The sequence below is a fragment of the Lemur catta genome, chromosome 5, assembly GCF_020740605.2.
Source record: "Lemur catta isolate mLemCat1 chromosome 5, mLemCat1.pri, whole genome shotgun sequence".
NCBI lineage: Eukaryota > Metazoa > Chordata > Mammalia > Primates > Lemuridae > Lemur > Lemur catta.
Window position 1 is genome coordinate 57,961,878 of NC_059132.1, and position 72,089 is coordinate 58,033,966.

Sequence of the window (72,089 nt, forward strand, 5' to 3'; positions counted from 1 at the left end):
GTGATAATATGAATCACAAGAGAAGTACAATAGGGCAGCTATTTGAAATTTGTTTTTCACACATTTAGTGCAAAAACAACAGCTTTTGCAAGAAAGGTCAATCCACCCACACATTAATCTCTAATCAAACAGCACTTTGAGAATCCAAATGTGATTGCAAATCTCTCACGTGCCAAGATGAAGGGGTTTTTCATTTCAATCTATCTATTACTACCAGCATTTTATATTCATTATGGTCAGGGGTTGAAGGGCACATTAGGTCCTTGGTTGGTGCTGAATTCCAGCATTTCCCTCTTTATGCTAGAATAGAATTAACATATGAACATTCACACACACACACACACACACACACACACACACACACACACACATGCACACAAGGGCATGCACACACAGCTGTGCTATAGTAACATGAAGTGTCTGACTTAACCTCACCCAAGTAATAAGATTCACACGTAAGGCTGTAAGGCTTCCTCTCCAACCTTATTTCACCCCCCTGAAACTGGTGCAGGGGGGCTTCTCAGCATGCCACAGCTCACCGCATGTGCCCTAATAACAAGGCGCAGCAGGATGAGTGAAGAGCAAAATGCAATTAGCAGAGTCTGCCCTTGCTTTTGTAAATTTAAGTCAAGCCCTGAAACTTTCTTTACATCAACACCTGTGATTTTGTCTTAATTTCCTTTTTAAAATAGTTCAGACACTTTATTTTAAATTATCAAATATAACACATAAAGAAAAGCGCATAAAATAAATGCACAACTTAATGAACTGTTGACATGACCAGCAACATAACTGGCACTCACAGCAAGACATGATACAACAGAATTCCCAGATTCGCCACTTCTTGAGTACAAATGCCTCACTTCCTGAAGTTGTAACCAGAATCCTCCAAGTGCATCTTTACTTCCTTGACTTTCCTTAAGATTTTATTATGTAATTATGTACACCTAAAATATAGTTAAATTTATGTCAGGGTTTTATTGATGTAATTCAATTCACATAGAATATATTCCATCATGTCTGGCTTTTTGGCTCAATATTATGTCTTTAAGATTGATCCACATTGCTTTGTGTATTTGTAGTTTGCTCATTTTTACTGCTGTATACTATTCCAGTGCCTGAGTATGTCACAACTGACTGATTCAATTTGTTGTTGATGAGCATTTGGACTCATTTTTAATATACACACAAACATACACACACATATATATTTTGGTCCATTATAATGCTGCTTTGAAAAGCCTCAAATATAGTTTGATACACATCAGCAGGAAATTATGGTGGACATAGATAGAAGAGTGGAATTACTGGATCATATATTTTAGATTTACTAGATATTGGCAAAAATTTTCCTAAATTTCATCTGACGAGCAATGCATGACGGTTCTTTCTGCTTCACCTTCCCAGCAACAATTAGGGGATTTTTTTGTTTGTTTTGTTTTGATTTTCTGGAATTATTTTTGCTTATCTGGCTAGTGTTCCTTCCCTTTTAAACAGAATAGTTTGAAGGGAAGCCCTCATTGGACTTTCTGAACCTCTTAAAACCCGCAATCATTGAACCATCTTCAAGGTCATAAAGACTTCCTATGCACTATTAAAGAGCACCTTAATTTAGAACCTACTGAAGTGATAAACTATGTTAGTTCCAAAGGAGCTATTACAATTTGTAAAATCTGGAGAAAAGTCTAGAGAAAAAGAGGCTACATTTATCAAAGATCCAATAGGCCTATAACTAAGATTAGAAAAACAAAGCAGTTCTGTGTTGTGTGTAAATCAAATAAACAAACATTAGATTATAGAAAAACTCAGATCTTATTAATGTGTCTGAGAAAGTTAATCACAAAGAAAAATAAATCTGGGAAAATCAGTGTGAGAATTAAAGAAAGTAAAAGTCTACTCTCCCTTAATTTCTGTACCCTCCTACACACACACACACACACACACACACACACACATTCACTCACTATCTCCGGCATTAATTAGTAAGTGACGTCTTTCCCTTGGCAAGTTCCAACTGAATTCACTAAAAAATAAAATTGAAAATTATTTGAATATGAGTTAATATTTTTCCAAGAATGTATTTGTCTCATGACTGAGTTCCATATAGAGAGAGCTAGACCCAAAATGGGCATTTTCTTCACCAGGCTCCTGCGGGACAGGGCTCTACATGAAGATCACAATTATGTTTACTAAACAACTCTCTTGTTTTCTATTTAGAAAACTGTCCGGAAAATTTCACTGGGGCAGTAAGTATTGTTATCGAATGAAGTGAAACTGGAATCCAAGTTACACTTTATTCAAAACAACTGAGACTCAGTGACTCCCCAGACACCCACCGGCCAGGTCCCCACCCAGTAAAACAGTGGTCCCCAATCCTGCCCATCCCAATCCCAGCCTCCCCATTTCCCGATGCTAAAGACATAATAATGAGAAAAAAAAAACACTAAATTCAAATTATAAAATAATTCATTAAAATTTTGCATTTTACCTTTTCAGATAATAAGTATTTTGTCTTCTAGACAAAATGGCATGGTTTCTACTAACATTAAACTAGCACAAGCTAAAAATACAGTCATTCTAAAAGACTATAAGAAACAAAGCATCAAATGATCGCTATGTAACCAAACTAGAACTTTACGATCAGTTCTATAAAATAATAATTAATCTTCTGAATGCTAAGTGGCAGACACTATGCAAAATAAGAGAACACAAGAAACTCATTGATAACAGATCATTAAGAGACAATACGCTTTTCTTGAATAATAACAAAATGTTGTTTCCTTCCACTAAAAACAAAATACTATTAGCTAAAGCATTACTTGAATGGCCTATTAAAGCCAAATAACTAATAAAAAACATGAAGTTATTATCCTCAATGATTAAAAATCACCACCCATTATAAATATATCCAGTATCTGAAATGGCCTAAAAGGAAATCAGATATACACACCATGCCCTAGGATGAAAACTGATTTCTTTTCCTTCACTGCCAAAGCATTTTCTTTGTTTATAAGAAATGTTTTTTCCTCACAATGGATAAATAAACACAAATATTCCAAAATGCTTACCACCCCAAGTGCAATGATACCCAGTTTTCCTAGTAAATAATGTCAATTTTAAAGAAGAAAGACATCCAAGTTTACCAGGTAAAGTCAGTCTACACATTAAATATATCAACCTTAAGCCATTGTAAGTGGAGTGAAGTCAAAAAATACTCAAGATAAAAATTTGATTCTTAGAATTAGATCATGGACTTAGTTTTCTCTGGCAGAGTAAGAGTGTTAAATGCATAGTTCTCTCTGTGGTCAGCAAATTGGAAGAAGTTTAAATTTTTTAGTTATATTTGATATTCTTAAGGGTTCTCTTTATAATATAGTACTTAAAAGCAAACTTCTCGTACTTTCTTATACTCCTTAATGAAAACAATAGTAATGTGCTCACAAAATAGTGTCTTCTTGGTATTATAAAATGTTTTTATTTTTTATAATCATGATTATATTAATATAAACCAGTACCTGAGAGCAAGTACATTTTTCTGAATCATAGAATGTAACAAAATACTAGCCTTAATATTGGCTTTTCACTTTGTAACTATTTCATTAAAGAAAAAAAAAACTTTGTGCGACAGTATGGTGGAACTAAACATAAAACCATTTCAGGTACAGAAGAAATATATATTTTAAATATATAACTGAGCTTCACGTCATATATATGTAAATATATATTTGATGGGTATGCCCAATCTTGAGTCCAGAATCAAGCATGCATTGAAATTAGCAGTGGCCTTCGGATCATATGACATGGTGTCATATAGCTCTAGTTTTAATGGCCTATTTTCTTATGGAGGGCAGGAGACCAAAGCCTACAGTCAGCCCCAGAACAGAAGCTAGATTGGCTTCTTCTGTGAACAAGTAGTACTAAGGAAAACGCACACACACACACACACACACACACAAACACACACACACACACACACACACAGAGGGAGATGTAGAAATGTGCTTATCTCTTCCTTGACTTGGGATAGTGGGGAAAGTCTCAATTAAGATTTCATAATCATGTAGCACTGAGGGTAGAATTCATACTATTTATATAACCCTAAAAACTCCAAGCTGAGAATCATTTTTAAATGGTCCTTCATTGGTAGTGACTCCAGGAACCTGGCAAAGCAAAAATGAATCCCCATTTAAAGGACACACTTTCAACCCGCTTCTACAAGAATATCCACAATCAAAAGTTAAATTCTCACAATTAAAAAGAAAATAAACATTGTATCAGTTATTAGCTAGAGCGGGGAGAGACAACAAACAACAAATCAGTACACAAAAACTACAGATATTTGAATCATGAAAGAATATAAAGAAAATTAATTACATTTAACATGTTTAAGAGGTTATTGAAATTATTTCAAAACAATGAGAGACTACTAAAATGAGGTATATTTGAAAAATAACTACATAGATTGTATAGAAATAAAATATATATTAATTAAAATTAAAAATTTAATAAATTAAACATCTGGAAAGACAAAGCTGAAGACAAAAATCAATGCACTGGAAAACAGATCTGGAGAAATTATATAGAATGAAGCCCAGAAGGATAAAGAGAAAGAAAATGTGAAATGAAGGGTAAAAAAAAAAAAAGTGATAAAAAGAGATTATCTAATATTCATTAATTGACATAAAAGAAAGAATGAAAGAATAGGGGAGAGACAATATTCAAAGAAACATTGGCTAAGGTTTGTTTCAGAGTTAATACAAATGCAAATTTTCAGATTCCCAATATACCCAAAACAGAAAAAATAAATAGAAATCCACCCCTAGACATACTGAAAAACCTACAGGGCACCAAAGACAAAAGAAGTTCTTAAAAGAAGCCAGAAGTTAGAAGCAAATAAAAAAAAAAATTAGACAGCTGACTTTTCAACAGTAATAATGGAAGCCAGAAAAGAGGAAAATAATATCAAAAAGTGCTAAGGAAAAATAACTGTCAATATTATATACAGCAAAATTATAATTTAAAAATCTGAGCAAAATAAAGGCAACAAACAAAATTTTGAGTATGTACTATTAATGGAGACTCACTAAAGACATACCTATAGGATTTAATTTAAGAAAAATAAAAGTAAAGTCTGAAAGACAAGAAAAGAAGGTAAAAAAGTCAAGAAAAGAAAGTAGTAAATATAGGTTAACCCTAAAAATTTACTTTGTATTTATGAACCAAAAAAAATTTTTTTTAAAGCCACTGGCAAACAATAGCAAGTAAGAAAGCAGAAAAGTAATGTGACTTCAGGTATTCTAAAATCACTACATTGTTGGGTAAGAGAAGATTATTAAGTTAAAGACACAGAATAAGCACCGAAGTCAAAGGAAGTACTAGAGTAAAAATGGAATAGAAGATACAAAACACATTTGAAATAAATTCAAATGTATGATTAATCACAATAAATTTAAATAGACTAAACATGTTAAAAGTCAAGGTGTTTCAGACTGGAATTTTTAAAATCCAGATATATACAGTTTACATTAAACGACATAAAATCGAAAACTAATATCAGAAATTATATAGTTTAAGAGCAAAAAAAAAATTCTAGAGGTAGAGGGAATATAATAGTATAAAAAGTTCAATTCACCAGAAAGATATCATAATTTGTTTGTATGTACTCAAAACACAATTTCAATGTAAATATAAAATGAAAATTGAGAAAACTACAAAGGTAAATTTACAAATCCTTTTTCACAGTAAGATTTGAAAAAACCTTGTTCATTAAGATGCAAGCAAAGAAATGAATAGGAATATAGAACACAATTAGTATCCTCAATATTATGAATTATATAAAATTATTCTGAATAATTGGAAAATATATATTTTCTTACAACATATGTAGATCATTTTCAAAAATATAAAATATTCTTTCATGAAAATATAATGATAATGACAAAAATTAATAGTAACTGAAAACTTACATGCTTATATACTTGGAAAATAAAAATATGCTTATAAGTAATTGAGGAATGTTGGTAATATGATGTTTAGAAAAAAATGAATTGCATTCAATGTCTACGTGGGGAGACTGAAAAGTACTGAATTAAGGTGAAAACTTAAGAAGTTACTGCTGGTGGCACTGCAAATTGGTGCAACCTCTGTGGAAAAGAATTTGGAGATACCTCAAAGAGTTAAAAATAGAAATACCATTCGATCCGGCAATAGCACTATTGGGCATCTACCCAAAAGAGCAAAAGACATTCTATAATAAAGACATCTACACCCGAATGTTTATGGCAGCACAATTCACTATTGCAAGAATGTGGAAACAGCCCAAGTGCCCGTCAATCCACGAGTGGATTACTAAAATTTGGCATATGTATACAATGGAATATTACTCAATTATAAGAAACAACAGTGATCTAGCATCTCTCATATTTTCCTGGATTGAGCTTGAGCCCATTATCCACAGTGAGGTATCACAAGATCGGAGGAATAGCCTCCACATGTACTCCCCATCAAATTGGCACTAACTGATCGACACTATGGTGCTCACACAGTAGTAATATTCTCCAGGGATTAAGGGGTGGGGGGGAGGTAAACTCACAACGAATGGACACAGTGTGTATTGTAGAGGGGAAGGGCAAGCCTCTAAACCTCACTCTGGTGAGGCAAAGACATAAAATGTAACCAAAACGTTTGTACCCTCATAATATCTTGAAATAAATAAGTAAAATAAATAAATAAAAATTTAAAAAAGAAGTTAAAAAAATAGAATGAGTCCAAATAAAGTATATGGAATGAAGTAATAAAAACTAAGGCAGAAATTAATGAAATGGAAAAAAGCATACAACTGAGATCGCAGATGCAAAGTTGGCCCTTCAGAAAAGACCAATAAATTCACAAACCTCTTGGAAATGGTTAAGATGGTAAATTTTGTTATGTGTTCCTTACTACAATGAAAAATTTTAAAATGCCAATTTTAATTTATCTCAAAAAATGTAAAGTTGTTTCAACTTTAGAAGATTTCTTTACCACAGGAAATATATCTAAAGAGATGGGGAAAAAAGAATTGATAAAAATCAATATTCATTCTTGATTTTAAAAAGACCTAACAAACCTCTTTATCAAATTAAGGTGTATCCACACACACAGACACACACAGACACACCTTACAATAAACATCTTACTTGTTGGTCAAACGTTAAAAGAACTTTTAAAATCATGGATAAGGCATATATACCTGCTATCACTACTTCTATATTAACACTATTCTGAAGGTCCTAACTGGTACAAAGAAAGGTCAAGTAGGTGTATGCAAGAAACAGGGGGAAAAGGGGAGGGAGAAAAGGAAGAAAGCAAGAGAGTCAGGGAAGGAGAAAAGCAGAAAAAAAAGAAGGAAAAATAAAAGGCATAAGAAAAAGAAAAAACTACTATTTTTCTCACATGATATGCTCTTCACAAAATAACCCAAGTCCATTTATAGATAAAATATCAAATTTAGCAAGACAGTTCAGCAAAGTTGCTAGATATGATTGACAGATAAAAGTCAACTGCATTTCTGTAGAATAGCAACAAACAGAGCATGTAACAGATTTAAGATATAGCATTTATAATACCATCAACATATTAAGTATCCAGAACAAAAGGTATATGAGACCTTTATGGACAAAATTATCAACTTCTGTTTAAAAACATTAAAGAAGGTAATTTAGTTTGGATATTTGTCCCCTCCAAATTTCATGTTGAAATTTGATCACCAGTATTGAAGATGGGGCCTAGCAGGAGATGCTTGGGTCATGGGGGGCATCCCTAATGAATGGCTTGGTGCCCTCTTTGCAGTAATGAATGTGTTCTCAGCTCAATTAGTACACGCAAGAGCTGGTTGTTTAAGAGAGCCTGGCACCTCCTCTTCTCTCTCTTCCTTCCCCTCTCCATGTGATGCCTGCTCCTCTTCCCCTTCTTCCATGAGTAAAAATTCTGTGAAGCCTTGACTAAAAGCAAATGCTGGCATCATGCTTTTTGTACAGCCTACAGATCCATGAGCCAAATAAACCTCTTTTTGCTATAAATTACCCAGCCTCAGGTATTCCTTTATAGCAACACAAATAGACTAAGACAGATGATATAAATAAATGAAGATATTTATCATGTTCATGGATTTAAAAACTCATTATAGTAATATCAAAGGGCACGTCAAGTCTTCTTAAATTGAGCTATCAATTTAAGGCAATTTCAACCAAAATTCAGAAAGGACTTTATATGGAACTTATCAAGCTGATTCCACAATGTATATGAAAGAGCAAGGGATCAAGAATAGTCAAGATGCTCCCAAACAAGAGTCAAGTGAGAGTTTGTCTCAGTCCAATTCTGTGGCCATAAAGGAATACCTGAGGCTGGGTAACTTATAAAGAAAAAAGATTTATTTGGCTCATGGTTCTGTAGGCTGTACAAGAAGCATGGCGCCAGCATCTGCTTCTGGTAGGGGCCTTGGGAAGCTTCCACTCATGGAGGAAGGTGAAGGGGAGCCAGTGTGTGCACAGATCACATGGTAAGAGAGGAATTAAGAGAAAGCAAGAGAGGAGGTGGCAGACTCTTCTTAACAATCATCTCTTGCTGGAACTAATAGACTGAGAGCTCACTCACACCCTCAGGGAGAGCATTAATCCATACACGAGGGATCCATCCCTATAACCCAAACACTTCCCAGTAGGCCCCATCTTCAACACAGGGGATGAAATTTCAACATGAGATTTGGAGAGGACAAACATATAAACTATAGCAGAATTCATCCTCTGCCAGATATTTAAAGAAAGTTGTTTTTAATTAAGATGGTGTAGAATTAGGGCCTGGCGTGGTGGCTCACACCTGTAATCCTAGCACTCTGGGAGGCCAAGGCAGGTGGATCGTTTGAGCTCAGGAGTTTGAGACCAGCCTGAGCAAGAGTGAGACCCTATCTCTACTAAAAATAGAAAGAAAATTCACTGAACAATTAAAATATATATAGAAAAAATTAGCTGGGCACGGTGGTGCATGCCTGTAGTCTCAGGTATTTGGGAGGCTGAGGCAGAAGGACTGCTTGAGCCTAGGAGTTTGAGGTTGCTGTGAGCTAGGCTGACGCCATGGCACTCAACCCCAGGCAACAGAGCGAGACTCTGTCTCAAAAAAAAAAAAAATATGGTGTAGAATTAGGACACATATAGTCAAATAAGCTAATAGAACACACTTTGAGGAGCAAGAAACAGACCCAGGCATATATGTAAACCTAAATATGATAACATTGACATCACATACCAATAGAGAAACAGAGACCACTTAATAAATCATGCTGGGATGACCAGTTACCCCTACAGAAAAAGAAAAAGTACAACTGGATCTCTTCCTCGTATCATACACAAAAAACAATTCCAGACCGATGGAGGGGTTAACACTTTTAGACAAGTAATGTGATGCCTTTTTGACATAAAGCAGGATTTCTTAAACAAGACATAAAAAATAAAACCATAAAGAAAATGACTGATGTCATTTAAAGCTAAGAACTTCTGTTTATCAAAATATATCTAAAAGAGAATGCAAATCCCAGCCACAGAGCAATAAAGATTATTTGCAATGCATATAATCATCACAGGATTAGTATGAGAATATTCCTAACAATTAGTAGCAAGATAACTCAATAGAAGGGTAGCAAATTATAAGGAAAGGACAAAACATGAATAGCCAATAAACAAGAAAAATGACCAACTTCACTAATAATCAAGAAGAATAAAATAAAAACCAAAATGAGGTAAAATTTTATCACTCCAGGTTGACAAAATTTGAAATTCTGACAATACAGTGTGTTGGGAAGGATATAGAGCAATAGGTACCTTTATACACTGTGGTAGAGTGTTTACTTTTTAGAAAAGAATTTAGGCATTATCTTACAAAATTGAAGAGGTACATGCCAACTAATTGCACTGTGCAAACACACAAAATCAGTTTAGGAGTTACTATTTTGTTAATAAAAACTACAGACTAGACAGAATAGAAATTAATAACATATCACAAGGGGAAGATGCCCTAGAGATGATCTGGCACCCGTGCATCAGGAAACAAGTATAACAATGATCGTAGCAGCATTATTTATAGCAAAATAAATAGAAACAACCCAAATGTCCAGCAGAACTGGTAAATAAAATAGGTATGCAAAATAAGTAAATTCAAGCCTTACTGTTCTGATCTAATGGAGTACTCTGTTCCAGAGGCTTCCACTCTAGTTAATTATCCCTTTCCCTCTGGAAAAAAAAATCTGCTATTTCTGGATATCTGACCTCTACATTATATTGATATAATATTGACCTATTGGATTGAATGGTTTCATTTCAGAATTAAAAAATATCCTAGATCCCAAAATTCTATCACTTTCCACTTTCTCTCATCTGATTTCCCACTTCCATTTCCCCCACCTCAAAACACACTCTCTCTCTCTCTCTCTCTCTCTCTCTCTCTCTCTCACACACACACACACACACACACACACTCACACACATTTCTTGATATACTTTTCACCTGACCTCTGGAAAACTCAGATCTCTCAAAATACCTGTGGAAATTCCCACTGTCTCTCTGTGATGGTAGTTCAATGCCCTTAAAACCCTAACTCCTAACTCCACATTTAGGACCAAGAAAACAATTTTTCAACACCTGAACAAGAGCAAAGGATGATTAAGATACAAATTTTATATGCTAGTTTATTTTATTTCTAATTATATTCTTAGTAAATTATGTTAATATTTAATAGGAATGACTTTGCCACTCAGTGCTTTGCCCAGTAAAACCAGAGCCCTTAACATTTTATTGGCACTAAAGCAGTCAGCTGTGACATAGGATAATGGCAAGGGTAAAGAAGATCTGCTCCGTCCCTAAATTAAATGTCTCCTCAATGACTTGAATGTTCAGGTAGAAATAGCAGTTGCTCAAAGAAAATGACTCCTTTACAATGAAAAACAATCAACAGAGCATTTCCCGCAAATCCAATGACTGTAACACATATAGAGAAGGTCACAATAATTTTAATAGGTGGTGACACTATTATCATGATAGAGTCATCTGTTTAAATCAATGCTGGCCCTATTGCATGTGTATGTATAATGTGATTTAAGTAAAACAAAGTAGATGCAATACATGTAATGCACAAGGGACTGCAACGATTGTCCACCCTTATTGCTGTCGATGAGAAAAGGGTAAAATAAATGACTCACCCAACAATATATATTTCACCAGCATCGCCCTCCATTCTCAGTATCCCAAATCACCGTTAATGGTAAGGCTCCCTTGTCTTCTAGACTAGTGTTTTCCAGCGTGTTACGATACTCATTAAACAAAAGATAAATTACAGGTGTTTGTTTATTTTACAAAATGGCTTACATATGACTTCTTGAGCTGTGTATTTTCTTAATGCACATCAAATATTACTTGAGTAAAATTTCTCCTACAATTCCTTACTCCCTGCTTCTCAACTAGCCTGACATGCGTCCATGGTCAAGTGCCTAGCATAAGATAGGTTTTACACAGAAGATATATTTTCATCCATATAGCTTAGTAGTATATAAACAGAAACTAACTTAATGCCAATCCACTTAATGAGGCATCATCATCATCAAAATCATTTGTTTTTATGTGTCTATTTCTGTGTGACTCTATACTAGGCATTATGAAAAGCCAGCATGAAAATCTCTCTCCCTTTTAGGATATACAATTTAAAACAAAACAGGGGAAAATGAACATATTGAAGACACTAAGATCAAATACAGACACTAAACAGAAGCAGATAAGTATGTTTGATTATATTACACGGTGAGATGGAGGAGAAAGAGTTACAAGATTTCACTTTAGGATGGTTAGGGTCTCACAGGAATATCTCCTCTATCTTTCTGTCTTGAAAGCATATTTGATGAGTTGGGTTTGAAGAAGTGTCTTAATAACGAAATCAGAAGGAGCCCGTCAAAGATTTCAGAGAAGAGGAACACTCCAGAAGAGACCAAAGCGTAGGGTAACATATGGGCATGATTACTAAGATAGCCAAGGGGAAAATTCAGTGCAGTGGATCTCGAAGTGCCTGAAGATCAGTTAAACAAATATATTTCATTTATAGACGATTATCCATTGTGAGTTCATTCAGTTGGCCTGCAGGACCAAAGATGCTTTCTCATGCTCAGCGATCATTCAGGAAAACTTTACCTGCCTTGAGTTTCTAAATAAGTCAAGCCAGCAATCTCTAAAAACCTATGTCAGAAAAATATTTAAATTTAAGAATAGTGCCTCAATCGTACTTAATTCCTAATGTGGATGGTTCAATCAGTAGCTATTGTTTTTCTCTAACCTATTCCTGCAAAAATGAAATTCTTTTGTCATACTGGGTTCTTTCAAAATTATGCAGTTCTCTGGTTCTCTCTGGTGTGGTTCCCGGAAGAGACCATCAGCATCACCTGGTAACTTGCAAGAAATGGAAATTCCCAGGCTCCTCCCTAGAACTACTGAATCTGACATTTTAGGAATGAGGCCCAACAAAATAGGTGTTTCAACAAGACCCTCAGGTGATTCTGGTGCACGCTCAAGTTGAAAACCGCTGCTTTATACCTGTCAGATAACCGAGCATACATGCTTATCCTGGCCCACTGTCAGAACAGGCATTTCAGCTCGACAGCACAAATACTGCAAGGAAAAAAAAATGATTTTGTAGCTGAATCTTAACACTGAAAATGGCATATTTGTGTTGGTCAGTAAATACTCCCCCGAACGGGAAAATATTGTTAAATACTATGCACTCTTAAACTTTCAGAGTTGCAGGCATCGTAGATTGCAGTGTTTTACAAAATATTTTCCCACTTAATGTCCATGACACCAATAGACTTAATAAGCTCCCAAGGGTCTTCATTCCCTTCCTGGGTTTTGCAGTGAGGAGGACTGTAATAGGCTGAGATCTCACAGATTCTCATGTAAGAGCTCACCTTTTTGTGTTTGACAGGTGGGAGGATGGTCCCAGGAGGAAAGTTTGGAAAAAATCTCCCAGGTGGTCTAAGAGGGAAGAAGTAAGGAAGGAGGGGAAAGAGGAAGTGGGAGAAAGTCCTGAGATTTCTTTCTTGCACTTGGCCTTGATAGTGGCCTTTTTCCGGGCAGATCACCCAAGCCCAGTTCTCACTGTCAGTGCCTGGAAAGTAATTGTTACATAGAGGGAGAATTCCATTTCCTCCCCCTTAAGTCTCAGTCTGAAACTCATCAGTAGTACTGAAACACACAACCCTTTCGAAATACCAAAAAATCTAAGCCCAGTAAAAAATACAATCAACTTCTTTAACAGGCAAACTGGGATAATTTTAGGCATGTTATGCCAAAACCCCACCAAGTCTCGGGAAAATTCTCTACCTGCACTGGTCCCGGTTCCCACTGTCCTCAGTAATGAAGACCTTCTTGGCTATCACTAACGCCAATTAGCTCACCCCAAACTTCGGGACGCAAAGGAAAAAAAGAAATCACTCTTTCAGCCGCAGTCCCTTAAAAAAAAAAATTGATAATAATGTGGAACTCCCTCCAAAATCAGCCTACACCGTCCTATAAATTGGTTTTCTTTGTGATCTAAAATTGACTCGCAGTTCACTAGTTAGAAAATAGTTGCTGAAAAGCCGGGGCCTCGGAGCTTTCGGATCCCGGCCGCCTTTCATCGTGTAAACAAACGCATCAGATTTAAAGCTTTCCCATAATTGTTATGCTAACCTTGGAGTGCAACCTCTCCATTTGCATTTGAAGGAGCTAAATATTAGGCAGGAAAGAAAGTGCTCTTTTTGAAAGCCTGAGAAAATGTCCCCGCTCGGGACTGCTCCGCCATCTGGGCCGCGGGCCGGGGCGCGCGGCTCCCCCCCACCCCCCAGCTCCTTGGCAGGGGCGCGGGAGGAAGGGGCGCCGCGAAGGGCCGTCATCTTGCGGGAGAAGAATGCAGAAATGCCCCCGGAGCCTGAATGAGCGCCACCTCCTCACTCGGGGCGGGGGAGGCCGGGGGACGTGGGAGCGGGGCGCAGGGGGCGAGGCGTCCCTGGTGACAGCGCGTCCCCGGGGCTCTCCCTTTTCCCAGAGCGCATTCCAAAGGCCGGCTCCTTAGCCGGCTCCGAGAGCCCCATTCGCGCTGGAGAGGGGCGTTCCAGGCTGCGGGGTGAGGGGCTCCCGTGTGCGTGTGTGTGTGTGTGTGTGTGTGTGTGTGCATGTGTGTGTATGTGTGCGTGTGTGTGTGTGCGTGTGCGTCCTAACGATCTCGTTGAGTACTCAGATGCAGCCCATATAGGCAAGGCTGATAACATAAGCACACTTATGCACGTTAATCTTGGACTAATCAAAAATAAAAACACTGAGCCACGAGGCTTTGTTAAAAAGAGGAGGAAGGAAAAAAAAAAAGGCTCCATCCACCCGTCAGCCTATTCTGGGGAGAATCGAGAAAACCCACGCATCTTTCTACCTTTTCCTGCAACCTGAACACAAAGCAGGTCTATGGGGAGTCGCGGGGAAATCATTCCTGGGAGAATATCTAGGGCATCATAAGCCCGAACAGAGCTGGAGGGGATAAGATACTGCTAGATTGGAAGAATATAATTATTTTCTTTCACCACTTCTCATTTTAATCTCGTTTCTTATATAATTCAAAGGTGCTTTGGTTTTAAAATGATTTTCCTGTTGTCAGAATTAGCATTTTTCACCAGTCCTAGGAGACATTCCAGAGGAGAGCGGTATTTTCATTCTCCTTGCCCCCACCCCCCTTGATCTGACAAAGGGTTCTCATGCATCGCTGGACTGTATTACAAAGTTAGGGGATTTTTCCTCTCCTCAAAGGAAGATCATTGAGGCTGCAAGTAACCCTGGTAGCTGCTAGGAGATGGAATTCTTTAGGCTAAAACTGCATGTTGCACAAGTAACTGGCAAAAAGATGAATGCAGGGCAGTACTGGAGCCCTCCACAGGGGCAAAAAGGATGCAAGAGTGACCTCACAGACTATTTTGGGGTAAAAAATGAGGGTTTTTTTCTTTTCTTAGCCAGAAATCTACATATCAGTATTTCACAAGTCTCTAAAATGCACCCGTTGCCATTTATTCTATTTACTTCATAAATATTTATTAAAGGGCTACAACTTTGGCTTGATTTTTAAGAGTCAGAACTTGGCCTCAGACAGACCTGGGCTCCAATTCCAGCTTCTCACACTTACGTTGATGGCCCAAAACAAGTTACTTAGCCTTTCTTATCTGTGAAATGGGCCCGTTGCACCCATCTCAGAGGTCTATTGTCAGGATTAAATAGCACAGTGCCTAGCACTTAGTAAGCACTCCATAAATCACAGCTACTGTTATATACATTATTATCATCATCGTTGTTGTCATTGCCTTTTCTCCAAGGACTCTAAAAGAATCTTCTAAAAATAAATATTAAATGAAGCAAATGAAGAAGGCATCCAAAAATATTGATTTCTTGCCAGACTCTGTTCTTTCTAGTTGCTGGAGATAAACACTGAAAAGACAGCAAAATTCTTTGTTCTCACCAAGTCAATGTTCTAGTCAAGGAGATAAACAACAAATCAGAAAAGTATTAGACACCATCACTGCAGAGAGCAATACATTCCATAAAGACAATAAACCAGGGAACTGGAAAAGGAGAGTGATTGGGGTAGGTGCTGGAGGGGGAGAAAAGGGCTGTTTGTGACAGGGTGAACAGGATCCCCCTCTGAGGAAGGGACCATGATGGAGCCGGCCAGGCAAAAGCAGGCTGGAGAAACCAGCAGGACCAGGTCTTGCAAGGTCAGGAGCTTGGAATTCTTCTCAGAGCAATGAGTGATCATGAGAAAGTTTCCAGCAAGGGAATGACATGATCTGTTTTACGACTTAGAAAAGTCAGTCTGGCTCCTATGTGGACAGTAGACAATGGAGAGGTGGGGGAAGGATAGGGCAAAGGGGTCCTCGGCCCTTGTTGCCCTTTCAAATCACCTGGAAAGATTTACAATGCCAGACCCTAACTGCATGCATGGAGTGGTGACCAGGCATTGTTTTTTGTTGTGTGTGTGTTTTTTTAAACACCGAAGTGATTCAGGATTAAAGAGCACTAATTTAGAAATTATCTCAATTGTCCAAGTCAGAGATACTGGTAGCTTTTACAAGAGTGACAAAAGTGGAGATGCTTAGAGCTAGTCATCATCAGGATATGTCTTAGAGGTAGAAGCAAATCAACCTGCTAATGGATTGAAAGTGACAGGGGTGGGTGGGGAGAAAAAGAGAGGAAAGAGAGTAATCAGGAATGATCCACTTGTTTGGGACAATAGTACGCACGGTGATTCCATTTACCAGGGTTGGGAAAATGAAGGCAAAGCAGGCTGGGGAATGGGAACCAAAGAGCTGAAGAGTGGAATCAAGAATACCAACCATGGCCAGGCACAGTGGCTCACGCCTGTAATCCTAGCACTCTGGGAAGCCGAGGTGGGAGGATCACTCAAGGTCAGGAGTTCAAGACCAGCCCGAGCAAGAGCAAGACCCCATCTCTACTAAAAATACAAAGAAATTAGCCAAACAACTAAAAATATATAGAGAAAAAATTAGCTAGGCATGGTGGCACACACCTGTAGTCCCAGCTATTTGGGAGGCTGAGGCAGGAGGATCGCTTGAGCCCAGGAGTTTGAGGTTGCTGTGAGCTAGGCTGACGCCATGGCACTCACTCTAGCCCGGGCAACAGAGTGAGACTCTGTCTCAAAAAAATAAAAATAAAAATAAAAAACAAATTAAAAAAACGAGTGTAAGGTATCTCATTAATGATTATATTGATTACTTGTTGAAATTATAATATTTTGGATATATTAGGTTAATTAAATTAAAATTAATTTCATCCATTTCTTTTAACTTTTTTAATATAGAAATTAAATCCTAGGAAATTTAAAATCACATATGTGCTTCATGTTATTTTTTTTTTAATTTAAGTAGATTTATTCTGAGCTGAATGTGTGTGACTGGCCCAGAACACATGGCCTCAAGAAGTCCTGAGAAAATGCACCCTTCCCGTGATATTTCTATTAGACACACTGGTTTAGAGAGTAAGAAGAAAAGCCAGTAGGGGATTCTGTCCAGTGAGATGGGGGAAAGTGTGAAGTAAGTGTGGTGCATGGAAGGTTAGAGAAATCATTGTTTCAGGTAGGAGGGAACAGTTAACTGGACCATATGAGTAAAATGAAGATGAAGGATTGGCCAAAGGATTTGGAAAAATAGAGATCACTGTCAGTCCTGACTAGAGTGGTTTGGGTGAAATTGTGTAGACAGAAGCCCCGTGGAGAAGGTTTGAAGTCAGAATGAAAACTGAGGAAGTAGAGAAACCCAATATAGACAACGCTCTCGAGAATTTTTTGCTGTAATAAAAGGGGTGATTGCTGGAGGTAAATAGAAAAAAAAATTTCATGGGAGATATTTTAAAGAATGTTTGATGACGGAAGGAAATGATCCAAGAGAGAGAACCCTGAATTGGAAAATTTGGGCTGAATACAAAGAATATAGAAACATAGTATTTTAAATCTGAACAGGCCCTTGGAGATCATCTCAGACAAACACTTTGCATTACAAGTAAGAGTTCTGAGATACAGACAGGTGAATGACTGGTCAATGTCACACAACAGAGCTGAAACCAGAACCAGAAATGCCATCCATGCATGACCACTTGCTTGAGCTCATTTCTGCAGAGACAAACATTTTCAAATTTTAATATATTTGACCCAAAATATTTTTTGCCTCATAAAGTAGGATATTTATGTGATTGCTAGTGGTCCATTAAGCACTAACATAATAAAACTAATGGCTAACACTTATTGAACACCTACTATATACCTGGTGTTTTACATATATTAATACCAATCCATATATAATAATCCCATGATGTAGATAGTTGTTCTTTTTATGCCAGTTTTACAAATTAGGAGATTGGGAGAGTTTCATTCATATGCGCATCTGCTTGGACCCAAAGTCCGTAGTCTTTTGAATATGTCATATGGCCTCACAGTCATAATTCTTTTACCTGGAAACCATCCCTCAATAGGGCAAAATACCCAAATTGCCAATTGTTTTAAATGAGAACTAATATCCAAATTAATTAAATAATACCCACATGTAAGTCAAGAATTGCTTTTCCAAAGTATTTGTTTGCCACTATAGATCAAAGGTCTAAACAAACAAAAATTTTTAACTACAACTATCTTCCAGTTCTGAACAAAAACAGCGGCACAATCGCTTGGCTTTTGTGCCAAAGTGGGATTTGCCTTTCTGATTCCTGGAACCTGGCACACTGGTTTCCTCCCAAAAGAAATCTTATCGAGTGGGAATTGTCCCATGTGCCACAGGTATAGAATGACAGTGGTTCTGCTGAAATGGCCACAGTAATTCTAAGTGAGTTGAATAATATTAATATTTATGAAAAGACTCATGTTCAAGGATGAAAGCCCCTGTGTGTTTTATGCCTAGTTCATACCTGTGACCTACTACAGCTTCTCTGTCATAGAATAAAAACCAACTCTAGGTATTCACTGTTTCCATGTACAAAATTTAAATTAATTGGAATGCTTAGAGAATGATGAAAATGAGAGAGGTTCTGGTAAATTGTGTTCTCTCTTTCTTCCCCCTTCAGGAAGAAACAGTTTTAGCAAGGAGATCATTATTATCATAATCATCATCATCATCTTCACAATTCACAGAAAATTTACAAACTATCCATTATAACATAAAAATATCAATTAATCAAAAGCCAATTAACAAAAACTGTCAAATAACCAAATATATGTCCAGTACTCCTTTTTTAAACTAAAACATTTTAGAAAAACACAAAGTGGTATAACAGAGTGTTTTAAACACCAGAAAATGTAAGTATCATAAGAGCAAGAATTTTCTTTTTGCTTTTATTATTTTTAATTGACACATAATAATTGTACAGTGTGACATTTTGATACATGTATACAATGTATAATGATCAAATTAGAGTAATTAGTATATCTATCAGCTCAAATAGTTATCATTTCTTTGTGTTGGGAATATTCAAAATTCACTCTTCTAGCTATTTGAAAACATACAATAAATTGTAGTTAATTATAGTCACTCTATGATGCTATAGAACACTAGAACTTATTCCTCCTACCTAGCTGTAATATTGTATCCATTAACCAAACTTTGGCTATTCATTCCCTTCCCAGCCTCTAGTAACCACCATTCTACCCTCCACTTCTTTGATATAATTTTTTTTTAGCTTTCATATATAAGTGAGAACATTTGGTATTTGTCTTTCTGGGCCTGGCTTATTTCACTTAATATAATGTCCTCCTAACTCATCCATGTTGCCAAGAATGACAGGATTTCGTTCTTTTTTATGGCTGAATAGCAATCCATTGAATATATATACCACATTTTCTTTATCCATTCATCTGTTGATGGATGCTTAGTTTGATTCCACATCTTGGCTATAGTGAATAGTGCTGCAATAAGCAGAGGAGTATAGCTATCTCTTCAACATACTGATTTCCTTTCTTTTGGATATATACCCAGTAGTGGGATTCCTGGACCATATGGTAGTTCTATTTTTAGTTTTTTGAGGAACCTCCCTACTATTTTCCATAGTGGCTGTATTAATTTACATTCCTACCAACAGTGTATAAGAGTTCCCCTTTCTCAGAATCCAGCATTAGTTCTTTTATGTCGTCTTGGCAATCAGTAGCCATTCCAACTGGGGTGCGATGATATCTCATTGTGATTTTTACTAGCATATCCCTGATGATTGGTGATGATGAGCATTTTTTTATATACCTGTTGGTGATTTGTGTGTTTTCTTTTGAGAGATGTCTATTCAGCTCATTTGCCCATTTTCTAATCAGATTATTTGTGGTTTTTTTGCTATTGACTTGTTTGTGTTCCTTCTATATTCTGCATAGTAATCCCACAGCAGATGTGGTAAATTTCATTTTCTGCTTAACCTGAGGTCAACAAAACAAATACTTTTTATTCCAATCCTATTGAAAATCTTTCTTGAATGTCTAGCTTTTCTTCCCTTACTATATAGGAAACAGAATATAATTTGATTTTTTTATGATTTAATATTTTTCAGTGCCTCCAAGCACCATGTTCAAGAATATTTCACAATACCTATCTAGGATTTTAGGTATAGATATAGAGAGTGAATACAAGGAGGGAAATTTTGTATTGCTTATTTCCATAAACCTCATAGTAACGTATCTATTTGATTTACCTCTTTGCACTAAAAGGTTAGATAGAATAAAATGTCAGGTAAGGAGGTTACCTATTAATTCAAGTCTTATCATCTTGTTTTTATATATTGTACACCAAGATGATAAAATACTGCTAACTCATTAAAAATACAATATGTGTTAAGGGGTTTGCTTTTAAGGTTTTGTTGTTGTTATTGTAATATTGCTTGTGGTGATTTTTGCCACATCCTTCACTTAGAAACTGTTATGAACAATAACACACATTCCTAAGATGACTAGTCTGCGTTGAGTCATTCTGTGGCCACAAAGAGGCAAGATTTGACATACAAGTGAATTGAAATGAATAACTTGGTCTCATAGAAAAAAGATAAATATATGAATATGGTCACATGCCTACTTTCCACTCTAGACCCACCCCAGAACCTGTCCTTCCCCAAGTCCAAGGTTGCTCCCTTATGTTAGCTTGCTCAGCACTGTTTTGTTCTGCCAGAGCATGTACTGGGTCAGGTCTCACCTGTTACAAAGTTTCCTTAACCCTTCCTTACTTTGTACCTTCCTTTTGCTACTAAACTTCTGGGTAAAAGTACTTTGCCTCCACTGTCTTTGATTCCTCCTAATTTTCCCTTTAGAGACCTTTCCAGTCTTAATTTTTCTTAATTTCCCAGGGGTCTCTGACATAGTTGGAACCTTCCAACTGGAAACTCTCTTTTCTAAACTACTACTTTGCCTTTTCCTCTCTTCTCCCTCCTTCCCCTTTGCCCACTTCTCCTTGGTCTCCCTCACTAGTTCTTGGCCTTATTCCCCTTGAAGATTGATCTTCCCAGAGATCCATCCTCAGGCCTCTCTTCTTCCTCTGTTCCCATGTTCTTTCATCCATTTCCCAAACTCCAACTGCCACCCATACACTAAAAACTGAGAAATTTTTTGAGCTCCTAATGCATATATTTAGCAAACTCTGGGCATCTCTACCTGGATGTCCTTGAAGTTAATCTATCCAAAACCAAACTCACTAACCAACCTGTTGCCTTATCAATTATTGGAGCCAACTAGTTACCCAGTCACCCAAGCCAGGAATCCCACAGTTTGCTGGAATCATGCTTCTCCTTCAACTCCTACATTCAAATGATTTTAGCTTAAGTATTTATAGGAAATCTGAAGATTTATATGTCTGTTTTTATATATTTATATCTGTGTATTTTCTCAAACCTGGTATGCAACCATAGTTTAGACTGTCACCCTTCCCCTCAGGTTGTCCTCTTTCCAGTTGTTCAATGGGTAATTGCTCCTACCTACCTTGCATACTTCTTGCAGGGGCATCTTTCCAAAACTTCAGAACACAAATTTGAACTATCATTGCTTTCCCTAAAAACCTGTGTGGACCACTCCCTCAGCCCATCATGGAATAAAGTCTGGAATATTTGTCAGAGCACGTCACGTCCTCCACATGTGGCCTTAACCTGCCATCCCCAGTGTCTCTGCACTTGCTTCTACCATGACACCCACTCCCCTTGCTCAACACACCCCTGGCTGCCTCCTCCACCTGGAACTCCTGCTTCTCCTAGTCAATATCTGTTTTATGGCATTCATTGCAATGCATTGTGATTATTCATTTATACATCTCCCACTACATTGTGTTGTAATTATTAAATGACATGAGCTGCTAAAGAACAGGGAGCATGTTTTTCTCACCATTGTATTTACACCATCTAGCATAATACTCAGTAGGTGCTCAATAAAGGTATGGGACTAGAATGACTTCGTGGTATACTCTAAATGAGAAAACCAATCCTGTCTAATAAGCTAAACTTCATTGCCTACTCCCGTTGACAGGACTTCTAGACACAAGAAAGAGGTGATTTCTGATTTCAGCCACACGGTGTGTCTCCCTGATTTGTGACAAAGGGAACGGCTCCCTGTTTTCTTCATTCTTCCCAGGAGAATAAATTGTATTCTACAACTGCAGGGTCGACATACTTCTTCAAGGGCATGCTTTGTTGATCTGCTCCAATCTTCCTTGTCTCTCCTGTTCTTTTTCTTAGCATGTCAGCCCCTTTAAAAAGTGAAAACACCAAAAAGCATTTCTGTAATAATATGGTGTATATTATCACATTAGCTACAGTTATAATAAAAGTAGCTACATAATCAGATTATACTTTCCTCATAGCCATAGAAATAATGGTGCTTTATCAGAAAATTTGTAAAACCAAATGGAAACTCACTAATGCAATAGGAAGTTATCAAACATAATATAATTCATGACTCCCAAACTGTTAGTATCTCAGTAGGTAAAGGGGGAAAAAATTCTATTTTATTGTAATGAAACTCAGCAGAATCATTCTTATTATTTTTGCAAAAATGCTCAGCCTATGTTCTTTTTCTCCTTGTACAATCATTCCTTGTTTTGTTTTGTTTTAACCTGGATGCTTTCTGTGAAAAATTATTTGAATATCAGAAGAAATAAAAGTGATCGGTGATCAGGGAGTTATGAAATACCAGATATCATCCAAATGTTCCAAATATGGATTCATACTTTCAAACTGCTAAGTACGTTTCCAAAAGGCTTCTGTAAATGTAATACATATAACAAAATATCAGTGCCCCATGTACTGTGGAAAGTGACAGGCCTTCTACTCATGTGCACAAACTATTAAGCAGGAAAATATATAGCATGTCAAATAGCCAGTGCTCAAATTCTATCAGAAATTTTACCATGATTTCCATCCCAAAGAATGAACAAATATGTAAAATCTATATAGTTGCAATTTTTGCCTTTACTAAACAGTTGTTTCATGGTACACATAATATCAAATTCAAAGAAAAAATTAAAGAGCTTTTCTGCTTCATAATAATTCAAACTCTTGCTGAAATTTAAAGGAAAGATGAAGAGGTTTTTTTTAATTTCTCCAAAAAATTATCTGTAGTCCAGGATTAAGGAAAGAAAGACTAAAAAAAGGGACATGGCAGAGATGTAGCCCAATATTCCCTATGCCACCTCTATGTAGGTGTGTGTATGTTAATAGACAGTATATGTGCATTAGCTATATAGGTGATATATATTAATATGTACATAAATATAATATCTTATATATTAGAAATATTATATATTTATGTATTAATTTATACACATAAATATGATATATATTAGAAATATGTTATATATTATACATCAAATATAATTTTATGTTGATATTTATTATAATTGTTAATTATAAACACATCAATACTAATTATTAACTGTAATTGATATATATGTAATATATTAATATATGTTATAAATACATACTATATACATTGTATAATATATATTATATATGTAACAGATAATACTACATGTATAATGAATAACTGCTAATCTCCCATACTGGGAGTTTTGAAAGGGAAATCTGTTTAAATGATCCCCCAGTGACCTACCCTACTGAGGTGTAGGTGTCTCCTTCCAACCTGAATTTCCAACCTCTGGGAACACATGATTCAATAACAGTTGTAAGCCATGAAAATGTATGTAAGATACACTGGAAATACTCATTTTGACCACTTAGACTTTTTGGGTATTTATCGTTCTGATCGATGTTTTCTTTGCTGTGTTGTTTCCAGCCAGGGTATTCCTACTTTTCAATGTCAGCATATGATTTTTGCATGGGGGCTGCAGCCACATGCACCAACAGCTCAGCTACCCTTCCAAGGATGACAGCGCTCCAACATCTAATGTAGCACAAAAGGACGATGGGATTTGGTAACAATAAAACCAGATATAAGGATTCATAATTTTTGAAATTATACAATTCCAAACATTTTTACTGTGTTATTCTACAGGGCACAATAGAGATTGGTGGGGGTGTTTGGAGAATGTAGAGAGAAATGGGAGTCAATTTGGGTTTGGGACAGGTGGTGTTACAAGATGGGGACAGGTGGTATTCATTCAAAATTGCGTATCTAGGAAAAAAAATCTTAGTCTGTAGTCTGAGGACAAAGTTAAAGGAGTAAACAAACACTGCAGGAAGTGTCTTTGTATATACAGAATCAAGACAGAAACCGGTTTTCTGTCCTTCAGAACAATCCCTTTATCCCAGCAGGAGGGAAGTAATCAAGGTTCCATAAACACCTCCAATGTCTCCAACAGTGTCCTGACTGCTCCAGTTCTTCTCCTTTGCCACTACTTACTGTTGCTTCAGTTGTTTCAACGCGTTTCTGTCCTGATTTGGACTCCCTGCCTTCTGTTACCTACGCACTTGATGAGACTCTTTCTCAGAGCACTGTATCTCAAGTTATGTTATGCTTCAATATCTGGATTTGATGAAGATTAGAGATTCGTGATGAATCATCACGCCTTTAGTAATACTGGCTTTTTATATCACAACCCCAGAATTTTGAAAATCCTGTATGAGTAAAGTTCACTTAAGGTTACAGGTGGACAAGGCACAAATTCACAGACTTCATCTTTCCTGTCTTGCTGTATTTTATGCCATGTTAATACCTTAAGTACAGAAATCACTCTTTGAAAATGCTCTGCCTAGTTATCAACAGCCTAAAGATTCAGAATACGAGCTTTGCAATCATAATGCTTCTGTCTGATACATTTTAGGGGAGCAAGACCTTGGTATTTTATTTAAACTCTGTATGCTAATTTCCTCCTCTGGAAAAGAGGGATGATGATAATAGCCATATGGGCTTATTATGAACATTCAGTAAGATGATACGTGTGATGTGCTTGGTGCACTGCAGGGCATTAAGTACCAACTGTTGATTTTTAAGACATTAAATAATACATTTCTAGTAATGATATCTACTATTATTCATTAACTATTAATATTAAGGATAAGTATATTGTTATTAAATCTATTTTTCTAATTTTAGTATCATTGCTAAAATATGTAGCAGTGTTTGTGTCATTTCAGCTAACACAAAGGGTATATTTTGCATAATCATTCTAAGGAAACAAAAAGTTCGATAAATTCTAGACATAAGCCTCTGGATGCCAAATAACTTCATAGAATGACATACTGCTGTAATGATTTCCCAGCTCTTCTCTTGCATCTACTCCACGGTAAAAATCTCGTCAATAGACTTATGTCATGTCTAGACCCAAGGTTTACCTGGTCCCCTGGGATCTTCAATCACTGTGGTTAAAATAGGCACAGGCTTTGAGGGCAGAGAAAATACCAGCTCTTTGCTTTTTAAAACTGAGAAGTGTATTTCTCTACTTCCAAAAAGAGGTGGGCCCAAGTGTAGCAAGAAGAGCACACATTGCAGCAGGACTGTGGGTAGGCTTCCCCTAGGAGAGGACAAGCTGGCATGAGAACGAGAATATTGAACATATGGGGGAAGTGTCCTAGAGTCACAGGCTCTCGGCAGGACCTGTCCTCAAGAGATGAGACCATAGAGAGAAAAAGCAGAGAAATCTTATGCAGAACTTGGAGTAGGGAAAAAAAAGGATGATGTTCTGAGAAGTTAGACACGTCAGTTGAATAGATTCTACAGCTGAGACGGGCTCTGATGAAAAGGCAGGCAGATAGGAGTATTTATTGCACAGGTAAGCTAATTTTAAAAAGTGACTGAGTAGGGGGACAGTTGGGTCTTGGCCCCAAATATGGGGCACCTTGCCCTGTACGTACTCTGACTCATCTATAGGGTGTTCTACTCTTCCATACATGAGCATAGGAGCAATTGTATGAAAATTTTAATTGTATGTCTTCTATCATTCTTAGAACTTTCCTGACCAGTGACTGAAAATAAGTTCTTGTGCTATGTAAAGATGGTGAGAGTGATTACTGAATCATAATGCTGGGACAACCGTTTGGCATCAAATTCTCTACTGATGTCAAACAGATTTAGAATGTCAGGAGGCATTTGTGCCACCAGTTAAGTGATCTTTTCTTACCAGTTAAGTGATCTTTTCTTAATCATTCTGACTACCTTAATAATATATTCAAAAATCAAACTCAGGTCCACAGTGTCAGATCACAGCAGATGCTACAAGTTGCCATGATCCTTCTACTGTAATTTTTATAAAGAATAACTGTGGCTCTCTACTGAAGGGATTCCCAAGATTTTATGGTTCTTTTGTTTGGAAAGGGAAAACAGAAACCGAAAGTCAGAGATTTCATGAAGTTGGTGGACAAATGGGGAATAGCTAAGTATGCGTGCTAATCACATACTTTCACCACCTCGTTCCCTATCTACACTTTCCGCTCACAAAGGAAGTTCTGTCGTCAGGACTCCATTCTTGACTCTTTATGCTTCACATGGAAATTTGGGGAAACATGCTGATTACTTTGCAAAGCCTTTAGCAGATTTACTTCCATTGGCTCCCATGAGTTTGGAGAATGAACCTAAACCTTAAATCAGGGTTTCCTGTTTTATGAGACCAACCGTGAGACTGTCCCAGTCTCAGCAAATGTATGATGTCTCCAAATACTCACGAATGGTGTTAGAGGACTGTGTCTCTAGAAAGAATTTCAAGGATGTTTAATGGTAGATGGTGAGTGCAGAGGGGGACCCATGTAAGTGAATTTGATCCTAGCATATCTCAGGTCTTTCTTTTGGACAATACTGTAGCCAGCACCCTTGAGCACGTAAGGTTTTCCTCCTTACCAACATTTACTTGCCATTTTCAGGAAGTTTTGACGGCTGCTGCTGAGTTTTCCAGTCCGAGTCCCAAGGGACACAATACTTTTCCTCCATGTCTTGCTTCACTGGCCTCAGGTGTGTCAAAGTCTTCAGTGAAAATTAGGGTGCCCTAGTGGCCCATGGAGTCCAAAAGGGTAGAAGCCACAGTACAAACAGATCCCTAAGCAACCATCTACTCATAACTAAGAAAGGAAGACTTATTACTGCACAGAAAAGAAGCACTGGAAAGCCCCATCATTCTTTCATTCAACAAACATTTATTGAGCATCTACTATGACTGAAGCACAGTGGGAGATATAAATATAACACAGTCTATTTGTTAGGAAAAAGCTTATATTTATGAATGAATAGCATGTATATATTTTACATATATTATTCCAATTCATACTTACAATAGCATTTTGAGCCTGGAAATATTATTCTTGTTTGACAGATAAAGAAACTTAGGCTTGAAGAATTTAAGTAATTTGCTCAAACAAGATCCTATAGTTGGTAAGTAGTACAGACAGACTGGCTTAATGATGCAAGGCTACCTTAATGTGGTTGAAGAGACAGTTTCTCAGATAAGTAGAATTTAAGGAAATAATAGAATAAATATAACAAGAGGAGAAAAAAATAAAATGTTATGGGATTTCAGAGAAAAGAGGTAAGAACCCGATCCCACAAAAAATGAGCCCCTTCTCACTTGCTTGTTGGCATAGAGCAAAAACATCTTAGAAATACATTGGATTATAGTCTTGCATTTACTTGGGTTAAAAGTTTAGGAAGAAGATTGTTCACATTTCTATGCATGGTTGCTGTCACACCTTGGTGAATCAGTCCTCCTGTCGGGAGACCAGCTGGGGCTTCATGGGGCCAGGCCAATTAGGACCCTCTTCGCTCCCAAATAGTTTTCTGATATAGGAGCCAATCCTTTTGCCCCTTTCGGCAAAAAATTATCTACAAATTTGAAGTAGAGAAATCCATTTTCCAACCCAGTTGAAACAATTATTGACAACTAGGTACTGACCTATAACCTATCTGTTGGCTCTGTAAAAATAAAAGAAAAAAAGGCAAATTATAAGAATATACTGAAATAAAATCATTTTTCCACATTTGGTAGCAAACTTTAATTACTTTGCATTTTTGATACTCAATTCTCACATCTGAGCTCAAAATAATATAGTAATGAAGGCCAGGCGTGGTGGCTCACGCCTGTAATCCTAGCACTCTGGGAGGCCAAGGCGGGTTGATTGCTCGAGGCCAGGAGTTCCAGACGAGCCTGAGCAAGAGTGAGACCCCGCCTCTACTAAAAATAGAAAGAAATGATTTGGACAGCTAAAACTCTATATAGAAAAAATTAGCTGGGCATGGTGGCACATGCCGTAGTCACATGCCTGTAGTCCTAGCTACTCTGGAGGCTGAGGCAGGAGGATCGCTTAAGCCCAGGAGTTTGAGGTTGCTGTGAGCTAGTCTGAGGCCACGGCACTCACGCTAGCCCGGGCAAAAAAGCGAGACTCTGTCTCAAAAAAAAAAATAATAATAATAGTAATATAGTAATGAAAACACATTTTATATAGTACATCACAGTACCGTAGAGTACATTTGTTCCCCGAAATCCCTCTAAGTAGAAATTAATTTCAGAGATGAGAAAAATGGTTCAGAGAAAGTGTGTTTCCAAAATTCAGGAGAACTACATAACTTTCCAGGATTGCACAGCTAGTAAGTGCAAAGCTAGAACTGTAGTCCGCACTATCCAGTTGCAAGGTGAACACTCCTTTCTGCACATGATGTAGTCTCTCAGTACATTTGTATGAAATTCACTCTATTCATCAGAGGTGAGACTTTAAGAAAGCAATTACCTTTGCCAACATTCCCCTTAGCAAAAGTCACATTTTTTCACATATATCTTAGCATCTCCCCCTTCAGTATAAAAGCCCTGTACTTTACACAAGATACTATCTATATAACTGAAATTTCATTATTATAGCTTCTCGTTATTTTCTAGCATCTTAGACTTTAACTTTCAACCTTCTCCCTCTGTCTACACTAGATAACCCTATATAGGAAATGACACAAATGAATGGAAGAATTGGATCCACATCTAGACACAGGAAGGGTTTATTATTTCAGTAATAAGCTTAGAAAGCTAATCCAAAAAAATCATTTATGCAAAGCTTAGTTCATTTAGGCAAAACACAAATTAAACAGTAAGTTTTCTCAACAAGCATCTGAAATATCAGCATCCCCCAGTTCCCAAGAGAAGCAAACCGATGACAAGAACGTGTGTACGTATTTGCATCTGGAAATAGGGACAACTGGATACAGAAAATCTTGTAGTTTTAAAAAATTTCCTTTATATCACCATTTTTTAAATTTCTTATTTTCTTATCCACAGGACTGAAATATAATAAAACCATTGACTGCATTTCATGAACATGAACATTTTGTGGTGAAAAATGATTATGAAAATGTAATGCTATTTAAAACATAGACATTTTCCATGTGAACACATGCATACTGCGGACACAGAAAATTTATGAACGGTCATTCCCACCCCACCCACTCCTGCCCCACTATGCTTTGGGAAAACATATATGTTCTCAAGATAATGGGCATCTGTATCTTCACGTCTCCTGATCGTGTGTGTTGGGTTTAGTAATGTGTTACCGAGCCTTGACCTTATCAACTGGAGATCGTCTAGAGAGGCAGTTAAAATGGCCAAGTTTATGCAAAACTACAGAAAGGAGAAGCCAAAATTGGGGGTGGTGTGGGGAACAACTCAAAGAAAACGAGGCTTTTTAGTCCCTCTTCCTTTAGCTACTGGACTCTGTGTGTGAGAAGTACTAGAATCCTGCTCCTAGCTATCTAATCCTGGGCCTTAGCAGATTAACAATGGAGAGAATATTAGAGTGAAATAATAAAAAATACAAATACTGTATTCAGTACTTCCCATGTGCTAGGGACTGTATAATCTCTACACCTTGCTTGTAGCAAATACAATGATATTTCATGGAAAGTGGGGTATAGACACAATTCCCGCTGAAGACAGTTCATTAGTGCCTCCCACAAGGGTGTCTCTGCTGAGACATCTAGCACCTGGGAAATACAAAGTACAATATGAATTTACTGGGTTATTCAACCCCCTCCAACATTCCACAGCTTTTAATAATTCATAATCTGAACCATTTACTCTAAGGGTTTGTGACTTACTCTCCTTACCATCTTGTTTTCATGAAATAAATGGAAAATCTAAAACTAAATATATAAAAACAGCTTATTTTTTGCTTTACTTTATGGAAAATATTTTTTAAAGTATTTTTGTTATTGTTGTTTTAAGAAACTAACTAAAAGTAAATATTCATGAAGAACCAAAATGTTGGATGCAACTAACTTCTGTACCTCAGTTTACTCATCCATACAGTAGGATAAACAATGTTACCCTACACTGACAGAGGAATATAAATTTAATAAGTCTTTTAAATCTGTTTTGTAATTCTCAGAGAAAAAGGCATTATGTAAATATCAAGTTATCTTTGTAAATCATTATCTGAGTTGATAGTAACTGTAGAAAAGTTATGTCAAATAACATTAAATGAACGTTAGGATAAAACTGCAGTTTAGATTTGTTGTTTTACCATTTATATTGGCAAGTGAGGATAAAATAAGCATGAAGGAGCAATAAATGGAAAACACTCCGATTACATGTCACTAAAATTCCAGTGTAGAAATATTATCTAATAATAACATAGCACAGTTCCTGGTTCTGCCAACTTCTAAAATAAAAACCAACTCAGATTCAGCATGTCAGCTGAAAAAAAAGTGATACCTTTAAAAAAATATTCTCTAACCTACTTGTAAAAGTCATCCTACAATTCTGAGAAGTGGCCAGTTGCATCATTTTTAGCTACCTAATTGCACATCGTTAGCAAGAGTAAAAATGTCAAGAAGCCCATATTGACATTGTTCCCATTTTTGTTAAATGGTCAAGTGATTCTTATGCAAGCATAGCTCACTCTGTGATTCAGATGCACAGTTTTTACAGAGAACCAGAAAGGTTCCATGGCTGGTGCAAAGCACTGGGCAGAACAATGGTGCCCACATATCGCAATCCTCTGGTTAATATTTTATTTCTTGCACATTTATTTCGAACAAGCCTTAAGTCTCTTAGCCAAAGGATAAGTATCTGAGCTTTTGCAAACTAATCTGCAAAATCCAATCTGAAGCTCATCCCAATACACAACAGTAAACTAATCCCTCGTGTTGGTATAGTGCTGTGCCATTTTTAACGCTTTACAAACTATTTCATTTACTCCCTAAGTCAAGGGAGTATCTTATCTCTATGTTCTTTGTGCCAGTGCAAACATTTCAAAAATAGCAATTGTTATTTGTTATTTCATTAATAACAATAGGTCCCTAATTAGTTCCTTAATTATTAATAAATCAGGTTTACCCCAGGTTTGAATAACAAACAACTATTCTAGTTCAATCTGTCATTTTTTCTTTTCTTTTCTTTTCTTTTCTTTTTCTTTTTTTTTTTTTTTTGGCTTTTTTTTTTCCTCATCTGTAGCTTATCCACAGTTCCATCACTTTCTTATCAGCTTCAAAAGTTAGTTATGCAAAGCCCTGTACCTTTTTTCTCCACTAGGGATATAGCAACCGAAGCACAGGCGCTGAGCCCTGTGGCCGCTTTCTGCTTACTCTGCAAAGACCTTAGATCATATTGTCAGTGTTCCTGATCACTCATTGACCACCAGGATACTTTTTCATTTCCACAGCCAGAGGTAGAGAAAATTGAGTGATAATGGCTATGTACATGTGCATTTCCCAGCAGGATATTTTTGGGACTTTTCCTGTTACAATCAAAGCATTTTCCTCCACCTAAGCACTCTGTCCTTTACCCTCTCATTCTTTGAAGCCAGGGATCCCACTCTTCATATGTTGCATTGGACATTTAAGTGTCTTATGAATCACTAACCCTCAGATGCCCTTAAAATAACTGTATTTTCCAGCTCAAAACCCTGCTTTGGATTCTAGGGAAAGAGCAGTAAGTAAAACTATTTTTAAAGGTGTTTCTCTACTGTCTTCATCGAGAACTTGTTAAAGATTGCTGTGTAGAACACTGCTAAGAAGTATTTTTAAGATTATATCAAGATCATAGCTGGCCAACATGACCTAAGACCCAGTTGTCCTCAGGAATTCAGGACAATGCAAGAGCCTTGGATATATTGCCAGATCTGGGTTTTAAGCCTAAACAGCAAATTCTCTAAGTCTAGTTTCCTCATCTACCTACCTCCAGGGACTGTTGTGAAGAGCTGTATGAGATAATGCAGGTGAAATTAATTTATAAAGGGCAAAACTTACTCATATAAACTTTTTATACCTTCTCATCATACATATTCATATTATAAAAGAGAGAGAAGTAGGTAGAAGTGAAATAAAAGGGAAGGAGAGAAATGTTATATGTTTATTATTATGTATAATAAATCTCCACAAGATTTTCTCTGGCATCATTCTGTAGCAATATAGCCTACTGTCAAACCAACATTTCCTTCAGACTATTTCTAATCTCTAACCTAAAGGCCTCATCTTGAAATAATGTCCTGAACATCATAACCAATTTGTTTTGACCATTAAATAAGCCACTCCATGCTCCCTGCAATAAACCAAAAATTATTTTACAACCCTAATCAATATTTGTGATGATGGGCAGGTATTAGCTTGATATGCAAAGACCAAGGCTTATAGACCCTTAATTGGTAATTTTGCCATACTCAGCAGTTTTTGTTGTACAAATTACTTTGCTCAAACACCATTACCCTATCTGGCTTTAAAGCCTATAAGGTCAGACGAACCTAGCCTAATGCTTTCTTGTTGACTAGCTCTAGTTCAAGGGGCAGTATGTCTCCTGGACATATAAGGTCTTGGATCTATCAGGAAGGCATCTTTACATATTTTTACTAGGAATAAGAGAAATTGTGACTGGAGACTTCAATGAGAAGTTCATTTTCTCAAGAATGGGGGTGTAGTAGGGAACAGCTAGGTTCTCTTAAGCAAGTTCACAAGCCTCAACGCTTTGGCCTTATAAACAATCTATCTTTTGACTTTTTTTTTTTTTTTTCTCAAAGGTGTTCTGGAAAGCAGAGCATGTGGGAGCATAATAAACATGAGTCATATGGGGGTGGAGGACCCCCCACTAGGGGCCTGGCATTTAGAGATAAATAGACTGTAAGAAGGTTACTGAAATTGCATTGGACGGGCCAAGTTCTCTTTCAGTAGAGTAGCAAAGTGAAATAAAACACAACACAATGGCTATGGAGGATTGTTTGTAGGGCTAAATAGGACAGGAGACAGACTCTCATATGCTGTGGTTTTTTTCCATTGCAGATTAATAAAAGAAGCAATTATCTAATAAAAAATTTACTGTTAATTGATATCAGTTAAGTACTACTACTGTTAGTACTATTAAGTACTATTAGTATGGAAGAGATTTAATTCATCTTCCACTGCTTGGAAATTTGACATCATTCCTGGCTTCCATTTCACATCCCCCCCTCAATTATAATCCATTGGAAATGGGACAGCGAGGAGAGCCATTTAATGTGTCACAACACAGAGTGAGGGGAAGAAGTGTTGGAAGTGGAAGCTTTTCAAAGAGAGTGGAGGAAATAGGGAAGCATGGTGATTACAGAACATGGGTTTTTTTTCCCTTCTTTCTCCCTCCTTTTTTGTATGGGCTTATTTTGGTTTTGTTTTGTTTTGTTTTGTTTTTCTCATTTTATAGCCAAAGTGTTATTCCTGAAGGGTGTGTTCTTTCAGGTTTATGGCCCTGACTAATGGAATTGCTCTAAATAACATTTTGATCTTGTAAGGTCACGCAGAGTGCTATACCTTTCCTTTAATGAGTCAGGTCTGGACCAGGCATTTCCCAGAATTGAGATGGTAATGAAGTCATTAGTTTCTTCCTACTTGAAGCCCTGGCTAGAAAGCAGAATTCTATGGGCAAAGTCTGAGTGGGCTTTTTTCATAAATCTCACACCCAGCTGAGCTGTAACACCTGTTACATTTTCCCAGGAGCTTGAGCCATAAGACCATTTCCAATCTATTTGCTCTTCTTCTTCCACAGGACACTGACAAAGGCAGGGGTCCCTGTTTTCTAAGGCACTGCTAATTGAAAATCTCTGCCTGGTGCAAATGTGAACTCAAACCCACAAGAGTTCCAAATAAGGCCCCAATGATTATTTCCTCCTCTTTTTAAAAATAGCCCTTATAATGCAAGTTATACAAGATTAATTTGTTCGAGGGAAAAATAGTCATTGAACCCTTGCCCCCAATAAACTTTTACTTTCCGTGCACAGGTTTTCAAAAAAAGAAAGAAAGAAAAGAGAAGGGGAAAAGAATAAAACCCAGGGACCAGAGAACCCTATGAGCTCTGTTTTGTGAGAATTGAAGGATGGGGGTAGAATTAAAGTGTATTTGCTTTTGCTGTGTGCTTTTAAAATCTTAACTATTTATTAATTTTGAACACAAGAATTGGGAACAAAATTGAGCCAGATGATTGAACAAATGCAAAGTGATGACAATGGCAATGGCAAGTTTAAAAGAAAGTTCTATTTTCAAAAACTGAATAATTAAAAGAGGAGGAAATTTCCCTACAGGATCCATGAAAGGAAAAAAAAAATGCATTCACCTATAGAAAACATGGGCATTTTGGGCCCTAATAACAGTCTGTTGGGGGGAAAAAAACCCTGAAAAACAAAGACTGGATTAGGTGATCCAGCTATTAGGTCTCCTATGGCATTTGACAGAAGAGAGAAATTAGAAATAAAGTTGACGTAAACAACATTCAGTTCTATATTGCTCTGGGAGTTAGAACACATTAAAGGTTTGAGTCTTAAAGTCAAAATCTGGGGACTCACAAGTCATAACATAGCCAGTTATCAGACTGTTCCCTGTGGGTCCACCAACGGCATCCTTCACCCAAATCCCCTAAAGAAACAAACTGTTTTGAATTATGTGCTGTGCTTCATTGCCATTTTTTGTTTGTTGGTTTATTGGTTTAGAATTTTGTTATTGATGTTATTTTCAGGTGTATTGCTTCTGTCATTGTCACTGTTTGACCTAAGTACCTTTGTATGTCTCATTCATTTTTTTTTTAAAGACACAAGGTCTTGCTATGTTGCCCAGGCTGGACTCAAACTCCTGGGCTCAAGTGATCCCCCCACCTCAGCCTTTCAGGTAGCTGGGACTATGGTACATGCCCCCAAGTTTGGCTTGTGTCTCATTCTTACCATATACTCTCCTCAACTATATTCCTCCTAGTCTAATAATAGAATATAGCCTATTATAAACTTGTGATTATGATGGGGGAGCATTGATTGGTAGAAAGAGGCCATCATTTCATTGCAAGAGAAAAAAATAACTAAAGTTTTAAGTAATTGTCTAATTAATGATATTCCCACAGCATAAATTATGTTAGTTCTACTGTGAAATCCGTATGTAGTTCTAAATCTAATCTTGAAAAGAGCTGAGACACCCAGAACCTTCAACAAGTATTCAGATAGTTCCTAAACCATTTATGGGTCCACAAAAAATAGATTTGGATACATATTTATTTAAAAAAAAAGAAGTTCACAATATATCACTGAATAAAAAGCTTTTAAATTGGCCCATTTAAGATTTGTCATTTTTTTGGTAGGTTAATACAAGTCAAATGTTTGTAATTTCCTATTTTAACTTAAATACTATATAAGATTATATGGATATTATGAGCTGATTTTGTTGCTTAATCTATGCTCTGAAAAGTTAGCGTAGTTATGCCTGAGAGGGGGGTTATGGGTAACTTTTAATTCATTTCCTCTTTTGGTTTACCGATATTTTTTATTTTTTCCAGAATAATCCCTAGGTTTCCCCTTGAGCTGTAGGCTGAAGCTGAAATACTTGAGAAAATATTAGCCATTTCCTTTTAGCTGCTGTCAATCTTCATCCCAATTCTAAGTCTACTTGTACTATTCAGAATTGGGTTTTTTTTCCTATCTGTATTTCACCAATTTTAACTACATAAACTATAGGGTCAAACAATTTAATAATTTCAGAATAAAATTGAATTAGTGAATAAATCTATAATTGACTTTGATATTTTTCTACTTAAATCTATTATAAATACAAACGTCACAGTTCCATCTGAAGAATTTTATGTTCCCATCCACTGGATTGAAAATTAAAGATAGGCTCCCATAGAGGAAAAGTTACATAAAACAAAGGTTCTCAATAGACTGAATCAAAATTTCCAGAAAAAATATGGTTAAGGTGGTGGCATCTGATCTGTTAAGGAGGACCAGTAACACTAATTCTGTTAGGCATAACTTCTCTCATTTCAAGAAACTTAGATTATTTCTAGATTCTTCTATCTCCTTTCCACCATGCACTCCGTTTGGTCCCCTGCTTGTCTAGGGGGTGATTTTCTGACTGCATTAATCATTACCACCTTTCGCCTTTCCTCTTTCCTTCCTTATTTGGTTACTGATGTCCCAGAGAGCTAAACTTTACCATCATATCTCACCAATGGGTTCTTTCATCTGTTGCAATATGTCCTGCCAGATATTAGTGCCTTACATGATTGATTTCCTCTTTTGTATGTGTCAGTGATAAATGTTAGTATTTATAATCTTCCTTAGAGCTCAGAATTTATTTTAAAAGGAACTATTAAATTCTTTAGGTTGGCAATACTAATTTATATTTTAGTTATGGAAAGCTGAGCAGAAATCATTTTAAACCCCACACCATGAAGGGTGGCAGTATGAAGTGTTGGAAAGAAAACTGCTAGTAAGTGCAGGGTGTAACCCAGGTTCTATGACAAACTCCATGTGATTTTGAGCATGTCACTTAACCTTTCTGGGTCTTAAGTGTCATCATCTGTAAGATAAAAGATTTTCAAGAGACAGAACATAGGTCTCTCTATTCGCCCTTTTGTTTGGCTCTCAGTCCATTAATCCATAAATCCTCTTTGAATCCTGTGTGAGTCTGATGCGACATCAATTGTCTACAACAACCACTAGCCAAGATCCACCAGGCCATGATTCCCACAGCTCTGAGACTCAACTGAATCTTAAATTGCCCAGGCACAGAGATTTTCTTTTTGTGTCTTTAGGCTTTCCTGATGGCTCTTTTTCGTTCAAGGCACAGAAAGGATTCTACTCCCAACAGATACTTTGGTAGGTGGGTAGGTGCAGGTAAACCACTGAATAAACTTCTCCTAAGAAACACCTGGTAGATTTGAGTTCCACCGTGTCCATAGATACCTACACCATATTCAGGAATTTCCCAGACTCTCATTCTTCCCTAAATTCCCACCCAGATTGTACCCCTGTGGAATAGGAATGGAAATTGATGAAGAATGTTGTCTAGAATCAAATGGGGAATTTTTCTCAGCTTCAGGTAATAAAAGCAAAAAGACAGAGTGATCTTTGAATCCTCCTGGAGACGAATGAACATGTTCTTTATTAGTGCTACAGTGCCCCGGGAAAGCCTCCCCTCTCCTTTAAAAAAAAAAAAATAATAAGGGCTCCTCCTTCCTTGCACAGCCCTTTTAATACAAATGAAAAATTCCAAATTCCTCATTTGTTTAGCCTGAAAATCCCCTGCACATTCCCACAAACTACTTCCTTTTCTCTCTTTTTAGCAAGACTCCCCTCTCTCTAATGAAGAGAAGTTCAGAGGGTTTTTCCCATGAATAGATGGCAGGCACCTGGGAGTTATGAATTTTAAAGTGATCATTTTCTTTCAGCCATGCCGGACAATGGGCACCTCCTTTTGACTCACTTTCACAGCTTTGAGAGGCTCTCAGATCAGCCACATTCCAATCGGACTGGAGTCAGATCAGAGCTGTGCTGGACCGCATCGAGGTCTCCAACAGAAAGACAAGGAGCAGATGGCCGGCACCGAGCCCTCCTCCCCCTTTCAGCACGCAAAGGCAGGCAATGTGGGAAAGCGTTCGCCCGGCATTGCCTATTGATCCCTGAATAGAACCACCGCATGCCACCAGCCTGTAGGTATGAACCTCTGTTAACAGATGGTGAGATCATTATGAGCAATTAATTCCTTTAATGTATCAGTGGGAACATGTTGGAAAGGATGATGCAAGCACCGAGTGAATAGTGAACTTCTCACTCCTGGGGGAGCAAACAGGAGCTACCTTGGGGGGCGCTGGGAATATCTTCCCAGGCTGTAGCTAGGTCCCACACTGCAGACAGGCGCTGGGAACGGACTCCACAGAACTGAGGTGTGGTTTTCATTAACTAATTGTGAATCCTTCCCTTCCATCGTGATTAATGCCATATTTGTCTCTAGATCATTTTCGTATACATGCGAGGACCGTCCAAAAACACAGAAACAAACAAAAACAATATTGGTCCAAGATGCGTGGGGAATTGTTTCACAGAAATCCGCAGAGTAGCAGGTCACGGGTCACGTTTGCTAAACAGAGCTATAGTTGTGACAGTTCTAAATCGATTGAAAAGAAATGTTTCTTTGGACAAAGATAAAGGAATGTCAAAAATATGCATATTCCAGCGCTGCAGTCTGAAAATCGAATGTTTGGATATCTTATATATGGGTAGTTTTAAAAGAGGATATTTCTTAAAATATGAACTCACGTATGCAGTGCATTTGAGGAAATGACACACGTAGCAAATTATTTTCTCTGGTATAAGCTGGAATAATTTTTAAATTTCAGTAACAATATGAAAATGACTATCAGTGGCCAACTGGGAAAAATTGGCACCTTGTTATTCAGAAATGGCTCTGCATACTGATCAATGTCCTAACAATGGCATTTTTACATGTCTCTACTTCTTTTTGTAATATTTGGTAGTGTGGATATTTTTCTTTCACAGGAAAAAGAAAAATCTTATGACACAGTATGCATGGATCACTGGGTAGCCCTTAGATTTTAAGACAGAAAATACAGAAACAGGAAATACAGGCAACTATTCACTTAATTCATATTTAAATGACACTTTTTGCTTGTAATTAAGACACTCAAGTAGTGTCTCTGTTCATGAAATTTACATAACTGTACAATAGCGTGCCTAAATGAACAGCAAATGGCAGTTAACCTTGAAGTGTATTATCTTAATTGAATAAATCTGGCTTTAATTCAATAAATTAAAAACATAGAAATAATATCGCAAAAGACTTTTAAAAACAGACTTGCCACCCCCACAAATACAGCATGGTACTGTTTATAGTTGTGTTGGAATGCTCGGACATTTTCCAGTATGATTTTAGAACTCTAAAAGCATTCCGGCACACATTCACTGTTTTTCCATCATTGTTTCCAAAGCAAATCAATGTCACTTTCTGGAAATCATTGATAAGAATATCTGAACACTAAATCAAAACACATAAACTTGCTTATTTGAGATGATTCCTCATCAAGGCTTCTAATTTCTCCATCTCCATGAGAAATCTGGTCTTTTTTTTTTTTTTTCAATTCTATATCACTGAGTGTCCTATGACGTAGAGAAAAGGCTAAGTAGAGGAAAATAGGTTTTTTACATAGGAAAGACACATTCCCATCACTTTTCCATTTAAATCAGATTTACATGTATCGTAGATCCCTGCAGCATAGGGGAACTGACAAAAGATGCTAAATTCTCCCCTCCCAAAGTTTGTTGCTTTAATCAGCACCATCATGTTTCAGTGATTATATAGTTAAGGAGAAGAAATCATGCAATATGTTTTTATTTGCATGGAATAAGTTAATGAGGCACCACCTGTGCCTTGTATCAGTTTACTGGGGAAAAAAGCAAGAGAACACAGGTGTTCTAAGAGCATCATGGTAGATTTTATACATTAAAAACCCTAAAACCTAAAATTATTTATCAGAATCCAGCAGTGCATATTGCTAAGGAATAACCCATGCACACACGCGCACACGCACACACACAAATAAAAATCATTGTAAAGAAATTCCTGGTTTCTTGGCTAGCAAGGAAAAAAAGGTTGTAATTCATTCTTTCCTCATTCTCACAGTGTTCACTATTGTACCATCTGCAATATACAATGTACATGCTCAGCCATAACCCGTACGGCTGGAAAAGAAGCATTCACACTGTGAATTACCATTTTTCCCAGCATCTAGCTCTAGTCAAAGACAGCACAATAATAAACTAGAAGCTCCTTTGTCTGTTAAACATTGTTCTTCATTACTACATGAAAAGCAAATTGTCTTTGTATAGAGGAAGAGTGGCACACACGGCCATGGGAGTGGGGGAAGGGATTTGTCTCTCTCACTGGCCACCTCATAGCCACAGAGGCCACCTGTCCATCTTTCCCCACTGGCCCACCCAACTATGCCTTGGGAATCATTTCATCTACAGGCACGTTAGGGATAGATCCCTTGTTTGGTTGAGCCAGATGCTGGATTAGAGACACATGGGATGCTTTTACATTGAATGTCCTGAAGCTTACATCCACAGATATCTATATATTTTTAATCACTTTGGTGTGTCCCTTTTTACTGTTTGGAAGAATTGAAGTTTATCACAGACATTCTTTTGTTCTGGGGCTAAATATACTCAGCAAGTTATTGTGGGTTGTTTGGGTTCCTAAGAGCCAAATGAAAAGCATGTAAGCAAACAAACAAACAAAATACTTAGAGTAGCAGATACATATATAATGTAAATATATAGCTATAGTGCATAATAACAGTTACTATGAAAGCTTAAAAAATGTATAGATTAGACCAGAACTACTCATCCAAAGTAAGGGCCCTTGTAATAGAAATCAGTCACTTAGAAAAAATTAATGATTCTCTGAGGGTTTTTTTTTTCTTTTGGATTTAATAAATTCCAACAAATCTTGCAACACAGTAAACTTGCTTACAAAAGTTTACTAAATTAAAAGATCTCGCCTATCAGTATGGAGGACAATGGCCAGACTCAAGTCCTTATTTCAAATCTCAAAGAAAATTATGTCTTTGTGACATCTGGTTTTACCCTTCATGGGTGATTTCCTTAGTGTGTGGGTAGAGAGGTCTGCCAGGAGGGCTTGCAGGGAACTCTGAGAGGCATGAAGGGAGCAGCCCAAGTAAGGTCTGTTCACCCAACTCTACTGGACAGGGACCGGCTGAACAAAATAGACCACCCGATTATCAGTCCAAAGTGGTTAGGTTTGTGTGTTTACTGTTAAAAAGAAGTCACAATCTCATCAGAGACTGGTATAAATCACTGGGGAGAGAATGTCCAAAGAGAAACCATGGACATAAAACAGCTGTTTCTATGTTACTGGGTTTTGCAGTATAATTTTGTGATCACTAGTTTTCCTTCCTTGCATGGGAATAATACTGCGTTGTCATGAGGCTTTCAAAACACTATGCATGTAAAATAACTACCATAGCTCTCTATATAGGGTAGGTTCACAATAAATGCTTGTTGCTTTTTCAGGTGCAGATTAACATTCGATTTTAATGTAGGGAAAAAAAGGACTTAATTGCCAAGTAGCATGTTCACATTTTTTCTCTTTTTACAAGAGACGCAACTTTTATTTTCCATGTGCCATATTTGAAATGACAACCTGAGAAATTATAAAGTGTTTCTGAAGGTAATCATGATGATTCCTCTCAACTTGGAAATGCTGTGTTCCTAGAACATTGCCCAATTTCTAAACTTTACATACTCAACCCAGAAACCAAGTCTATTCCCATAGACATCACAACAGTATTCTATCTAAAGAGAAGCCCGCCTATGTATTTTTACCATGCACCATGTGACTTGGGGCTAGCTTTGACTTAGGCTGGCTCCTCCTGTGTAAACAAGATACTGACATCACCAGGAGACAGAGAGGAATAATCTCAGCCCATGCCCATGAGAAAGTGGTAAAAATACATGAGTCACATTAGAAACATCTGTCTTCAATCCCAAATTAAGCACTTCCCAGACTGAGGGACAGTTTGTGGATCACGTGATCTGCTCTCCAACTCGAACTATTTGCTCATTTGGCTTAATTGTACTAATATGTAAAAGGATAACTAATGGATTCTCTTTTTTAATAATACTGCATTTCCTTGACAGTTTGCATGCTGGTTTCCAAATTGTTACAACAAATATATTTTTTCTTTTAATTTTCTGCCTGAATGCCCCTTCTTAATTTAGAATGACAACATTTGTTCCTCAACTCATAAAACAAAGCATTTATTAACAGTCCCTATAGTTCTGCTTTTTCTCACTTGGCAGGGAAACATGTTGAACTTCCTGGCTGTAGACTGAGACTCTCAGTATCTTTTCTCTCTTCCTCTCCATGGGCTCTTTCTCCACCATTTCAAACATACACAGGTCACTGCAGTCTAAGGCAGTGGTTTTCAACTGGGGGTGATTTTGCCTTCAGGGGACATTTATCAATGTTTGGTGTCATTTCTGGTTGTCATGCTGGGTGGATGGGTGATATGGCATCTCGTGGGTAGAGGTCAGGGCTGCTGTTTAATGCCCTACAATGCACAGAGCAGCCCCCTCACCCACCCCCACAACCAAAAATTATTTGGCCCCAAATGTAAATAGTTCCTAGTTTTGAGGGGAAAACAAACAAAGCAAAAACCTAGTTTTATATTGTTTTGCATCTAGCCACTCTCTACACACCTTTTACTTCATTTCCAAACATTTTCAAGACATCTCCCCTATATCATATCGTATTATGCTCTTACGCTTTAATCTTCTGCAGTTGAGTTTCCTTCCAAACAAGTCATTGCAACTGCTCTCTTTAGGGTCACCAACCTCTTTAATTGTCAAATCTAATAATCCAATGAAAACTTTTCTGTCCTTCTCTTATTTTGACATCTCTGTTGCATTTGATCTGTTGATCTTTTTCTCCTTCTTATACTTCTCTCGTCTCTTAGCAGCTTGACACAATCCTCTTTAAGTCTTCATCATCGTGGTCATCATCGTCACTTCAATCACAACTGCTAACATCCCGTGCCTCACTTTATTCTGTTCTCCATTTAAATATCCACCCATCAGAGAGGTTTCTCCTGCCTGCCCTACCCAAAGTAACACCATCTGATCTTTCTATTCCCTTAACTTTCTTCTCTTCCATAGCATTTATTACCATCCAATATTATCTTATATATTTATTTTTAATTTGTTTATTGTTTCTCCTCACTCCACTCCCTCTTCCCCCAGAATGTTAGCTTTATGAACAATGACTGTTTTGTTCATTTCTGTGTTATTAGCACCTGGTACTCAGTAGCTACACATGCATATTTGTAGAATGCTTGGAAGAATAGATGAGTGAATAAATGAATAAATGAATGGAAAAAGGCCTATGAAGTGCTTTCTAGCTGCAGGAACTGTGCTTAGCACAATATCCACCCAGTACTGGTAGTATCTGCTTTCTTAAAACTCTTCTTTCTTTGTCTCCTGAGCCACTGCCCTAAGCTGATACTCCTATTTCCATGACCACTTCTCTGCTTCCTCTGTTGCCTCTTCTTCCTCTTCCTGCTTGGTTACTTCCAAGATTCCCTCCCGGATGGCATGCCATCCCATTGCTCTGTGCTCTCTTCACGGCACTTTCCAGTGTCCCAGTTGAGTGGCCCCGATAGCACAGGATTCAGGGTGTCACACCTCACATCGGTAGAACCAGATGTATCATCCATCACTGGGGCAGACCAAACATGATCTAGGTCAGCGCTGTTGCTGGTGAATGTTTTAACGTTTGCAAAGGGCTTGAGGCAGGAGGAAGTCTTGAACATTGGGGGAAGTGATAAAAGGTCAGTGTGGCTGGAATGAGGAGTGAGGGATGCAACAATGATAAAAAAAAAATGATGGTGAATAAATTTTCACTGGAGGCTCCTTTATGTGCGTACAATTGCCTAAGACACATGGGTGAAAATTAAAGATGCACTTGGGTCTCTTCCTCTCTATGGTTCTGTGATTTAGTAATCACAAGCACTGTGCTAAATAGTGCTCATGTTTGTGTCCCAGTCAAACACCTTCATTTCACTTTGTAAGTACCCTTCTCCCCTTTTTCCTTTCTGAGGTCCCCTATGGTCAATTCTGCTGTTCCTATTTACTTGACAAAACAAATGATCGGTCATTGTTTCTTCAAATAGTGATCTATATTTAACATTATTCAGAGCAAGAAAATAAAGTTCTATTCTAAAGTGTTAAGAAACCACTGGAACTTAAATTACATCTCAAAGAGGAAAGCACAAGTTTTGGAAATGGCCATATAACTTTAAAAAGATGCCATTAGCCTTTCCCTCATTTACCCAGCTATGTTTGCTTCTTCAAAGTATTTTTTCTTCTTCTGATTCAATCTTCTTTTATCCAGGCTCTTTGCTTTTATAGAAAAGTCCTCAATGGTGAGCAGCCATTGAAAGAAATTACATATAATGTGAGTTATCAAGGGGGATATGAAAGAAAAGTAATTTCTGGCTGGGAATACCAGCCAAGGCAAAGTTGAAGTTGAGTGTACGTATGTGTGTGCACGCATACGTGCCTGCTTCTGGCAGTCTTTGTGCATTACCCTGGAATCTGAGCTTCAGGGGTGTTATTCGGCATCACCTACTTTTTAAATTTTCAAATATGCATAAATGCAACAAGTAATGGATAAATGAGAGAAGACTTCCAATGTAAACTTGAGGCAATTACATAAATAATTTATTTTTAAAATCTTTTGAGAAAAATAAGCAGATATGGTAAAGAAGAGTAAGCTCAAGCACTTTGCAAACTGTAAAGCACTAGAAAAATGTAATATATTGTTCTTATTAATAAATAATTGCTTGAAAAAATTTTTAAACTTTAAAAATAAAAAAGAAAAAACAAAAAAGAAGCAAATAACAACAAAAATTTCAAATAAATAATTGCTTGAATTTTTACTTGCCGTTGTACATTTAGATACATTGTATGATTGAAATAGACTGGGAGCTGCTCTAAATATGAGTATAAAGTAAATTTTAGAGAGAATCTAGAAGGAAAAAATTACTTTTCTCTTTCTGAACTTGTCCCAGGAAATTTATATTTGGAGTTTTTATTTTAAATCACTATTTCATTTCTGTATTAATATGCCTTCTATACTAATTATCTAATTATATTAATTAATATGTCTTCTATACTAATTATACTAACATGTCTGGGGATGAGGTGAAGACTGGGGTATCGATTTAATATTTTGCCTAGAAAGATTCATGTTTCTGTCATACCATACCACAAATTTAACTGATTAACAAATTAACCAACTGGCAACCGTGGGGTTGGTGTTTCTACGACCTGGGTACTTTAGCACATTTTCAACTAAGAGGGATAAATGAGGTGTTAAAGACTCTTTGGGAATCACTAATAATAAATTTGGATAAAGGAAATTTTATCTTAATTTTAGGAGAATGGAAATGGTCAAAGTTCTGCAATATATGGAATGCAGAACCCTGCTTATTTGGCCAGGCCTTACATTGTACAGTTTAAGACCGATGCTTATAAGAATTGCTTGGGTTGCAAAATTGTCAAGGGACTAAATGACTTAATCAACCTTTCCCATTTTTATCTGCAGCCAATCTAAGCTTATTATTATCAACCACTCAAGTGATGGCCCCTGATTGAACAGAACATTCCACTGGGAACAACACAAGTAGCCTTCCCTCCTGGGAGGGAGTATCCACAGATGTTGCAATGTTCTTTTTTCACCTTCAACCTCTGTAGGTAGAAACTTAAAAGCCATTTTGAACATTATCTCATTATCCCTTCACTTTTGAACTAGGAGTTGATTACCCTTAATTTACAAGGGGACACTGTATTGAGAAGTAAGCCGATTTCTCTAATGTTGCATACAAAGCACTCTGTGACAAGCTAAGAACAGAATTCAAACCTTCAGGTCATGATTCAACCTCTGCTTTTGCATTTACATAGCATTATATTGTGAATAGGATCCTCTCCACCTTTTAAAAATAACAAGATATTATTAACAAACAAAAATCCTTTTATGCACACTTCAAATCCTGTTTCCTGTAGCTGTTTTTGAAAGAAACATAAATTCAGGCATTCAAATATAGCAGTAGTTTTATATTATTTGTTTGTTTTTCTAGTTAGAAATCTGTTCTGTTTAATATGAGCCCAAACGAATGAGGACATTCTTCAAAGAGACAAACTAAGGTAACTCTGATTGTTATGTTGACTTTGTTAGGGGCAATGGCCCAAAGCATTAGTAATTAAAACTCATTTAAAATTAATTTAGTTTCAGCAGCTCCACAAACCCATAAAACCAGACACACATAAAATAAACAACTACAGATGCATTTTTGAAACCAATGGTTTCCAAAGTGAAAAGACAGGCAAGAGAAGAAAAAGAAAAGGGAATTGGGAGAGAGAGTGAGAAAAGAGAAAGTGACCAGTATTAGTCTAAGAAGCTTGTCTTTTGAGCCTCAGTCCACTGTTTCAAAGGCAGGATTAGTTCACTTAGTAAAGTTTCAAGTTACTGAAGCATCATTCTGTTTCTCCTTAGAATGGAGCCGAATCGGATGGAGACATTTGAAAATGCTTCTCTGGGCAAACGTTAATTTTGTACACATTTCTCAAAACAGATTAGAGTTCCTATGAACTACTATCTTAACTTCGCAGAAATTAATTAATTATTTTCCACCGTAAAGTATTGTCCAAGCTTTACACTGATGAAAGCTTCAACTATTGCTCACAACTTTTAGACACAGGCTTTTAGATTATTAAACATTGGTTTTGGGATAAGTGATGAATATGTCTAAACATGGGTCCAACTCTTATTTAGAAAAACTTCTTTTAAAAGATGTGGAAACACCTTAATTTCTAAATGAGAATTGGGTGGTGGGAAACCTACTTGTCCAGTTGTGGAAAAGCATGATGGCATCTACAGTAAACTGCAAGTGTAGGGGTTTGAGTATAAGAGCTAGAGGTGGGGTAGGCATGTGGGAGAGCAAAGGACATGAAAACGAATGGAAGAGTGTCCTTTCTGTACCTATCCCTTTCTCTTTTTGCAGAGTACACACTTCCAATCAAGTGAATGACCCCAGTACTGAAACTAAAATTGCCTCAGAAAAGACTTAGACTATTTACAGAACCCTATTCTGGTAAGAGACATTAGAGATGATCCAGTCCTGTGTCTAATTACATGCAGTAAATCCAGCTACATCCCCTTGACAGTAATGTTTGTTAGATCTCACCAGCTCACTTGTAGTTGAGGCTGACGAGTTTATTGTTGGCAAAGACTAATCCTTAGAAAGTTCTTCTAAGTCCTAATTCTGCTCTCTTGAGCAACATAGGTTATAATACTGTGCTCCTCATCATCTGCAAGCAATAGCATGGTGATCAGACCTCAGTTGGACAGATACAGGTAGGTTACTCAACCTCTCTAAGCTTCAATTTCCTTACCTGTAAGAGGAAATAATAAATATTTCCCAACTCATAGGCTTTTTGTTAAGATTAATGAAATAATGCACTTGGAACAACGCCTCCCATACAATAAATGCTTAGACACATTAGCTATGATGATGGTGGATTTATGAGTCAGACAGACCTGAGTTCAAATACTGGTTTCACTGCTTAGTAGCTGTCCTTAGATTAATTAATTTCTCTGAGCTTCTGTTTTCTCATCTTTGAGATGTCTACCTCACAAGAGTTTTGTAATGATTTAATGAAAACAAATATGAAAGTGTTTAACATAGTGCCTAGCCCTAATTTTTAAAATTATCGATGACATCGCTGTACACTTAATCAATGTCCTCATTAGGATATGGTTCAGGGAACTGACAAAACATTTCCAAAGTAGTCACAGTTGCCCAGAGAAAAATGTGAAGACTTTCTTCCTTGACCTAAACATGATGCAGTAGTCCCCCACCCTCAATCCACAGTTTTACTTTCTGCAGTTTCAGTGACCTTTGGTCAACTGTGGTCCAAAAATATTAAATGGAAAATTCCAGAAATAGACAATTTATAAGTTTGAAATTGCATTCTGAGTAGCATGAGGAATTCTCGCACTGTCCCACTCCCTCCTGCCAGGGACATGAACCATCCCTTTTGTTCAGCATATTCACGCTGTAGACACTCCCCACCCCTAAGTCACTTAGCAGCCATCTTGGTGATCAGATCAACTGTCGCCATATCACAGTGCTTGTGTTCAAGTAACACTTATTTTACTTAATAATGGCCCAAAGGTGATGCTGGCAATTTGGATATGCCAAAGAGAAGCTGTAAAGTGCTTTCTTTAAGAGAAAAAGCAAAAGTTCTTGACTTAATAAGGAAGAAAAAAAAATAGTATGCTAAGGTTGCTGATATCTGTGGTTAGAATGAATATTCTATCTGAAATTGTAAAGAAGGAAAAAGAAATTCATGCTAGTTTTGCTGTTGCACCTCAAACTGCAAAAGTTATGGCCACAGTGTATGATAAGATGGAAAAAGCACTAAACTTGTGGATAGAAGACATGAATAGAAATGTATTCTGAGTGACACCACTCAGGTTCAGTATCATCCACAGTTTCAGGCATCCATTAGGGTCTTGTAAAGTATCTCCAGTGGTTAAGGAGGACTACTTTAAGTTTATCAATGCAGACTAATATTGTATTTGCCTTTCCTCTTTCAGTCCCTTAGAGATAAGAGTATGAAAGAGAAAATGTATCTTCATGACTCCATTGGTTATATCCTACCTATCCATTCAAATCCTATCCATTCAAATAAGTCAATAAAAACAATGTACACCAAATAAGAATGTCAACAGTGAAGGCAGATCACATGGCAATTCTCTTTATAGAAAGAAGTACTTGTACTTAATTCATTTATCCACTCCATTAATTGCTCTACAAGCACTTTTCTTGAATGCCTACAGACTGCATCAGACATAGCCCCGGCTTCTGGGTCTCATGGCTCTAGAATCCCATGACTTGTTTAATTGAATCCTATTTCCCTTAGATGGCCTTAAAATGGCATCTATGTGATTTATCCTACATGATTATTCATGTTCCCAGAGATATAAAATGATGCATATCTTCAAAATACAGATTTCAAGTTGAAAAGATGAACTACCTCCCATCAAGGTGGTAGCACATATACGGAGAATACATTCCAATCCCAACACAGCTGACCAGCATATAAACCATTTGGACTTTTTGTTCATCTATACAATAAAAGCACCAGACTAAGTAGACTAAAAAGTCCCTTCTAGCCTCCTCATTCTAATCTTTTGTAATTATTCTATCATTAAGAATTTCCTGTAGCACAAACTACCCAAGTCTGTATATGTGCTAGGATCATAATCCTTATATCATTCATAGATCCAAATCAAAGGTAGATTTCTTTTCTAACCCTCAAACAAGTATTCTAGAGGAAATTACTAATGTCCCAAGATGTACAAGATCAGTCTCAAAAAACTTCCTGCAGCACACACTGTTGCTTTTCTCACGAGCTATCTCCCCTCTCCACTCTTATTTCTTCCAAGTTACAGAACTTCATTTTGTTCACATATTTAGCCACCACAAGCTTCAATGGAGGCCAAGCCTCCACCGGGTCCCAGGGGTTAAATGTTCATTGGCCTTAGCCAGTCAGCATCATTCTAATCCCCTGCTCCATGATTGCTTTAGGAATGGGCAAGTGATTGTAGTTCTGGCCCATTAGCTATGAGACATGTCACATGAGGGGAGATCTAAATGACGTCCAGAAAATATTTCTTTGTTGTTAAAAAGGCACATTGTGGAGGAAGCTTCATTTTCTCACCCCTTCATGCAGCTGTGTGAGGTGATGTCCAGAGCTTCTGCAGCTATCTTGTGACCACAGGACCATAAGCCCGAGTATAAAAGTAAACACACTAAACATACCAAAGCAGAGCAATGGAAAACACCCAGGCCCTTCTTGACATTGTTGAGTTGCAGAGTTAACCAGCGCTGGTTAGTTAACTGGTGTACTTGTTATCTGATATTAAAAATTGTCCTTTTTTTAAAGTAGTGGTTCTCAAACTATAACACACATGCAAATAACCTGTGTGTCTTGTTAAAATGCAGATTCCGATTCAGGAGGCGTGGGCTGGGGCTGTGGATTCTGCAATTCTGACAAGCTCCCAGGTGACGGTGATACTGCCAGTGCTGAGCCTAAACTTTGAGTAAGAAGGGTTTAATGCACTTTAGATAGATTTTCACTTACTTGTCGCTGAAATCATCCTAAGTGACATAATCCTTAATCTAGTATTCTCTCTTATCACCTCTTACCTGTGTCGATGAAATCCATTTGAGGACCCAAAACTTTTAACATTAATTTCAGTTGCTGTCAACCTGCAGTTCATGCTTTGACTCAATTGCACTCACTTGAATACCCCACCGTTATTAGCACCCTCTTATTCTTTTTCTCCTTAAATAAGCCATTCATGGGCCCTGGCACCCACGGTGTGACAAAGGCGCCTGTGAATGCTGGGTGCACTCGCCCTGCTCCAGCGTGGAGAGCTTGCCAGCACACCTGGCCCAAAGGTGAAGCAGCTGTATGCACGTCGGTTTTTTCCCTGCCATCTCCAGCTCTAAAGAGAAATGCTCGAGCGCTTTTGCAAATCAAAACCTTTTCATTCTGAATTTGGTGATTCACCCTGAATGGTGTCTTCTTGGAAAGTCTGTAATGCACTATTGTGTAAGATGGGTAAAATTGGCCCGTCTCGTTGACAACACTTCTCATGACTTGAGCTGGGCTGGGGGAGGCTCGAGTCGCAATAAAAAGAGTTCTTTCCCCAGGGCCTCCCTCCTGGGTCAGTGCAGCCAGGCCAGGGTACCTGCGTGGGGTGGATGGGCTGTCTGTGCCTGTGGTATCACCTCCCCCTCTGTTCATCAATCACCTCTGGATGAGAATTAGGTTTCAGCAGGTATGAAGATGGTGCTTGTTTTTAACAAGGCAAATTTACAACGCTTCCAGATGAAAAAAAGTGTGGGGGAGGCAAACATTCAAAGGCTATGCCAAATTTGCTTTTCCCCAAAGCTGGGAGAGACAAAGGAAATCTCAAGCATACCTCCCAGACACAAAGAACATGTGTTTGCCCTCCAAATTCAAGCCAGTGAACTCAGCTCATTAGCCCAGGAGCCGGTCACTGATTCTATCCAGTTAAAAAAAAAAATGCCTATGTTCCCATTCAGATAGGGAAGTTTTATCTTTGTATTTAGAGTCCATGAACACTTCTTTTTGTGCCAGAAGACACTACGCTATGAACTTTCACATATATTATCTTATTTAACCTCTTCAACAGCCAACTCTGTTTGGGAGATATTTGAATTAGTAAGACAAAACCCCAGAATCTGAAATGTGCATATTAAGTCCAAGAAAGAGATTTTTACAAGAGGAAAAGGCAAAATTGCTTTAGCAAGCCATGTTAAATTGTGCTAGAGCAATTAATACTTTGTTGCACCCCCTACCCCCTACTAAAACAGAACTCTTCTTGGCTTGTGCTTCTGTCCTGGTCTTTGCAGACAGAAGGACTGACCTCCAGAACCTTGCCCTAAGAGCTCATAGCCCTGGCTTTACAACCCACAACATCGATGGGCCAGGTCAATCTAGTCACAGCTTGTCAACTCAGCCACCAGAGGGACAAGTCCAGCCCATGGCCGTGTGTTGTATAGCTCTCTCATGTTCATTAATTTGGATTCATTGCTGGTGTTTTAAAATCTAGACGTGTCACATAAAAATTTGGATTTTTGAATTCTCCAAAGAAGTCAGAAGATCCGGCTGCACTGCACTGAGGGACAGTCACTCTAATTGTTGAGCAGTGGGAGCCCCTTTATTCAGGGTCAGTGGCCTCCAGCTGGCAACTGAAGCTTTCCCTGCTGTCTGTCCAACATGGGGTCAATGTCCTTTGCCAAATACCTCACTGTACACCAAGGTTTTCAACCTCGGCACTGTTGGCATTTGGGGCCAGCTAATTCTTTGTTGTGGGGCTGTCCTGTACATTGTAGGATGTTGTCCTGTACATTGTAGGATGTTTAGCAGCATCCTTGGCCTCTGCCCACTAGATGCCAGTAGCACACGCCCCTCCCCCCAGTCCCATCACTCCTAATTGGCCCGAAAATATGTCCAGACCTTGCCAAATGTTCACCGGGGCTAGGGGTTAAATTGCCACTGGTTAAGAACCACAGCGCTACATACATGCAGCCGTCTTCAACCATTTAAGATACCAGCCAACCCCCCATTGGTATTTGGGTCTAGACCTCCTACTGCCTCCAAATAATCTTCATATATGAATGATGAAAATTCTAGAAATACAGGCTGATTTCCTTTACTGTAAGGCTTTGTGTTCCCTTTAAAATGAGTGTTGGCCTGAGCAAGGCAGTATTATTAAGTATTTAATATTAGTCATTTATATCTTGGTATTTCCAGATCTTTTCTTAGGGGAAAATTTTCACAGGGAAGAGGACAAGAGGAGCCAGAAACCACTTTATCCTGAAGGAAATGATTTTAAGGAGGAAGAGGAACAGAGAAAGAGTAACAAATGGGCTGCATGCAGCATTTTTCGTAAGTGCCAGCCCGGCAGGCATCCCGAGTTTTATGCACCCTGTACTGTACTGCTTTGCATGAGTAGGAGAAGAGATTTCCACCAGTCCACCTCCCTTTGCCTGCTTAATGATGCGTCTCATCGTATTCTGATGAAATCTAGACGCAATCGTATTCTTGTTTTAACTGGTCATGCTGGCAAGGGGTCTTCTCCACCACTGAAATTTCTCATCTTGGCAACATAGCTAAGAAAAACATACCCATTTGCCAGCTCCCCTCGTTGTTTGCCCTAATTAGAGATGATCTTGCTGCTCCTTTCAAAACAGCTGTTGAGGTCAAGAGGTTGCTGCAGGGAGAGGGACCCTCTTCAGGGGCAGTTGGCCCAAGTGTCCCCTTAGCAGGAACGAGGAGATCTGGCGAAGGGTATGCATCACACGATCTGAGCAGTGGGAGGACCTTGCAGCTAGCCAAACCTAACTTTATAAACTGTTTATAATCGAGCAGTTACAAGAACCTCAGACAACTGAGCCTATGGAGTTGCTACAGCAGTACCCAAGAGAAATATATGGACTTAAAAGAATCTACTAGAGATCAAGAAGGCTGAAAATGAATAAACTCAAAAAGCTAGAAAAAAATAGAACAGTAATTTTTTTAAAAGCAGAAGGAATTAAGAATAAAAATGGATACTAATAAAAATAAGAATCAATGAAATAAAAAATTTTTTGAGAAGTATGATAAAGAAAAAGAGATCAAAGTCATAAATAAATAACATCAGGTATGAAAAGGGGCACATAGGATAGATACAGATGTGATTTTTTTAATTCGAAGATATTGTTACAGCAAGTGTCACAGCGAGTGGTCCCGAGGACAAACCGAGCCGCACACGGAGAGTTGGAGAATCAAGATTTATTCACCGGCGGGCTCAGAGGGGTCTCGCCACCAAATTCTGAGCCCTGTCTACCCGATTTTTCCCACTTTTATTAAGTTGGGGTGATCCAAGTGGTGGGGTGTCAGGTGGCTAATGCCTTCCAGGTAATAGGTTAGTTGATGTGTCAGGTAATGATGCACCAGGTAATAGGTTAGTTGCTGCACCAGGTAATAGGTTTAGTGTTATGCTGATGTGCCAGGTAACAGATTTAGTGTTATGCTGATGTGCCAGGTAATAGATTAGTTGATGAGCCAGGTGTTAGGTTAGTATTATGCTGATGTGGGTCTTCCGTGAGGGGTGGGGCTCTCAGGTGGCTGCTGTGCTAAGTAATAGATGGGGGTTTTCCTTATCAATATAACAGACCCTCTCTGCTCTGTACCCATCAAACCCTACCTGAAACATTTTGCTTATTTCTGCCCAAAAAAGAAAAATGATTGTCATAGCACTGTATGCGTATGTCTAGTACAGCACTTATCATAATATATTTGTTTTCATTGGCTCACCCTCTAGCCCCTGAACTCTTTTATGGAAGGGACTATATCTCACTTCTGTATCCTAGCTCTAGGCATGCCTGGTGTGTAGTTAGTACACAATAAATCTTTGCTAAATGAATGAATTCAGAGAAGAGTAACAGCCTGATGAAAAGGCTGAAAATTTCATGATGAGGAATGCTTGCAGGAAATAGGGATATCTGATCTTCAAAACAGATCATTGCAGAACACACCCTAGCTGCCTTCAAAAGTGTGTAAGGCAGCCATGAAGAGGACAGATTAGATTGTTCTGTATAGATCCACAGAATAGAACTTAGACTAATGTATGTAATATAGGTAGTTAAGAGTCAAGTGGTGGAAGAGCCAATTGGATTGACTTATTAGATGCCTTCCTTCTCAGGAAGCTACTATTTAAATTGTTTAAAGATGGGAAGTATATCTGTCTTCTTTTAAAATTAATCATACATCTTCCTCCCTTTCTTCCCCTACACAAACCCCCCTCACCACTAAATTACCTGTAGACAGTACAGAACTCTAACATAATGGATGGTCAGGAAGTGTTGGGGGCCAGCTTAGGGTTATAACTATGCACATACTACTTCCCGTGTCTTCACCAGATTTCCAATTATGGAAATAAACCTCATCAGGTTGATATGAAGCCTGATTCTAGCAAGGCTAAATATTCCACGAAGCTGCCTGCCAGGCGCTGCTAGTATCAACATTCTGCTCTTCACTCCAAATTGCAGTTTAAAATCAGTCCGGCTTTTTCCCAAATATCAAGGCCACCTGTTTAAACCTTCTTTTCCTCTATGCCCAACATGAAGATATTTCTTTAAAAATTTGCACTAATGACTTTTTTCCCTCATCAAATTCTTTAAATGTAGAAATTAGGCTGACTTTTTAACCTGATCAGCATTCGCCAGCTACAGATACCGCAAGGGTTTTGTTTTATTCTTCATGCAAACACACACACTTGATATGTTCACCTACAGTTATATTTTCTGTGAATACCACTTTCAGACAAGAAATGCAATTACTAAAATCGTATCTGATATTTGTAATTACTTTAGCCTATACCCGCGGCGAATTGGTTTCAGACCAGAGGAAATGCAAATGACTTTAAATCCAGGTGGAGGAGTATTCTCAAGTGTTTATTGAAAATCCTACAGCAAAACAAACCTGGCAAGTTAGAGAATTAGTAAGAGCCAGAGAGATGACAATTTCTTACCTGCTCAAATTCATGATATTGCTTGTATTGGAATATACAAGGTCTGCCTGGAAAGCATCCAGCCATATAATAGGAAAAAGAGACACATTTATTGAAAAAGATACAAGATACAAGAAACGTTGTACATACGACAATGACGCCTCAGTCCGCTTCAAAGTGGGCACCTTGGGACCTCACACAGTTCTCCCGGCATCTCTTAACCTAACCATACACGTTGAACATTCTCAGGTGTTCTGCTTGTTGTAGACCTTCCAGAACGTGGCTCACCTTCAACAGATTCTTGACCTTCTTTGAAGTGTTTGTGCCACACTTTTACTTGCAGTGCTCTAGTTGCATCGTCACGGAAAGCCTTCTAAATCATCTGCATAGTTTCTGTGGAGGAATGTTCAAGCTTAAGGCAAAATTTGATGCAGATTCATTGCTCTACTCATTTTGAATGCGACAGCCACACAGAACACATGATCACCCAGCGGGGTCTAGCGTCCCACTGACTAGTACAGTGAAGTCGTCATTGTTCAGGCATGCGCATCCCAGTCCACTCTCCTTGGCTGCCAGGTTACACTGATGTCCTGCAAACCGTTTTCATTATATTAACAATGGCTGGATACTTTCTGGACAGACCTCATATGCATGTAGGCTCCAAAAATATATGAATATGCAATACACACCCATTATCTAGAACAATCAGGGCTGGCCCTCTGTAGGTTGTTTTCATAGAATGCTGACTTTGCTGGCATGTCCATTTCTTTGCTCCCCAAAACCTCGTTTCTCCTTACAATGCCAAACCTTTTGGGAATACATGATACATGCAACAAATGTGTCTGTCAACTCTCTTAGTTTCTTATTGAAAACCCCAAATCACTAGAATAAAAGTTAATTAATAGGAAATGGTGTTTAAACACTAAATCAATGAAAGTATGTAAAAGTTGAAGTTTCCCTGTGTCACCAAACCCCCACCTGTGTATTGATTGAAGAAATGACAGATGTTCTTGAGTTGACTTCTCTGTATATAAGTTCCCTGATGCAACCTGAGGTTCTCCATAGTGAACATCACATATGGTCCTTACAGAAATTATGGGCGAGTCCATGCCATGTCCTTGTCTTTGTGTTCAGTTCCTGGAATTACTCAGAAAGGTGCTGTTCACTTTTCACAGTCTTTATATCAGGGAAAACATGGGAAAGGGAATTTTTTTTCTTTTGGGGGATACCATCTTTTTCTCCCATAGGTGTTGTGTTCTTCTTCATTTCTTTCTTGCTTGTAAGTTTTTGTTTTGTAGAGAGTTCTCAGGTTTCCCTTGGCATTTGTGTTTCTAATCACTCTATTGGACACACACAACACACACATTTTTCTAGAGTATCTGCTGTATCTTATCATTGTTTTACTACTGACAACTCTTGTACTTATTGTGCGATAGACTGATAGAAAGGTGATGGATGGAGAGATAGAAGAAAGAAAAAGGAAGAAAGGAAGGAAGGAAGGAAGGAAGGAAGGAAGGAAGGAAGGAAGGAAGGAAGGCAGGCAAAGGAAGGAAGGAGGGATGGAGGGAGGGAGAATCATGTACCTCTGCTATATTTAAGCCCTTAAAAACTTTAAATTCCCCCCAAAAATTACTTACAGAGAGAAGAAAAATAAAATATTTGTAAGTGGTCTGCACTTTCATCAGGAAGTGACCGTGGTGTGCATTTAATATTCTTTTCAGCTGTCCAACATCTAAATCTCTTTCCTAGAATCAGGCAGCTTCCACTACATGAATCTTTATAGGAGGCAAAGCTCATCTCCTCCTACAGAAGCCTAAAAGGACATTTTTCAGTGACCTCTGCCAAAGTGGCCAAGGTTCATGGACACATGACCTAGCCTCAGCCAATCACCCAAGACATTGACCCTGTGGCCATGATGAAAAGAGGCAGAGACGGTGGGGAGCGTGTACTGCCAGTAACATCTGGCGACCACTGTGGTGGAGAAGGCAGTGACCTCTGGCGTAGCGGTACTGTCTTCACCGGGACTCTCCTTGTTCCTGCCCAACTACCAAGCGTGGTTGTTCAACCTTCCTGGAAATTCCATGAGATAACCAATATCCTTTTCTTTTTTCATTTTCTGGTTTTCTTTTACTATAAATGTTTATCAGCACAGCACATATGTGGTGTTTAAAAATCAAATAGAAGCAAAAGAGTTATGAAGAAAAACAATTATCCCCTGCTTGCTCTTTCAGTCCATCCCACCTCGTCCAGCCATGCTCCCTAGAGGTGATCACTTTTAATTTGTCTATTTCTCCTGGAATGTACCTCCATGTTCCTAAATAATATGTTTACACTGCTAATCTCTGACTTATCATTATTAGACATCAGCTTCCTCTTAGTGTTAGAAGAGGAGTTAGTCTCTCTACCTGCTCTCACCCAATCCTCCAAGACTACTTTATTTAAACCAACATACATTGTTTACATTAGAAGGTCTATATAAAGGCCATGTAAAACATTCTGATTATCTTCTTTCTCCTGCATCAATTTTTGTGTCACCTTTTTTAGAGTTGCTGATAGTTTTCTATGTACCAATCACTAATATTTTCCCAGATGCTTGATTTTGTAATAATTTCAGTAGTTTTTTCTAAATGCTCTATCATATCAGGCAATTTCCTCATGGCCCCATTTTTCTTTGGAAATTTGATATTTTTCTTGTGGCTGTCTTTCCATTTGGAAGCTTCCTTTGATACTTGCAGGTCCTCAGCTGTCTGTTCATAGAGTGCCAGCCTGAAACCAGTGGGAAACCAGTATGCATGGGAGGGACCATAGCCTGGTGGGCTTCTCTCTAGAGTGAACGGGGAAAGCCCACTGTTCATTGGTGAACTCCTAACTCCACGGAAATTATTTTCTGGGGCTGCTTAATGTCTCCAGACATTGGGGTATAAACCTGGACACTGGCCTTCTCGGGGGAGAGAAGCAAGGCACCTCACAGGGCCAGCTACATAAAATGTGGGGCCTAGTATAAAATGAAAACATGAGCCCCTTGTTCCAAAAGCAAGGAATATGCCATCAAAGTTACTCAAATCTAAAACTTTTTCCTCTTCTCCTGCAGTCCCTCTCTTGACTTGTCATGGTGTTTTTTTTTTATCTATTTAAAGTTGTTATAAGTTAAAAAAAAAACCATAAAAGTTTAAATTATTAGCATGAGTTTCACTGTTTATCTTTGTACAATACCAGTTGTAAATGCAAATATAAGAAACATTTAACTCAGAAGCAGCATCACTGAAATTACACAATTTGTATTTCTTTTTTAAATTGATGTATCAGAGTTGTACTTATTCTGAGAGCACAGGTGATATTTTGGTACCTGTATACAATGCGTAATGATCAAATCAGGGTCACTGGGATATCCATCACCTCAAACATTGCACAATTTGTATTTCATAGTTTGTGCTTACATCTGTATTTCTTTTCTTACCAGAATAGAAATGCTGCACCCAAAAAAAGCAAAACTCAATTGTTTTTTTTTGTTGTTGTCTCACCACTTAATACCCATTGGTAGATACATTCTACCAACACTCTACCTTCAATTTACTGAAGAATAAGTTTACTGAAAAGTAAAGGAGCTTTGAGTTGCCCTATCTTTCCCTTTCCTTCTATGTCATCATTTTCACTGTAGGTAGTTTGGCTAATACAGGAAATTACCAGGAGTAAGAATGGATATGACAGGGTTCCTTAGTGGTCATGTTTCTTAGAATGTGATTGCCTTTTCTCTACATTCAAAAGTTCTGATTCGAACAGAAAGCATGGCCTCTCAGGCCTGTCAGTGCCTCAGTGAACTCACGTATAGACTTAACATCTTACCTAGTGCTCACTTTGAGTCTCGCCAAACTCTCACATACCCTGGGTCCACTGATGTTCTGTGCACATGGGACATCACAAACACTGTATTTAAATGGGGCAGCAAGGATCAGTGAACACACATATTATGTGTCTCTCTTCTGCTCACATTCATGCTCCATCATCCTGTTGAACCTCACTTACAAAACACAAGTTCAGGGGTAAAATTATTCAGAATTCCAAGATGGCAGCAGCAGAACATGCAGTCAAGCACAGGGTCTATCCAAGAATAATGGGTCCTGTGCCCGTGAAGCCAGCCCTGTGTCCCATCACTATGCAGACTCTTACTCAAAACCCTGTTCCCAACACATTGCCCCACCCTCACCTACAGTGGTTTCTGGTTTTTCTGTGTCCATAACCTCTTCTGTTCAGTTTCTTCAGAGAATAAATCTGTTCTATGTTAAAGAACTATACCTGGAACATAAAGTAGATCCAAGAGGCACATGGGGAGAGGTCAGGGTTGATAAGGGTCTCAGTGTGACAAACATGAGTAGAAAGTTGGGTAGGTCCCTTCAAGCCTGGGCAGGGCAAAGGTAAGTGGGGTTAGGGGGTTATGAAATACCAGACAAGTTAATGTTTATCTGGGCTTGGAAAATTAATCTGTTATTGATGCTTCAATTTCTTTATCTAACTGAAGATTATTGCTTTCATTAAAAAAAGTTTTATACCTTAAAAATGTCTTTGTTATGTCTGGTATTGTGAAAACTTGTGACTTCCCTGAAGTGTTTTCATTGGTGTAATGGGAAATAATGGACCGTGGAGTTTACAGACCTGGCATTGAACCCTGGTCCCAGTACTCCCCAAGTCTAGCCACCGACAGACCTCACTGAGCTTTGCTTTCTCTTCTGAAAATAAATGGAGGTAACAATAGCCAATCTCAGACCATTGTTGCAAAGATAAAACAAAAATTGAAATTATATAACATAGTGCCTAACACAATCTTGATCCACAATGAATATTAGTTTCTTGCCTTGCTTTTGATATTGTAAACAGCTCTTATGAAGATATTTAAGTGAAACCAAATATCAAATTGAGAATGATAGAAGGCCCACACAGATTTCTTATCCTCGGTGGACAACAAATAATAAATGAGATATATATATACAATTTTCCTTATTATACCAATAACTTTGCATGTATGCAAGGGGTTAAATGATAATGTGAAACTGTTGGCTTTTATTTACACATTATACCCATGTAAATTTGACTGAATTTAATAAGTAGAAGTCATTTATTTTGGATTTTTTTATGACTTCATTTTTAAAGACACCTTCACTGTTTCTAATTGGATATTTCAGAATAATGATATCTTTGTTTTTGAGCATTCAATAGTTTTATATTTTATTATTTTAAGGTATACTCCAGGTTTCTTTAAAAGGTTTCTTTTAGTGTTGCTGTTTGCAGTTATACCATTTCAGGTCACCAAACCACGTCTATCATGGTGCCATGTTGTAGTCCATTCATGACCCTCATCCAAATTGGGTTCCAGTAGGCACATCTTCAGTGCTGGGATGCTGGGTGCATCTCAGATCCTCCCTTGCAGCAATCATGTTTTGTTTATTTTAAAATTAATGATCATGATTGTCAAGGGATGCTAAAGAAACTACTCAAAAACTTATATGAATATATATGATTGGTCCAAGTTTTAGAGTCAAGTAGAAGACTAAAGCACCATACTTGTCAGACTTTCAGTTTGAACAGAAGAATGAATTTCTTTAGAAGGGTCATAAAGGTACAGTGCATATTCCATGCAATGTAAAATGATAGGAAAACTAGCAAGCTTAACACAAACCAGCACACGATTAAACACTGCCAAATATTTGGTAATGAGAATATGGCCCCTGTTAGAATGTAAGAAGATACTAGAAGGTGATGTTAGACGGTGATCACTTTGGGTAGTGGAGGTTAGAATAGAAGGTGGGTTTCTCTAAACTTCAAAACCAGGGATTTGGCTGAAGAAAGATGAGGCAAAGTCATTACATTCACAGAAGACTACCCACATTATCTCATAGGAAAAGCCTTAATGATACTCATAGCTACAGGAGTGATCTTGTAATACATATTTTTAATGTACAATAAACATTGGTTTTGTGCCTTCCCTTTTGTATTATAAAAATCTTTGATGAGAAATGATGACTCCAAGTGTGAGCAATAGGACAGAAATTCTTGACTCTCTCTGGAAAACATGAGAAAGTTCATTCTGCTCTTGTCTATCCCCATCTGCTCTGCAGGAAAGTAAATGCCCTTGGTATTGCCACAAAGCTGCTTCAAAGGAATTCGTGAAAGGGAGAGGAAAATTTTCCAGATGCTCCAGAGCTTCAGATGGCAAACAATCCCTTTTCCACAATACTCCCTAGAGATGGCCATCTATGAACCTCTCCTTAAAGAAAAAATAGACTTGCTTCACTTCTAGCATTTAAGCTTACTTGCAGGTATTTCCTGCAGATATCTTGCTCAACAATGACTCCATTTCACTGACAAACTCTCCAATACTCCTCTTGTTACTACTCACTTCACAGCTGAAATAGACGCACCGCAAAGAAACACCTGCCTAAAATTGCATGAATCATCAGAAACAGGAACAACTGCAAAATCCCCCACCTACTGAACAAGAATCTCCCAGGAGTTCAAGAAGAGTGTCAGGATAACCTTCCAGTTTTCTTTTTCGCCCTTGTGTTTTGACTAGCTTTCTTGGCACACTGGTTTTCAGAGAAATATGGCTCTCATTGTATATGTGCACAGAATAGTACAAGGAGTAATCCTTTTTTCTTCGTTGATAAACAAAAATAATCATGCCTACATCAATGCGAAGTAACTACACATTTTTTTTTTAACTCTTTGGATTTGCCATTAGAAACTGTCATCTACTAACAGCAGTTGGATGATTTTTTTTTTGATGAACCAGCACAAACGGTCTTGTATTTGACTCACTGAAATGGACAGTATTTTCGTTGGTTGAGGACCAAATGGAAAACTATAGTTGGTTTCTGAGATGCAGGAGCTCTATTCTGAGAAGGAGTCAGACACCAAGGGACATAACTAGTATTCTCAGGCAAACCTAAGTCAGATAAGTCTTTTTAAAAATCCCCAAAAGAAACTTCTCTAAGGTGTAAGTCAGTGTGAAATGTGTGATGTACCTCTTCCTTTCAGTATTCCCTATACTTGAGGAGGTAAAAGAAAGAAAACAGTTAAGTGCCTAGCTACCTCTAAGAGGCGATTCGTGAAAATTAGGAGAAGCATGGCACGTGACACCTGTAGGGAAAGTTAAAGGAATTAAGATTCTTATATCAGGGGGGAAAAAAGTAGCCCCTGGAGTGAATTAATCTTTATGTTTATAAAGAGTAGGTACCTGCAAGATGCCTCTGATTTTCTATAATAAGGGTAAAACACAAATGACTACATCTGAATTGCTGTTGCTTTAACAAAATTATATGATGGAAGTGTACCTGGACGTTAAATCAGGGTTTATCATAGCTCGCTTTCAACGAGGTGCCAATATATTAAGTAGCGGATATCCCAAAGCATAGGAAACACATCCCCACATGCAGAATTTACAAAGGAAAACTCTGAGGATTGGTCATCCTCTGTCACCTCAAGCCTAGACAAAAGGCTTTCATTGGACCGTTTGAAGATCCAGGACACACAGAGGATGGGCTCAGACTCATCCCTGAGAAGGCTGAAGCAGTCTGTGGAGGCAGGATTGAGGTGACATTGACATTAGCCTTCACTCTCTAGTAACAGACAAGTAAACTATCCCCACGGACCTGATATGAGCTAACAGGGTTTGCACTGGGGGGAGCGTGGAGAGGCTGAAGAGCAAAATACTGGAGATTAAATCCATCAGAAATACATCCTGACTTCTATTTAATGACGGCATTCTGGCTCTAAAAACAAAATCAAAATTGGAATATTTAAGTAAGACTAAGAAGGAAAGAAGGAAATAACTTGCTCTATTTTAGATTTGCTCAGAGCAAAGGAAGATGAAAAGTCAGTTACAAACTTTAAAGTAAGATGCCATGCTACTGATATAAAGAGAAATTAAGAGTTTTGAGGCAAAAACCAGCTGTCAGACAGGTAGAAAATATGATATAGCTCTTGAGAAAAGAAAATGCTCCTGGAGCAGATGGGCCTACCTCAGAGCTTTATAAAGCATTAACTAGCTGTTTAAATAAGTCCTTAGCAGATGTTTTCAATGCAATTTTGGAGGTGAAACAGAAAAAAACAAAGTCCAAGGCACAAGGGGAATTGATATCGCAAATAAGAGACACTCTTGAATTCAGAGTACAAGTTATTGTACAAAGTTTTTTTCTCTTTTTTAAAACTAGCCATAGCACTTGTAAAAAATGCAGCACATTACCCAAATCTGCAATTAAAGTAATGTATATTGTAATATTAGCCTTCAAATGAGATAAGGAGATATACTTGAAGGAAAAGATGGTTTACAGTTATGCACAGCTATTCATCTGAGACCAGAAAGGAAAGCAAACATCCATATTCACATCACTATAGGTAACTGTTTTCTTTGTAATAGTACCTAGCTTATAATAAATAAATGCATAAGGAAGGAGATACATCACAAGGGAGAAAGGAAAAGATGCTCATAGGCCTGTGTGGAATGTATTGATAATACTGCATTTAAAAAGTATATATATACACACACACACACACACACACACACACACACACACACACACACACATATATATATGAGGTCCGTCCGGAAAGTATCCAATCATTGTTAATATAATGAGAGCGTTTTGCACAACATCGACGTAACCTGGCAGCCAAGGCGAATGGACTGGAATGCGCATGCGTGAACAATGACGCCTTCACTGTACCAGTCAGCGGGCACTAGACCCCATTGCACAAGCATATGTACTGTGTGGCCGTCACATTCAAAATGACTGAGGGCAATGAATCTGATCAAATTTTGCATTAAGCTTCAACATTCCTCCGCGGAAACCATTTGGGTGATTCACAAGTCTTTCGGGGATGATGCAATGAATGAGTGCAGAACAAATAAAAGTGTGGCACAAACGCTTCAAAGATGGCTGAGAATCTGTTGAAAGTGCTCCACATTCTGGAAGGCCTGCAACAAGAACACCTGAGAATGTTGAACACGCATGGGCTAGGGTAAGTGAGCTGTGTGATGTCCCAAGGTGCCTACTTTGAAGGAGACTGAGATGTCATTGCCCTGTGTACAATGTTTCTTGTATCTTCTATCATCTTCAATAAATGTCTCTATTTTTCCTATTACGTGGCTGGATACTTTCAGGACAGAGTTCAGTCTATTGCATAGAAAATAGAGGATACAGTGAGTTTTCTTGTCAGATGGCTCACATGCACACATAATTAGATCCACAAAGGTTTATGAAGTGCCTTGATGTGCCAGGCAGTGGACCAGGTGATCCAGGAGGGAAGGTAAGTACTATCCACTCTCTACCATCCAAGAGCTGATCTTCCTTTATGGCTGTTGTTCTCTTATTACTCTCTATTGCTAATTGATTTTACCCATAAATGCTACTCATGCCCATACCTTTAGCCACCAAACTGTAGGGATGTTGGAGGGGGCATTAAAGGTGAGGAGCTGGAGAGTTGGAGTGGGAGGTGGATATCAAGGCTCAGACTCTACCCAAGACACAGGCTGGAGTGAGAATATTTGTTAAACCATTGCCCCACTGGGATGGGGAGCCATATATCTAACCACTTATCCCACTAACTTCAACACCATGTTATGTCATTATTTAGGGTGGGAAGAGAGGAGAAATGGGGAGAGGGGAGGGAAGATAGCATCTGTGCCTATAAAATCTAAGTATATGTATTGAGAAACCATGTAGAACAATCCAAGTAGGAAAGAAATATAAGGAGAGAATGGATTAAACCTATTTAGATTGTCATTTTTGACAGAATTCACATCATTCAAGTGGTCATTAAATCTGGCATAGTGGTTTAAAATTTGGGATTTTGCCCCTTAATAACCCAGGATTAAAACCTCTAAGTAACCTTTAAGGTTCATTTTCCTCTCTGGAAAATGAAAATGAAAACAGTGCCCACAAAGGATTGCTGTAAGGATTAAATCAGATAATGCACACAAAGTATATTTATCAGAGTGTGTGGAACTTATTAGAGCTCAATACATGTTTTCTATTATTATTATTATTACTGTTATTAAGCCTGCTTATATTAAGGCAACTTTTTTGCTTTATTATCTAGATCTGTCTATTCTTCTGATTTCGTGTTTTCACGTTACTGCAGAACTTATCATCAATGCATCCGAGATGTAGTTACTGAGCATCTATTATACGACAGACCCTGTGCTGGTGACACATCGGGGGGCAGTACAGGTCTGATCCCTGCTCTCACAGAGCTCAAAGTTTGAAAGAGAAATTACTCTAGAAATGTGATATTATTGCCAATGTTCTTGGCATCAGAGAATTTCAAGAGACTCTTTCCAAGATTCTGCGTGAGTCAAATGACTTTTATAGAATGAATAAGAAAATTTTCCCTATAGAAATACCAGAAGGGGGAAGAAATGAACCTGAAAAAATTTGAGCCTGAGAGCGGATGGAACATTTACCTGATGGATCTTTTGGAATAATTTAACTCTGCTGCCCACAAGCCTGGCTATTCCACATTAGATTTCTCTGATGCTTCCTCTCCTTTTGACCATCCCCATCACTATTCTAGTTCCTCACCTCTCGCAGGCACTGCTCCTACTGAATCCTTATTGAGCTTCCGACATCTGGGCTCAGACCCCTCTCATCATTCCTCCAACCTCCCCTGACAGAGGTCTTTCAAGGCATTTCCAATCATCTCAATCTCCTTTTCAAAACTCTGCAACATTTTCCCATTGCCCACAGAGTACCATCCAATGGCTTTGCACAGCATACTTGTTGATGAACCAGACTCTTTTTATATGTCAGGTCTTGCCATTTCTTCTGCCAACATTTTGGGTTTTTTTTTCCTGAGACAGAGTCTTGCTCTATCACCCAGGCTGGAGAGCAGTGGTGTCATCATAGCTTACTGCAGCCTCCAACTCCTGGGCTCAAGCGATCCTACTGCCTCAGCCTTCCGAGTAGCTGGGACTATAGGTGTGCACCACCATGCCTGGCTAATTTTTCATAGAGGTGGGATCTCGCCATGTTGCCCAGGCCCTGCCAACATTTTTAAAGCTTCCAAAAGTACCATATTGTCTCTTCTTTGTGATAGTACCTAGTTTATAATAAATAAGTTCACAAGGAAGGTGATAGATTTACAAAGGATCTATAGATCTCTTTTTCCACATCCCAGACCCTGTGCCCAGAATGCCCCAGCCCTGTCTGAGGGCTCCCCCAGTGTTATCACTGCTCTTCAGACCTTGATTTTGGGAATCTTAATGTTTTGTCACCTTTTTTATTTGTTTTTGTGTCCATCTCTGCACTAGACCCGGGCTCCTTGGGAGCAAGTTTAATGTCTTATGTTTTATGATCTCCACATCTGTAATAGTGTACAACACAAAATAGATGTCCAATGAACCAGTATCTACATTTTGTAAGTTGTTTCCCATGCATTATCTTATTGTATATTCACAGAAATTATGCCTTTTAGAAACTATGTGAGATTGGTAGAGCAGATGTGGAACTTTTGTTCCATTATCAAATGATAAAGCCAAAATAGAGAAATATTCAGCAATGACAGTCTAGGTTTACATAAATAAAAATAACACAGGTTATTCCTTAAATTCTTGCATTATTGTCATATTTTCCATTCTTTCTGTTAGACCATGCGACCTCTGAGTATAAGATTAAAGCAAGAGAAACTGATTGAAATAAAATGAAAATAATTTTTTTATTTTATAAAAATGAATCATAGAGCAAGAAAGCAGAAAGGATTTTCAGACGTAACACAATAAACGAATCAATTTCATGACTTCCTATTCATTAGTCACCCCTCCAAAAATTTACTCCCAGGGAAGAATTTTCTGAATTGTTTTCTACCCTCAAACCAAACAAAAAATCTTCCATAATTTATGATCTACTTATTCTTTTGTTAGTCACAACGCTTAGCTTCAAATTTCCAAAACGTTACCAAGATTTAAATTTATTTATACGACAAACCTACAACCCAGGTAGGACATTCCCTATGGAACTCAGGCCGGGTGACGTGTGGGTGATCCAAACAGGAAAACAGTATTCCTCGAAGCCACATTAGCTCTCAACGGTGTCACTGGTCACGGGCAGAAGCAAATTCACAAGCAGCATTGGGGACTTAATGAACCGCTGGCCAGATGGTGCCTGTCAGAAGGTGTTGACTTTTTAGACAACTGGGACTGTTTCCTGGGAGTAAATGAGAGGTGCAGCAGGGACGGATTGCATCTCAATCACACAGAAACAGACAGATCAGATTCATCGCTAATGAAAATAATCACAGAGCCAGGCATACTTTTCCTCGTTTGATTGTATTTGTTTGTTTTACCTGGTAGACACAGAGAAGGGTCTAGCTGAAAACATAGTATACATATTACAGTATGTAATAGAGTAAATATGAAAAGCTGTATAAAAACTGTATTCTTAATTAGGGAAGATCAAACAGAACAAGAAAAATGACACAAACTGATGGTAAACTAACCTGGCATTAATAAGGATCTTTTTTTTTATTATTGCTATGGCGTGAACTACTTGAAAAGAAATGTTGAAATCCAATAATGATCTGCAGACATTATTGAAAAATCATTCAAACTGCCAGAGTCCAATAAGCATGTCCTGGCACTTGATTTTCTAATGTAACACATCTGAAATAAAACAATTTTACCAACTTGACCATTTTCATTCACTGATTTACTCATCTGGTGATGTTTTCCTATTTCCTACTGACCAACATCTTTGGTAGGTAAACCCTGATGCTCAATGCTAACCTTTTAGCAGATATAATAAATGGAAAAGTTCAGTGACTTTTATTGTTATCAGAGAACATTACCTAAACATTAACCTGTGATGGTTACTATTAAGCATTGCATAAAATCGGTTAAATAAATGCTGTCACCAAACTATAGGTAGGCAGTTTGGCCTGAGTGATAGAGTCAGCAGATTGGGCAACTCTAGCTATCTGATCTCAGGTAAGTTGTTTTGGTTTTCTGGTTATATGAAATGAATGAAAAGAACTTGACAGAATAGCCACGTGAAATCACCTCTCATAATAATTGCTTCTTTTTCCTGACTATAAGGAGCACTCGGTCCAGTCCATTCATTCATTCTCTTATTGCTTTTCCATCCTCTTTGACTGCACACTCCAGGTTTGTTTTTAACCTTGCATCCATCCTAAACAGCCTTCTAGAAATTCAAAGTTGTATTCAGAAATGTGGTTGTTACTGGTTGTTACCTAGTAAGAGGCAATGACTGTATGAGTACAATATCAACATATTGAATATCTTGCTATCATTTTTTTTTGCTACTTGAGTCAACCCCCAAGAAGGGGGTCAATGTAATGGATTTTTCTATTATAATTTCTTCTGTTTTGAGGATTTCCTGGGGGAAGAAGTTTCTTACAGGCAGTTTAAACAATGCCATTAGCAGAAATAGGTGGAGTACCATATTCCTATCACTGATGACAGTGACAATATGTGTCGATTTTTTCTTTCTTAAACATGATTTGTTTTTGTTTAGTTATGAGATGTGCTTGGTATTATATACATATGCACATTGCATATTATATGGAGTAAAGCATTTATTCAGCTTCCATCTCCTACATTAGAGATTGAAGCAATTATCAGGGTGTGGAGCAGGTTTTTTGGGTTTTGGGTTTTGGGTTTTTCGGTTTTTTTTTTTTTTTTTTTTTTTTGGTTAGACTAACAATGGCATATTTTTATTTCCAGTAGACTTAATGAAATATAACAAGAACAGAACAAGAAAGATTTTGACAATTTGTACACATGTATCAAAGGAAAGGAAGGCAAGAAGAATACTGAACTTAGAAGAGAACAATAAAAATGCTCAGCACATCATGGTGCAACATGATTAGCACGGCACAGAGTACAGAGCTAATGTTGTCATTGTACACAGCATTTAGTTCAACCAACCTGAAATATGATGTGCAATCACCACCATTTAACTACAGATTTTACAAATCATTGTATCTATCTCAGAAAAGTCTCTGGTTTTTAAAACCTACCTAAATTTCAACTCAAGACATTCAATCACGAGACAGCCTTAGTGTTCATTCCAAAAGACTAGAATTCTATTGAGTTTATTTGAGTAAATGCTTTGTGAAGACAATGACCTATGAAAAGTACTATTTATATCAAATGGGAACAATGTTTCTGCATATTTGTCTCTTTTCATGCCTCACTCAATACCGTCCTTGTTTCTAGTTCACAGCATCGTCAGTCAGAATCATGGACAGCACTAAGACTCAAGCATACCCAGCACTTTTGATGACTTTCACATCAAGAGTAAAGCATGTGTAATTGTAAATCAGTTGGCCTCCTAATTCTAACCCATTAGGTTTGTCATGTATCCATTAGTACCATTTACAGAATTAGAAATGCTTCACTCACAAACATTTGCAGGCCAACTTTATCCAGTTATTCAGAAATGTTTCCTTGCATCTTGCATGTGAGATGACCATGACAAACACAGATAGTATTCCACACAGAACTGTCAAATATACATGTATCAAATAGGAATTGAATTTAGTAATTCTTTCTTCCCAAGGGTCCATGATTTTCACATAGCAAGTTCAAAACTAGGATTAGCTCAACTTTGAATTCTAGTCTCTCATTAGGAAAACAGCTTTCCTTCAGTGTGCTCAAACTTCACGTTCAGAAGAAAAGAAGGCTGAGGATTGAGACAATGCTTTGGGACATCTGGGCAAGATCCACTTTAGGTTCATATGTTGGTACCACGTAGCCTTTTTGCCTCACTTCTATTCTTCCCTTTGCATTTGCAGATGCGAATAAAGAAGAACTGAATACTGATAAATAATGATGTTAGCCAGGCTACAAGAATACACTCAAATTATCCAAGCCAGAGAAATTCAGTGTATATAATTCACCATGGTTCATCAAATGAGACTGAGTAATTTAAAAACTATAATTTTGGGGCTTCTGCCACACAAGGATAGAGCCACTTATGCTTAGGTAGGGTAAATGTCTAACTTCCGAGTCCAATGATCTTGAGTGAATGTCCCCGTCCCCTAGGATTATCCTCATCCTCCAGAAAATCTTCCCCAACTGCCTAAGAACTTTTAAAATTCCTTTCATGTGAAGCAAAATTTTTCATTTCAAAAATGTCACTAGGAGAAGCTATTTATGTAATTTTACATTACAGTATGGATATCCTCATTCAGGGTACCCCTCCCTTCTTAGTAAAACTCAGAGCCATTAGTATCTAGCACTGGGAGGAGGATGTCCTAGTGTAGGTTGGCCACTCAGAGTGTTGACTCTCCCCCATCCCACTCTTTACCAGAGTTTTACCTCTTTGGGGTTCTCTCCCTTCAGTTACCATGGCTACTCCCATGCTAATTCCCAGGAATGCCATGCTCTTCCGTTAATATTCTGGGTCATTCTGGGTTAGGGTTAGGGTTAGTTCCTTTGCTTTTCTTAGTGCCTCTTAGCATAGCTGATACTGACTGGAATAATCAAGTCTTTATATTAAAATACAACACTGGAAAGAGCAGGGATAATAGAGAAAACAAGAAAAGGAAAGGAAAAAAGGGAACTAACACTCTATGACTCTACATCTAGGGACTTTACGCGTCTGAGAGCTATTTCATTTAATCTTCACATCAGTTATATTAAGGAATATTTTGTTATTCATGCTTTATAAGTGGTACAACAAGACTAAGAGATTTAGTAACTTGCCCAGGATCAATCATTGGTAAATGACGGAGCTAGAATCCAAACCCAGGTGTGCATGACCTCACAGAGTACACCTGGCTCACATCAAGGGCTTGCTCAACTGAGTGTACCAAAGCATCCCACAGCTTCTCTGTTAAGTTGCTCAGGTTTCCTAATAACTCAACATGCCTGATCTATGTCTGTACGGAGGCTGCCAACACTTTCCAGAAAAACCCCATCTCTCTGACATCTGATTAACTTCAAGAAAAACATCCTACGGCTTACCTGGATTTGTCTCTCTGGTTTCTGGCTATCGAGTCTGAGACACTCTTTCCAAGGTGACTGATTCTCACTCGAATCCAGCAGGTCACTGACCTCTACAAACAGACCACTAGACGGCAGTGCCTTCTTGCCACAGGACCTTCCATATGCCTTCCACACAAGAGTTACACACATAGGGAGTAACAGGGACTATTTCCCCTACAGACAATAGTATCATGTGTTTCTCTGAGGAAAGTACCAGGTACACAAAGAAGAAGGAATGAGGTGGAAACCATTGTAAGCAAACAGGTTAAAGAAAGAACAGGTTGGGTACAATGAAGACCAGTCCCTCTCCCCTTTGTCTATTAGATCCTGCTCATTTCTGAAGGCTCAGCAAAGATTCCTCGTCCTCATGAAGCTTTCTCTGGTGCCTCTGAGTAGTCCAAATTTACTCATTCTCCAATCCCATAATGTTTTGTTTGTACCCTTTTTATTGCCCTAAAATTATGCTCTCTGTGATATAATTAGTTGTTTATAATCCTCCCCAACTAAAGTGAAAACTTCTTATTAGCTAGGACTGTGCAAAATTTAGTGTAGTTCCTGAGGCATGTTAAAGGCAGTAGCAGTAGTAATAGTATAACAGCAACGGCCACCATTTATTGAGTACTTACCACTGAGCACCCCACCCATACAGCCCTTGGGATGAAGAATATTAGCTCTGTTTTACAGATGTAGAAACCAAGGTTCAAAATTATTAAGCCACTTTGCCAAAGTCACACAACCAATATCTGGCATCAATCCAACATCTAATTCCCAAAGGATGTGGTTTTCTCCAGTAACCACTAAATGAGTGTTCACTGAAAGAATAAGGATGGTAAGACTTCACCTGTTTCCCAATTTTGCTCTAAAAATGGTCCAAAGTAAATCAGATAGACAGAAAGAGTTTTCTCTTGTTGTTACTGTCCAATATGGTCTGGCCTAAGCAAACTCAGTTTCATAGTCCTGTATTTCCAAGATTCATTAGCAACTCTGACATAAAAATGTATATATATAAAGAATAAATATGTATCTAAAGATACAGCTTTTTACTTTTATCTCTTTCATTATATAGGTGCTCCTTTTATACTGGAGATATTGTTTTACCCATGATGAAGCAAGCCAGCTGAAAACTCTTCTGTGAATGTCTGTCTCCCTGACAACTCCGAC